Source organism: Sphaeramia orbicularis, chromosome 21 (assembly GCF_902148855.1).
Source record: "Sphaeramia orbicularis chromosome 21, fSphaOr1.1, whole genome shotgun sequence".
NCBI lineage: Eukaryota > Metazoa > Chordata > Actinopteri > Kurtiformes > Apogonidae > Sphaeramia > Sphaeramia orbicularis.
The window spans coordinates 11533770-11605395 of NC_043977.1; the positions used below are offsets into that span (position 1 = coordinate 11533770).

General features: G+C 40.7%; 6 protein-coding genes across 9 annotated transcripts; 2 read left to right on the top strand and 4 right to left on the bottom strand.

Moving 5' to 3' along the window:
* Window positions 1–5937: 5937 nt before the first annotated feature.
* Window positions 5938–21688, top strand: epc2 (enhancer of polycomb 2). Of its 4 annotated transcripts, none has more exons than XM_030125131.1 (14): window positions 5938–6203; window positions 10115–10274; window positions 10534–10679; window positions 11143–11340; window positions 11449–11597; window positions 13196–13325; window positions 16516–16720; window positions 17293–17378; window positions 17527–17648; window positions 18172–18467; window positions 18749–18885; window positions 19184–19325; window positions 19945–20140; window positions 20601–21688. In XM_030125131.1, exons 1-14 carry the CDS (start codon window positions 6051–6053, stop codon window positions 20668–20670), a joined length of 2190 nt encoding a protein of 729 aa, XP_029980991.1. In that variant the 5' UTR covers window positions 5938–6050; the 3' UTR covers window positions 20671–21688. The 4 variants fall into 4 exon arrangements, with proteins under 4 accessions (XP_029980991.1, XP_029980992.1, XP_029980994.1 ...); XM_030125132.1 differs by having other exon boundaries at window positions 18752–18885; XM_030125134.1 differs by having other exon boundaries at window positions 16516–16719; window positions 17298–17378.
* A 4622-nt stretch (window positions 21689–26310) lies between these two features.
* Window positions 26311–40797, top strand: LOC115412581 (kinesin heavy chain-like). Its single transcript, XM_030125162.1, has 26 exons — window positions 26311–26655; window positions 28770–28857; window positions 29459–29532; window positions 29705–29809; window positions 30237–30285; window positions 30384–30439; window positions 30825–30912; window positions 31427–31551; window positions 32422–32526; window positions 32697–32845; window positions 32963–33111; window positions 33256–33425; window positions 33524–33592; window positions 33739–33945; window positions 34188–34334; window positions 34614–34802; window positions 35010–35127; window positions 35218–35294; window positions 35600–35709; window positions 36613–36714; window positions 36824–36884; window positions 37125–37196; window positions 37981–38085; window positions 38379–38595; window positions 39752–39923; window positions 40370–40797. The coding sequence occupies exons 1-25, from the start codon at window positions 26533–26535 to the stop codon at window positions 39916–39918; spliced, it is 2922 nt and encodes a 973-aa protein (XP_029981022.1). The 5' UTR covers window positions 26311–26532; the 3' UTR covers window positions 39919–39923; window positions 40370–40797.
* A 2072-nt stretch (window positions 40798–42869) lies between these two features.
* On the bottom strand, window positions 42870–54337 carry arhgap15 (Rho GTPase activating protein 15). The gene is made up of 13 exons (XM_030125163.1): window positions 54278–54337; window positions 51113–51248; window positions 50594–50668; window positions 50365–50508; window positions 49288–49371; window positions 48978–49076; window positions 47902–48043; window positions 47660–47794; window positions 45175–45273; window positions 44818–44895; window positions 44500–44634; window positions 43402–43507; window positions 42870–43136 (listed from the first exon to the last, which is right to left on the bottom strand). The coding sequence occupies exons 1-13, from the start codon at window positions 54289–54291 to the stop codon at window positions 42962–42964; spliced, it is 1422 nt and encodes a 473-aa protein (XP_029981023.1). The 5' UTR covers window positions 54292–54337; the 3' UTR covers window positions 42870–42961.
* A 2219-nt stretch (window positions 54338–56556) lies between these two features.
* On the bottom strand, window positions 56557–57477 carry LOC115412834 (olfactory receptor 4P4-like). The gene has a single exon (XM_030125491.1). It carries the CDS (start codon window positions 57475–57477, stop codon window positions 56557–56559), a length of 921 nt encoding a protein of 306 aa, XP_029981351.1.
* Window positions 57478–61738: 4261 nt separating this feature from the next.
* On the bottom strand, window positions 61739–62680 carry LOC115412835 (olfactory receptor 4P4-like). The gene has a single exon (XM_030125492.1). The coding sequence runs from the start codon at window positions 62678–62680 to the stop codon at window positions 61739–61741; it is 942 nt and encodes a 313-aa protein (XP_029981352.1).
* Window positions 62681–68915: 6235 nt separating this feature from the next.
* Window positions 68916–69857, bottom strand: LOC115412836 (olfactory receptor 4P4-like). Its single transcript, XM_030125493.1, has one exon. The coding sequence runs from the start codon at window positions 69855–69857 to the stop codon at window positions 68916–68918; it is 942 nt and encodes a 313-aa protein (XP_029981353.1).
* Between the last annotated feature and the right edge of the window lie 1769 nt (window positions 69858–71626).

Below are 71626 nucleotides of genomic sequence, written 5' to 3' on the forward strand. Positions count from 1 at the left end.
CAGCACTGGACAGCGCAAAAGTTACCTGTGCCTTTTGAACAGGTTCAGCACTGGACAGCGCCAAGACAGCTCTGTTCAATGCAGTGGAGCAAATATGTGCAGCCTGAAAAGAAGAAGAATAAGTGGCTCCAGCTCCTATCATTCACTTGACAGAGCCGGCTCTAACAGCTGTTCTATTCGCGACCAACACCACACTAATCAGAATACAGGCGTTAACCTGGTCCACTAACAAAATGGAACTGACAGTTTAATCCTTTTGCCATTATTTTATTGAGCGACAAAAAATTGAACATGTTTTACTTTAATGTTAAAAGATCACTGTAGTCTTCAAATTTAGAATTGCATTTTAAAAAAACTAACGAACTAAAATGATATTAATTTAAATTAAATACTCATTATTCATGTTCCCAAAGCCACAGGGAGCGGGATGAAAGGGTCGCATGCAGCTCCAGAGCTGCGGGTTGCCGACCCCTGGGTTAGGGTTAGGTCCTGGTAGCCCTGGTGTTGGGGGTTAGGGTTAGGTCCTGGTAGCCCTGGTGCTGGGGTTTGGGGTTAGGGTTAGGTCCTGGTAGCCCTGGTGTTGGGTTTGGGGTTAGGTCCTGGTAGCCCTGGTGCTGGGGTTTGGGGTTAGGGTTAGGTCCTGGTAGCCCTGGTGTTGGGTTTGGGGTTAGGGTTAGGGTTAGGTCCTGGTAGCCCTGGTGTTGGGGGTTAGGGTTAGGATTAGGTACTGGTAGCACTGGTGTTGGGGTTTAGGGTTAGGTCTTGGTAGCCCTGGTGTTGGGTTTCCTGGCCTGCGGGCCGTGCTAGTCTACAGTGATCCGGTCTCATCATGACTCTGTGGTGTCTGAGTGCTGAGGTGTGTCTGTTTGTCACTTCAGGCGTCGCTCAGTTGGTTTGTTTGTGTTGTCGAATGCAGCTCAGCAGGGACTTTTAATGGGCTGTTGTCATCCCAGACCATCCATCAGCCACGTTTCAGCTCGACATGAGTAATGAGCAGTGTCCTCTGAGGACTACATCAGGCCTCGTCCTCCGTGGACTGCATCAGGCCTCATCCTCCGTGGACTGCAAAAGGCCTCGTCCTCCGTGGACTGCAAAAGGCCTCATCCTCCGTGGACTGCATCAGGCCTCGTCCTCCATGGACTGCATCAGGCCTCGTCCTCCGTGGACTGCAAAAGGCCTCGTCCTCCGTGGACTGCATCAGGCCTCGTCCTCCATGGACTGCATCAGGCCTCGTCCTCCTTGGACTGCAAAAGGCCTCGTCCTCCGTGGACTGCATCAGGCCTCGTCCTCCATGGACTGCAAAAGGCCTTGTCCTCCGTGGACTGCATCAGGCATCGGTGTCGTGCTCCAGTCAGACCGGAGTTTACCTCTGGACTCAGGACTTCAGTCAGTGTGTAACAGCCATCAAAATTTCTGAGAAGCAAGTCTAGTTCACAAAAAAAAACAACAACAAAAAACTGTTGATGCCAGTTTAATGGATTCACGGAGTTCCGTCTTACCTTTCTCCATTTAAACAATATGAACAAATTCACATCATGACTATATCGGGAAAGGAAACCAAGAGCAGATAGTAAATACCCACCATCCAAAACATCCACAGAGTCCTTTTTGATGATTGGACACTTTGACCTGATGATGACCTGGTTTAAGTGATAAACCTGCTGTCAGTTATTGTTTCATCTAAATCACAGTCTGATAATTAAGGTGTTGCTATAACAGTGGAAGGTCCAGGGTTCCATCCCAGCACTGGGGGCGGGGCCTGTAGGTGTGAATGTGACTGTGATTGGCTGTTGGTTTGTATACGTCATCATGTGATATACACATCCACAGTGAACCCCGCCTTCACCTGATAGGCTCCACCCCTACCCTCATGAAGACTAAAAGAATCTGAAAATGAATGAATGACAATTATAATCTTAAACTATGAAACAGCAAGAGCGAGCTCTGATAAACAGAAACTGATGAAAAAAGACAAAGATACAGGTTGAAGATCAGACAAAACACACTTAAGATGAAAAAATTTTTAAATATAAAACAACATTCTGACTGAGTTTTCTAGCCTTTTAATTATTATGACCTGTGTGTGAGATGCTGTGGAGAACATTATGGTGTCTGTGACATCATTCAGCGTGAGCGTTTGGTAGCAGGTCAGTGATGGTCTGGGGGGCATAACCCTGGAAGGACCCACAGACCTCCAGAGGTTAGATAATGGACCCTGACTGACATTAGGTAAAGATGAAACCCATGGACCCACGGTCAGACCCTAAGCTGGTGCAGTGCAGAAAAACGTTGAACGTGGTTTCGTCTTGGTTGCGATGAGGAGGCAGAGTGAGGGTTAGGGTTAGGGTTGGCCTGCCCCCCCCCCCCCCCCGTAAACGAAAGCAGAGTGAGGTTGTGATTATTTCCAAGAGGAGGAAAAGCTGCTTCGTGACCCAGACTCAGACTGAGGCTGATAATGAAGTGTTGGACAGAGAGGATGACACTCGGGGGCTCAGAGACGGCTTTGATTAAGTCCTCCGAGCTTCATTAAAAACCATGAAAGCTCATTTTAAAGAGAGACCCCCCCCCTCCTCCCCTCCCCACTCATATAACCCCCAAACCCAACCCCCTCCAAACACTAGCACTGTCTGTCAGACTGAACCCACATTCACCTGAAAACCACCAGTCCTGGACCTGCAGAGGACAGCACCATGTCCCACATATTTAAACCATGTCCATCATGTTGACACCCTGTCCTACGTGTTAACCCTAACCTTCACTTCATCAAAAAAGAAAGTTTTGAACCTACCCTTAAACATAGAGAGAGTGTCTGCCTCCCAGACCGAGGCAGGGAGGTGGTTCCACAATAGAGGAGCTTGATAGCTGAAGGCTCTAACTCCCATCCTACTGTTGGAAATTCTAGGAACCACCAGTACATGTTGACAGTGTAGTGCTCTCGATGGATTGAATGGAACTGAGAGCTCTTTCAGATAAGTAGGTGCCTGGACATGAAGGGCTTTGTAAGTGAGGAAGAGTATTTTAAAGTCTATCCTGGCTTTAACAGGGAGCCAGTGCAGAGAAGCCAACACAGGACAAATATGGTCTGTGGTACTGGTTCTAGTCAGTACATGGGCAGCAGCATTTTGGATTAACTGAAGGGTCTTCAAAGACTTTTTGGGACAGCCTCGGAAAAGTGAGTTACAGTAATCTAGTCTGGATGTAATAAAAGCATGGATACATTTTCTGCATCATTCTGTGTTAAAATATACCTGATTTTAGCAACATTACGCAAATAACTGAAATGAAGAGTGTTTTTAACATGATGGACACAATTCTCTGATAAATAAAAATAGATTATTCATAATTAATAATGAATAAAATAAAGTGATGTGAGCAAATCCTCAACAACCTGATTCATATCATCATGTTTTAATCACAATGACGACCAGCAGAAGAAACTTCAGATAACACGTCAAAAACACAAGGAAATAATGTGTTAAACTGACAAACATCACATACAAGGATAAACATGAACATGTTGGAAACACATTTCAATGTTTTTACTCTCAAATGACTCATTGATTAAACGATATAAAAACAACAGAATCACATGAATGTAAGTGAAAGGCTCTCATTATAAACAGGGTTTTATGTTTGGAGTCGCAGCCTGTAGTTAAAGATGTGGAGCTGCTGCCCCCTGGTGGAAACTCTCTTCATCTGCAGCCACATTGTCATTGGATCTGATTAGTGGAGGGAAAAAGGTTTCATGTTTCTGTATCATTCATTAAAACAGAGGAGACATGTTCAAGAAAGTCTTATTTTTAACTTCAGAATAACTACTTACAATGATCACAAATTGACCTAAAAACCAAAACTTAATATGGTGATAATAATAATGATAATTCATTATTCCATAATCATTATATATAATGGTGATTTAAAGCTATACCTACCGATGTGGCATTTCTCACAGCACTTTGTAAAAGTTTGAACATGAACAACCCGCCTCCCTCCAAAGCCCCGCCCCCTTCCCTCTGCCTGAGCTCTGAGGCTCCTCCTCCTCTCTCCTCTTTTCACCTGGTGCGCGGTGGAAACGGAGGAAGAAAGAGAAGTGAAGGTCCGGTCCGTTTTGGCGTGTCCGCGGACCCCTCCCTCAGTAATCAGATGCATCATCCACCTGCCGCGGGCCCGCGGCTCCTGTTCCATCAGTAGACCTGGTCTGTGCAGTACTGGGTCAGTGTCTTCACTGCAGTGCCCAGGGGATGGGCGCCGCACTGTGAATGCGCGGCCTCCGCGAATTTTCCGTGGACATTTGAGGTTTCATAGTCCATACAATTATCATCCTACATCATCCTACATTGTGTGACACCATGTACATGTACCTGTATGAGTCCCACCGTCATAAAAGCTGAGCTTTATGCAGACCTGTTCAGTCCAGTACAGCTGACTTCCGGACTTTTATCTCCATCCTTCATCCATCAGACTCCCGTTTGTTCCCCTCTGTTGTCGTTTCTGTTCATAAATCCGTTTTTTCCCTTCCACATGTGCATGTCTGTTCTATCCATACACATCCTAGACAGTAGACTGTGGTCAGTGACAGGAGCAGCGTGAGTGAAGCGTCAGATTCAGAGGGACACATATGGATGCGGAGACAGCGATAATGGATCAGATGCTGGACGGCCGTAATGGATGATTGACAGGAGGTTCAGCCAATTATTTTATTCGGACCGACTAAAATGACTGGTCAGACTTTTATCAGAAATATATGAGAATTAAACATTTTTGAGTTTCAATACCTGGCGGATTTCTTTTACATTTTAGTTTGACACAAACTTATTAGGAGCATTTTAAGATGACAAAAGAAAAGTGTAAAAATGCCACATCATACGGTATAGCTTTAATGGAATAAAAACCTCCTACATGTTGATTTATTCAGCAACTGGATGTAGGAGGGTAATGTGACCGGACTACCCCCTGCTGGAGACAAACAAACCAACACATGAATAGAAAATAAATCTGGATGATGAGCACCAATTTCTTCAAAAACAAGTTTCACCACAGGACTGTGATCCAGGATGGGCGTGTTCAGGTTGAATCCTCTATTATGCTCACATGGGAATATGTGGAGGTTGGAGATGGAGCTGAAAAAGTAAAGATCACAGTGATTTCCTGTTGATCTCTTCTGCATGGATGTGAGCCTGATGTGTTTACACTGTTTTAATAATGGCCATGCAGAGGTTTCCTGTGAACACCTGAAGGTAGATATGAAAGCACTTCCCTTCATCATGTCACATTCCAGCAGTGGATTCAGTAAAATCTTCACAAAAATTTGTTTTCAGTTTTTGTACAAATGATAATCTAAAAGAATTGTTTTTTTTTTGTTTTTTTTTAATTAACAGTCACCCTCTTTTTTCATCTCTCTGCATTAGTTTTGTGTGATATTCATCTGCAATGATCAAATATTGAAAGAATGTATAAGTCACCTGTAATAGGCTACATGAAAACTAAAGTGTGATTTGAATAAAGAACAGAGGTTGGTGTTAAAACATGGACAATAAAAGTCATAAGACAAATATGGATGGATGGATGGATGGATGGATGGACAGTTGGTTGGATGGTTGGTTGAATGATGGATGAACGGATAATGGATGGTTGGATGGATGGATGGATGGGCGGACCTTTGGATGGTTAGATGGATGATGGATAGGTGGATGATCCAACACTGGCCTTTAACTGTTCAGTGATGGATTATTTAATCATTTTAATGGAGAGTTTCCAGAGGGTTGGGGTCATTTCTTATGTTTTAATTATGTTAAACTGTGTTTTCGTGAACAGATCTCAGACACTTTCCTCCTTTCATTCACTTTCCGTTAACCTCCAGTCGGCAGGGGGCGGTACTGAGGACACCCGCTGCCCTTACATCAGCAGCTGCGCGCGCCGCCTCCCGTGTTTGTAGGTGTGTCGCGGTGGCTGATGGGACGTTCCTCCATGTTTACCGAACTACCGGGCCGGTGTCTCCGTTAGACCGGTTTCTCGCGGGTTCCGGAGCGGGTTCCTTCGTCTCTTCAGACATGAGTAAACTGTCGTTCCGGGCTCGTGCGCTGGACGCCGCGAGGCCGCTGCCGGTGTACAGGCGGGCGGAGCTGCCACAGCTGACGGACTGCGGCTTCATCAGCCGCGCGGTGCCGCAGATGCCGAGCGGGATGGACAAGGACGAGGAGCTGGTGGGTCCGGGTCCGAGGGACGGTGCCGGTCTGCTGGGAGGCACCGGACCTGGGTTTAGGGAATTGAGGGCTTATAACGGTTAACAGTTGGCTGTTAGCTTAGCGCCAGACCACCATGGTATTCATGACACAATTACGCACCGGTTTGTGCGCATGCTCAGTACGACCTCAGGGTAAAGAAAGTTTTTAGAAGTTTTTTATATGGTTGTTTTTCTGGCCATCGTGGCAGATGCGTTTGTCAGTGACGAAACACTGATGTTACAGCACAAAAACGTCTTTAACGTCCTACAGGGCTGTTTTAGTGGCCTGGCTACGCGTTTGACGTAACGGTTTACGTCCACTTTACGCTGTCTGCTTAGCGCCACAAGGTTTGGGCGCCTTAAATGCCACAACGTCAGACGGTGTACGTAGTTCCCATGGCAACTGGCGACGCAGACTGCATTTTTTTTCTAACTTGATGACTTTATTGAACCAAATACAACTGGAAGGACTGATACATAATAATGATATTTAAATTTTGATATTTAAAGTCTCACTGATCCAAACACTAAACAAACCAGATCAGACTGGCTCAGAAAAGCTGATGACGCTCTGGACCAACAGACCTGCTCGACCAATGACTCTCTGGACCGATGACCCTCTGGACTAGGGCTGCGTGATTAATCGAATTTTAATCAAAATCGGATTATTTAATTAGGACGATGTTTAAAAAAGGGTAATCATCAAATTGAATCTCATCTCTCTTGTGTCTCTGGGCGGCGTACCTCTGGGGTACCATAGGCTCCTCCTCCTAACTGTGAGAGCGGTCTCCACATTCTTTGGTCTCCACACAACAGTACAAAAATGCCATTTGCTAAGGAGAGTGAGAAGTTTGTGGCTACACAAAGAAATGCGAGTGTTTCTACACTCACATTTCCTTAAAAAAAACAAGAGCAAGTCAGTTAAGTGGAATTGGTACGGCTTCATAGTTTCTGATGAAGACCAAACCATTCCTCGCTGCAAACTCAGCCTGAAGGTGGTATCAGTCAAAGACAGCAGCACAACCGACTTATTTCAGCACCTCAAACTTCATCACACGCCAAAGTAGGAATAGTGCGTTGCATTTTGGGCTGTACACAAAAGTGACATGCAGCCTAAAACGCCACCACCAGCCTGAATTGAAATAGAGTTTTTACAGGAAAAAAATTGGGATTTTATTTTTGGCCAAAAATTGACTGGATGACTCTGTGGACCTTTGACGTGATGACTCTCTCGACTGTTGACCTGATGACTCTCGGTTCCAAACTTCAGGCAGTGAGTTTGTGTCTTCATTTGATATTATTCTTGACTTTTGCGAAGGTGCGTGTATTTTTGTGTTTCTGGAATTTAATGATTGTGACAGAATTAGTTTTATTTTTGTATTTCATTTCATTTGTATTTCATGTTTCCATCATGTTCGTGGAGGTGACGTGTGTTCTGAACACTTGTAGCACACTTGTAACACCAGTATTTTGCTGTAACAAGAAAATTATCTTTACATTAGAACATTTAAACTGATAATGAACATGTACTGAACATGATAATTTATCTGGTTAAAATGTGAAAACATTCATGTTATAACATAACAGCCTAAATTTTAAAAACATGAAACACATGCTAAAATAAAAGGTTCCTGGAGAACAGATGAATAGAAAAACATAGATTATCCAGCCTTCATTTAGCTTGTGTGTAGTTTACATAGTTTACAAATGACATGTTGATGTCTTGAATGTTAAAGTGTGTGTATTTGAAGGACACTGATTGGTCAGTGAAGTCACATGACCACTACCCACGGCCTATGTTGTCCATCTTCTCATGGTTCAGTGTAGTTTCATTGGTCGATCATGAAGGGAGTCGTTTACATGTACACAGTACATGAAGGTTCTGCTGCTGTTGTGATGGTCCATGTGACTGAACAGAAGGAAGAGTCCGATCTGCTCCAGGTTGGTTTGCCATTGAGGGTTAGGGGTAGCTAACCCTAACCCAGTTGGAGGATCAGGAGCCTCTGATACATCCATATTCTGATGTTATATCTCATTCTTCCTTCTGTTCAGCCCTGTGCATCAAGCTAATCACAATATCATCCACTATGTTCATTACAGAATGATCAAATAGAACTTAGACAAACTGCAGAAATGATAAATATTCTCCTATTTATCTTTTCTACACTCACATTTCCTTAAGCGAGTGTCCTTGAGTTTCACATTTTGACAAAGGGATTTATTACATTGTAATGTGGTAAGTTTATGTCAATTTAAAGTTATAACATGTAAACTTTTGCTGATCAGTATTTATTTATTTATTTTTTCCAACAGGGCAGCCAATCTGAAGACTGGAGGTTAGGGTTGGGTTAGGTCAGGATTAAGGGTTTGCGTTATGGTTAGGTTTAAGGTTAAGGGTCATAGTTAGGTGAGTGTTAATGAGACTCACATCAAAGTTAAGTCAGTCTTGTGTTATATGACTATCTGTATGAGGTTCAGCACTGGACAGCACGGTGGTTACCTGCGTGTACTGAACTACACTGGACAGCGCCAAGACAGCTCTGGTCAATGCAGTGGAGCAAATATGTGCAGCCTGAAAAGACAAAAAAATAAGTGGCTCCGGCTCCTATCATTCACTTGACAGAGCTGGCTCTAAGAGCTGTTACGTTCACAACCAACACATCCCTAATCAGAATACAGGCTTTAACCTGGTCCACTAACAAATGGAACTGACAGTTTAATCCTTTTGCCATTATTTTATTGAGCAACAAAAAATTAAACATGTTTTACTTTAATGTTAAAAGATCACTATAATCTTCAAATTTGGAATTGCATTTTAAAAAAAACTAATGAATTAAATGAAATTAATTTAAATTAAATACTCATTATTCATGTTCCCAAAGCCACAGGGAGCCTCAGCAGAGGGATGAAAGAGCCACATGTGGCTCCAGAGCCATGGGTTGCCCCTGATCCAATCCCTCTGAACCTGCTGTGTGGACATGGTTGTTATAGTTGTGGTGTGACTGAACAGGCTGATTACCGTCTAATCAATAATGTGATAAAAGTTCAACCAATTATTAATCTGACAGTTATCTTCAGTAACTGTTTAGTTGTTTGAGTTATTAAATGTCAGAAAAAGGTGAAAAATGTCTTCCTGTTTTATCCACAACCAAAATACATTCACTTTCAAGAAACCCAAAAATATGGGAGAAAACTCTTAGTACGGGAGTGGAAGGCCCCTTTGACTCCAACTTTCCCTCAGTGGCATACCTCTCTTGGTCAACTGGCAGCATTTGAAAGATTATCGTACGACTGTTAAATAGAGTAGAGGATTACAGTGACAAATGGGCTACTTTTCTTATGCAGGTCAATGATATATCCAGCTCAAGAATTTGAACCTGACTCAGTGTTCAGTAATGACTGCTGTAACTGTGTATATGTTGGCATCGTCTTTATTGTTTTGTGTTTTGTTTTGTTTTGTTTGAGATTGTCCACATGTCTTTGGTGTACTTGCATGGATAACTGGCTTAAGGTGTGGAATTATATATTTTGTATGGCCTATTTTTTTTTCTTTAAAAAAAAAAAAGTTATTGTTCAAGTCATAAAAAAGAAACCCACAGATATTCACATGTAATGAACTGACACCCAAAAATTTAGATTTTTTTTTTTAGTTGAAAAGGGACTTCATTTAATCTATGAATGGATTATCAAAGTAGTTAAATTGTAAGTGATGACTTAAATCATTGCCGTTTCCTTTAGTTCATAGAATGAAATGATAGACTAACCCCCTAAGCCAACCCTAACCCTTTACCTGAGAAATGAAACCCGTTCTTAAAATACATATTTTATTGTGTTTCCATAAATGTGTTCTTACCAACAGTTTGTGTTCTAACTGTGACCCTGGTATTTCAGGAGCATCATCTCCAGAGGGCGATGTCAGCTCAACAGGTTTTCAGAGAAAGGAAGGAGAATATGGTGATTCCTGTTCCAGAAGCTGAAAGTAACAGCACATATTATGACCGTCTGTACAAAGGACAAGTCAAAGTTCCCAAACAGCTGATCCACGTCCAGCGTACGTTTATTTTATTGCACATTTTTTATTTAATGTCTGAACCACTTTCAGTGTGCGTTTATTTTATTAGTTTATTTTATACGTTTATTACATATGATCAATCAGATCATCAGTGTTTAGTGCAGGTTGACACTATCAGGCATAAACAAACAATCATTTTCTAAATTGTGAATTTTATCCCTGAGGATAAATGGTCCTGATTTAGAGTCGGATCAGGACCCTGATGACCCTGATTCTGATCAGTGCTTGTTGTCCTCAGCTCTGAGTCTGGATCTGGAACAACCGGATTACGACATGGACTCTGAGGACGAGACTCTGCTCAACAGGCTGAACCGCAAGATGGACATGAAACCCCTGCAGTTTGAGATCATGGTGGACCGACTGGAGAAGGCCAGCACACACCAGGTGACTGACTCGGGTACCCTACGGTCCTGGTCCTGTAGGTGGACCGACTGGAGAAGGCCAGCACACACCAGGTGACTGACCCGCGTACTCCACAGTCCTGGTCCTGTAGGTGGACCGACTGGAGAAGGCCAACACACACCAGGTGACTGACCTGAGGACCCCATGGCTCCTGGTCCTGTGGTTCGGATCCTGATAGGTCCTGGTCCTGTGGTTCTGATCCTTACAGGTCCATGTCTCGGTCCTGTGATTCTGGTCCTAACCCTTCAGGTCCCAGTCCCATGGTTCTGCTCCTGACTGTTCTGGTTCTGGTCACGTGGTTCTGGTGCTATGGTTCTGGTCCTGGTCTTTCAGGTGTCCCTGGTCAAGGCCAAATGAAGATTACTACTTGCTGAAGTTTATGTACGCTGTTCTGGTCCAGGTCCTTCTAGTTGTGGTTCTAATCCTTCTGGTCCTGGTCTTTCAGGAGGTGTCCCTGGCCGAGGCCAAGCGTCTGCTGAATGAAGACGACTACCTGCTGAAGTCTGTGTACGACTACTGGCTGAGGAAGAGGAGGAACCGGTGTCTGATCTTTCAGGTCAAACAGGAGAACAGAGACGGATCCACCAACCACCACGCCTACGTGGCCTTCAGACGCAGAACTGAGAAGATGACCACCCGAAAGGTCTGCCCTCGTCTGGGTCCGCATCAGTCCCCGTTCATTCTGAGGGGTTAGGGTCAGAGTCATTACCTGTGTGAGTCAAACACAAATATGTTCTGTCTGACATTGCAGAACCGTAAAAATGACGAGGCGTCGTACGAGAAGATGCTACGTCTGAGGAGAGAATTCAGTCGGACGGTCACCATCTTGGAAATGATCAAGAAACGAGAGAAGTCCAAAAGGGAACTGTTGCACCTAACGCTGGAGGTGGTGGAGAAGAGGTAAACAACACAAACGAGTCAAAGAGGTGGTGGAGAAGAGAAACAACACAAACAAATGAGTTAAAGAGATTGTGGAGAAGAGGTAAACAGCACAAACAAACAAATGAGTCAAAGAGGTGATGAAGAAGAGGTAAACAACACAAACAAATCCAGTGTTGTGTGTGACATTGTTGCTGTTGTGCTGATGTGTGTGTCTATAGGTATGTATCTATTTATCTATTGATCAATTGATTGATCTGACCACTCGGGGTGTAATGGTGCACTCGTTTGTACTGAACCATTTCATTTTGGGTCCTCAGTACAATACAGTGGTGTACCAAACGAATACATGTGGCCTATGAGAAGAACGCAAACACTCACCTTGAATTTCCTCACGAACCTTGAAGTGGAACACACACAGTATGAGCAGGGTGGCCGCAAGTGGAACCCATGGGCAATATTTGATATCCTAGATGGATGTCTGGATGGATCGCAGTACATGCACCATACAGATGCTGAAGGTGAACCAGCATGGCACCTCAGAGCAGTGTCATACCTGTACAAAGCCAGAGTTAGAAGACCCTCTGTCTTCTCTAAGGTCTCTGACTTGGGAGCATTTTGAATTTCCTGTCAGTTGTGTCAATGGAGAGAGACAAGTCGACAGAACAAGAGTGGTGTGCCGGCATTGTTTCATGAAAATCAGTTATATTTAAAGTTGTTTTATTTTTTTGTTTTTTTTTAATGAAATTGGTCTCCTTCACTGTACTGAAAACGTATCGAAAATGCATCGAACTGAAGACCCCTGTACTGAAAACATACTGAACCAAAATTTTTCTGTACCATTACACCCCTACTGACCACAAGGAAACAGAATTGTTGAAAACCAAATACCGTATGCTATGGTTTAATGTCAAACATGCGACTTTACAACTAAGAACGTTTCTATGTTCAGGAAAATGTGGTGACGCTTTTAATGTGTACAAAAGCATAAACCTGTGGGTGTACTTGGATCTCAGCTGGAGACTACCCATACCTTTTCAGAAACTTTTGCCCATATGAGTAATCAGGAAAGCAAACGTCAAAGAGTGTGTGATTTGCTGAATGCACTCGTCACACCAAAGGAGATTTCAAAAATAGTTGGAGTGTCCATAAAGACTGTTTATAATGGAAAGAAGAGAATGACTATGAGCAAAACTATTACGAGTAAGTCTGGGAGATACTATTAAAGAAGAATGGGAGAAGTTGTCACCCGAATATTTGAGGATCACTTGCGCAAGTTTCAGGAAGCGTGTGAAGGCAGTTACTGAGAAAGAAGGAGGACACATAGAATAAAAACATTTTCTACTATGAAAATTTTCTTGCGGCAAATAAATTCTAATGACTTTCAATAAACTAATTGGTCATACACTGTCTTTCAATCCCTGCCTCAAATTATTGTAAATTTTGCTTCCCCACCCTGTATGTATGTATGTGTGTGTATGTATGTATGTGTATATATATATATATATATATATATATATATATATATATATATATATATATATATATATATATATATATATATATATATATATATATATATATATATATATATATAAAATCTCCACATCTGTCTCCAGGTATCAGCTCAGTGATTTTAATGGGGATGTCCTGAAAACGGTGGCCCTGCCCCTGGAGGAGAAGGCAGTGTACTGCGCTCCTGTTAACGTGAACAACAGCAGCCGACATAAAACCAACGTCAAAGCCAAGGTACGGACCAACACTGACAGTTTATTCATCTGGAACCATGTTGAGAGGGAGCACAGTTTTCATCTTTTTCAAACTGGACATGAATAAGAAGCTGATTTTTCGCATCCTAGTAAGTTCATATGAATTAAAAACACCACATGATACTTTAACAATATTTTTATCATATCATGCATGACTGGGGGGATTACATGGGGAGTGTGTTCCATACGTATCTCACACTGAGTACACACACACCATATGACCATACAAAGTGAAAGTGAAACTTAAGACACTTCACTAATTCCTCTAAGTTTCCCTCTGTTGTACATCTCATTTTCTTTTTCCCTTCAGATACTTTTGTTTGAGGGGGAAGGACATTTGTTAAAGAGGGCAGTGCTCATTTTTGCCCCCCCCCCCAGAACTGGGCCCGGGCAGACCTACGATAATTATTGTATTTGTACAATAATTTTACCCTCTGTACAATGTATGATCAGTAATTCTGAAAATCCCATAATATATGATAATTAGACCCCTTCATTACACAACAAAATTAATTAATTACCAAACACAAATAGGATCCTTCGCATAGTATTGCACGTGTTTTTAGTCATCCTCTCAGATGCCTTTCTACTCGAGAGGCAGGACCTTGATTCAGCCCAAAGCATGTGGATATTGGGAATTTTTCTGGTCTATTCAGTGCAGGGGTTCATCCTGTGCTCCACATATGTAGAGACGCTTGCATTTTTCTAAGGTTCTGTTAGATTATTTAAAAGTAAAACTGGGTTGCAGCATGTAATATTTATGATCTATGATAATGTGTTACTGAAGCATGATACGGGACTCACTAAAAACTAGGCCTTTCAATCAATGCACCTGTTTTCATACAGAAAACCTGGCACCTTTTTGCACACTTTTCTTCTATTTTTAAAATAAATGTCCTAATGGAAAAGTTACATTGCAATGTCTTGTGTGTTGTGTTTGGAAAAATGAGATCGGAATCCCCCAAAATCAGTATCAGCCGTCGTTTTAATTACAGGAGACATTCATTGTGACATCTTTTTTGCCACATAATGCTTATGTAGTGTCGCAATAAGGTTCGTAATATTTTTTCCATCCATAGTTGCATTCATTTTTGATTTTTGATGATGGATAATCAGACCGTTACATCAAGTCTTCATCACGTCCCAAATTAGATTCTGGAATTTATGGAGCCTAATCCATGTGTGAAAATGATGTCTCATACTCCCTGAACCATTCTGTCACAAGTCTGATGATCCTGATCAATCCTGGCATTGTCCAATCTTTTTGACCTTAGAGACATGAGAGGCTATTTACTGCATCAGTCACTTAAATAACTTGTTTTATTATTAACCACTGCAATACTTACCGATGGAAGGATCTGTTTGCTTAGTTAAATCCAGGCACTTACTTTTTTTGGCCAAGCTGTTTATTTAACTCTAACTGCAGCAACTTACGAGTCCTTGGCCTCCCTCCTACTGGATCTTATTATTGTCATTCAGCTAACTTTTCAAGACCTACCTTACCCTCTGTAGGTATTTAGCTGTGGCTGACCGAGCTGCCTCCTCATGATTGCCATTTGCCTGCGGTATCCCCAGGTATTTGTAACTTTAGGATTTATTTATTTAGTTACAGGACAGTGTGTGTTGGCATTAGTTGCAAAGAACAAGATGCATGCACCAGATTTAGCAGAGAAGCTCATTTCCCCTGCTGTCCTAGATGAACTGTCCTTCATATCTGCAATGTTCCCTTCAGGTAGTTAAACCCCTTCTGTTGTGATCACCTTTCCTCTTCTAGATACCATCTGCCCACACTTATCTAGTCTGAATGACATCCTGATGCCTTTGCTTTATGTATGTGAATTAGGGAGTCAATGTCACATTCATTCTTGGCGTACAGCTTGATGTCATCCATGTGGAGGAGGTGGCTGATGGTTGTTCCACTTCCGAGCAAATACCCAAAGCCACTCTTTGTGATGATCTGGCCGAGGGGGTTTAGGCCTATGCAGAACAGTAGTGGGGACAGAGCATCTCCTTAGTATATGCCACATTAGATACTTGGTGTTTCTGGTCTTACAGTTTTGGGCGAATGCCCTGTTAACCAGTAGCTGGTGCTTACCTCCTCTGGTGTTGCTGCCAAATCCTGTCTGTGCTCTGCTCATGTATTGCTCCGTGTGCCTACTCATCTTAGTGGCTATGATGCCTGATAGGAGCTTCCATGTTGTGCAGAAGTCGGTTATAGGCCAGTAGTTGGATGGTGTTGTTCCCTTTGGGAGGTCCTTCATTATGAGGGCTGTCTGGCCTTGGGTTAGCCACTCTGGGTGATTTCCCAACATTAGCGGTTGGTTCATCTGTGCCGCTAGGCATTCATGGAGTGCAGTCAGCTTCTTAAGCCAGAAGGTATGAATCATGTTGGGCCCTGGTGCTGTCCAGCTCTTCATTTTGGACACTCTTGTTTGGATGTCTGCTAGGGTGATGACTACTGGGTCTTGTTCTGGAAGTTGGCTGTGCTCTGCTTGTAAATGTATTAGCCAGTGGGCGTTGGTGTTATGTGTTGCCTCTTTTTCCATACTCTTCAAGAATTGCTCAGTCTCAGCCCTGGGTGGGTCTGTTTTCACCTTGTTACCCTGCCATTGAGAGTAGACCTTAGCTGGGTTGGTGGAGAACACCTTGTTTATTCTCCTTGCCTTTATTTCTCTAGTATACCTCTTTTGGCGGTTGCTAGGACTGTGAGCCTTTACTTAGCAGTCTCCAGTGCCTCAGCTGTGGACAGTTTGTTATATTTCCTGGGCAACTCTTTCTTTACATTCACACATCTGCTTCATTCTTTAGAAGGCTGACTTCTCTCCAAGCTGCCACAATCTTTGCCTCTAGCCACCTTTTCCATCGGGCAACTCGCTCCTTCTGGCTACCCATTCTGTTCATCTTTTAGCTAAGCATCTTTAGGATGACTGTTGCCGTTGCATACATCAGCTGATTGGTCTCAGGGATGTTTGTGGAAGGGATAGTTAGCAGTGCGGTGTTCTGGTCCTCCAGTAGAGACTGGTCTGGTATTTTATTGTTTAGCCTTGGCAAGCAGGAGGTAGTTGAGTTCCCCCAGTACTTCATGAGAGTTGTCAGGTCAGCTGCCTTTGTGTTCAGTCATGTTTATCACTTAGTTTTATTCATGTATTGTTTGTGTATTGTGTGTTCAGATGCAGAAGAATCAGGTCTCCATGAGAGAAGAGCTGACCTTTGACCCCACCAGACCAAAGAACAGATGCACCAAATGGGAGCGCTTGTTTCCTCCACAGAGATTTCCAGGTCGTCTCCCCAGAGCTGAGAGCATTTACCGAGCTGACGTCAACCAGTATGACTTCCACAGCTCCGGAGAAGACGAGGGAAACTCCACCATGGTGGTTAGTGCTATTGCGTCACACAGTACTGCTATTGCGTCACGCAGTACTGCTATTACGTCACGCAGTACTGCTATTACATCATGCAGTTATTACGTCACGCAGTACTGCTATTACGTCACGCAGTATTGCTATTATGTCACGCAGTACTGCTATTGTGTCACGCAGTACTGCTGTTATGTCACGCAGTACTGCTATTACGTCACGCAGTACCACGATTACGTTACACAGTACTGCCTATACGTCACGCAGTACTGGTAACATGCCACGCAATACTGGTAATTCGCCACACAGTACTGCTATTACGTCACACAGTACTGCCTATACTCGACACAGTACTGCTAATATGCCACACAGTACATCATGCAGTACTGCTATTATGCCATGCAGTACTGCTAATACTCCACAGAGCACGCCACGCAGTACTGGTAATACACCACGCAGTACTGCCAATATGCCATTGTAGTACTGCTAATTTGCAACGCAGCACTGCTCATATGCCACACAGTACATCACGCAGTACTGCTAATGTTATTGATTGGACAGTTGGACTGATTGGTTGGGTTGATCCATCTCCTCAGACTCCTCCTACCTCTGACGATGAGAACTACCCTGATGGAGTTTTTATCTTCAGGAGAACAGATGGCTGCCTGTATCTGTCTGTAAGTTTAATGTTCTTTTGAATCATTTATTTCATAAATTAAATGTATTTTTATTTATTTACTTGTATCTATTTTCAACGTTTAATCCGTTACTTATCAAGGAAGTATATTAATCCCTAACCCGTGTTCTGTGACCTCTGACTTGCAGCCTCGTTGGGATGGTGGGCATGTAGACATCCAACCACTGCATGAGCGTCACTTCCTGACCAAGCTCTCTCTTTCTCCTGATTGGATGGGACTGAGCCGCCGCCGGACGGGCCGAGGCGGCAGGTACTGTGTCTTCGTGTACTGTGACCAATGAAGAGTTGATAGGGTGTTTGATGATGCCATGTCAGGAGGTCGTTTCTTAAAAGGACGGCATCGTCAAAATGTTCACCATTGCTCTCGTCAAATAGTTTGAGAAACTTCAGGGAGCTTTAGTCAAGTAACAAACATTTTTAATCTTTGGCAAAATGCAAGAAATTGAACAACTGAACACCTTTGTTTCAGTTGTATTTTACACAATTCATCTTTGTCAACTGTAGATTCAAAAATGTCAATAAATGAAATGGGAACACATCAATTAAACAGGTTTTTCCTGGTGGTTCATTGGTAGTAATGGTTAATAAGTTGCACCACATCATATGATTTTGTTGCTCCATATTTGAAGTTTTCCAGTGATGATGTCATGGCCTCTCCATGTATCCCTAACCTTCATACACGTTCTACATGTTACACATGCCACACCACACTTTGAACATGTTAGACTCACCTCTGAGGGTTTTACTGATCGCTAACCCTCCTCTCTGACCAGGATTCTTCTGGACCGGGCTTCCTGCAGTCTGGATTCATTGCTGAACCAGCTGGACACATATCCTGGCTCATGGACCAGATCCAGGACTGTGTATCCAAATGAACCAGTAGACTTAGACCAGAAGCTCCTTATGAACTCTAGCAGCATCCCCTCGCTGAGTCAAGCCCTGAAAAACATCCAGACCCTGAGGCGGTGCTGCTTCAGACCCAGACCAATTCAGAATCAGAGAATCACTGACAGCAGGACTGCAGGACCCTCTGTGGAGGACAGGAGGTTCCTGGACACACCTGGATCAGGTGGGTCCTCAGGCCAGGCCCGGAAAACCTGATGTTGGTGGTTAATCCTACTTGTGTCCCTTGGAATCGATCTAATAATGAACTTATATTCATGAAGAAAGAAGAAAAACAAAAAGGAAACAAACAGGATTTTGTGAAAAGATACTGACCTAACATTCAATAGTGATGATGTGAAAAGGGGTGACTGATAAAACCTGTAATAATGAATGGCTGCTGTTCCTCTGCTGACCTGCAGGTGGTGTCAACATACATGATTGACATGTACTCTATGTATCTGCCAGCAGGGGGCATCACAGAGGAGCAGTACTACAGCCACCAGCAACAACTGATGAAGATGAAGAAACAACAGCTGGAACAGCTGCAGTACAATGAAGCTATGTCCAGAGCAACAGCACCGCTCGACCATCAGAGAAACCAGGTATTTATATATGTGAAATGTACAGATGTACAAAATATATGTTTGTGTATGTATGAATGTGTATGTATGTATATGTGTGTGTGTGTGTGTGTATATATATATATATATATATATATATATATATATATATACACACACACACACTATAAATGCCAGAGAACGCAGGTATGTAGATGTAGAAGTTTACTGTACTTTATAGTATGTACACTGTACAGATGTACTACATACATACATTTAAGAATGTCCAAGTGTGATTCATATTATCCACATCTACTTGTCCTTGTCTGGTCTCATCTAGTCCCACAGGTCCCCTGAGTCCACGTCTCGTACTCTGGACTCGGTCAGTGCTCACTTTGCGGCCTCGGCTGTGGTCAGTACTTCACCTTCAGCACAGGATGCCCTGAGACCCCCTAAGACCACTGGAGTCCCAAACTGTCCAGGTGAGCTTTTAGACAGGACTGTACAGTCCAAATATCTGTACATGTGTTGCTCTTATCCTCTGTTTTCACTATTGTGCTGATCGTATTTTATACAGAGTTTTATCTCGTATGTTTGTTTTTTTTTTATGTACTGTTTTTATTCTTGGTTCTGCTGCTGTAATTTTCCCAGTGTGAGTCTAGAAAAAGATCATCTGATTTGATCTGATCTTATTCCTCATTTGTTGTGTATGAACAGTCGAACAGATTGAATATTGATGTTTAAAGCTGTATATGACTTTCGTCACCAATTTTTCATCAAATCTGTAAGTCATAGCCCAAGTATCACAAATCTTTAAGTCTTTCCGTAATTACACACCATTACACTGTGTGGAACTCTGCTTCCCACAGTGCACATCGCGACACATTTCCGAAAATCCCTGAGTGACCTACCAGCTCTGTTTGTAAACACTTGGAGTGTTTATGGTGGAGCACACTTCGAAATTGTTCACTGTGAGGGAAGAGGTTCAGGTGCGTAATCACGGAAAGAATTATGGATTCGTGATACTTGGGCTATGACTTGGGTTTTGATGAAAAATTGGTGACCAAAGTCATACACAGCTCTAACCACCCTCCCACCCAGGTGCCTCCAGGTCTTCATACTCCACCTCCTCATCTGTCAGTGGTGTGGGACTTTTATCCATCCCCAAACAGCAGAGTCAGGTGGGGGCCGTGTACCCCACCCACCACCACAACATCCGGCCTTCAGCCCCCCCGCCATCTGCCTTAAAACTGGCCACTTTGGCTGCCAAAGTCATACCTGTCAGTGGCCTGCCCAGGTAAACCTCACCTGTTCACATCAACTCCCCTGTACACATAAACTCACCTGTACACGCAAACTCACCTGTAGAGAACATTTTAAAGGTACATATGAACGTTTTGCGGTTTTATGAATGCGTGTTTTTTGTGAATGACAGTGTTTGCATTTCTTGACAAACATCGTCTGATGTGTCATCATGTATATTCATTCATTTTCTGAACCGTTTTATCCTGCATTGGGTGGAGGGGGCGGAGCCTATCCCAGCTCCCATGGAGTGAATGCATGGTTCACCCTAGATGCCAGTTCACCACAGGGCAGACATGATTATAGTCGCATTACATATGTGTAGCGGGTGCTCCCTAGTGGCCCACTGTGGACACTCGTGGGCCTGTTTCTGTTTTAATCAGTAACAGGAGGTGAATAGAATATTTACATAAAGTTTAAAATAAATGTGTAATTTTTAATTTATTTTTCCACAGAGATATTGACGAACCTGATCGACAACTGAATGGACTCTCAGAGAACACACAACCCATGGAGGTCACATAACACCAACTCCCATCAGCACTAGCTCCTTGGCCATAAATTCGAACATATAGATGCTGTGTCAAATGGACCGTACATCAGCGCTGCCGTTGTTTTGGACCTGGATTAAATACATGTTTTCATCTCTAACCATGTAACTGCACCATGTTTTCAGCCATGTTTATGTCCAAACTTTTCCTCTGTCCTCATGTTAAACTCAGTCACATTTTAAACACAGGTTACAGTATGTAAAAACAGTATGTATGTTGGGCACTGAGCTTTCACGAGACGGTAGAACAATGTAAAAATGAAGCAAACCTGGTTGTCATTTTGCTCTTTTGTGGTGATGAACTCCGGGCTGAGCCTGGATGGGTGGACCTAACCCTAACCCTGCCCACCTGTCATCAGTGACCTCGCAACAGATTCCGATGTCCTCAAATTCTCTAAACTCCTTTCTCTGTCCTCAGCTCAAATGAGTCTCCTCGAGAGGGGATTGTCTTTTGTCCCACATCCCACCAAATTTGTCTCAGAGGAACTTCAAGGGGACATACACAAATATCACCTCCAACTCAAACTTTCTAATAATTTCCAGCCCCAATTGGATTCCTTACACATACCATTTCCAAAACCATCCACATGAGAACCCCTCTTTACACAGATATAAAAACCCACACAAAAATTAATCAAATTAGACAGATGGGCCCTGTGGACATACAACATCCCAGATAATCTGTCGAGGGACGAACGCAGGGCCCTCACCCAATTGGTCCAAAATCCAAACATTGTAATAAAACCAGCAGACAAGGGCTCCAAGGTAGTCATCATGGACAGACAAGACCTCATAGAAGCCAATAGAGAACTTTCTGATAAGTAATATTATAAACCTGTAACACAAACTATTCAACACAACACCCAATTACAACTGTGGACCATCATCCAAACTCTTCACCATGAAAAAATACATCACAGCTAAACAACATGACTACCTCTTCGGCTCAGATCAACCCCATCCTAGACAATTTTACCTCCTCACAAAAATTCAGACACTTGGACCATTCCCCTTGAGGTTCCAGCCGGCAGACCCATAGTTTCTGACTGCAGCAGCAGATCATAAAACATCACTCAATTCATAGACCACTTCCTCAGCCCCCTCTCCAGGAAGCACCTAATCTGCATTAAAGACACTTATCACTTCCTGGACACCATCAGACCCATGGATGTTCCCATCCAATCCTATCAATTTACCATTGATATAGACAGCTTGTATACCAACATCAACACAGAACTGGGTATCAAAACAGTAAAGACCATCTTTGAACAACACTCAGACAATAGCTGACCACATCATGAACTCATACAACTCCTCACCATTTACCTCAATAACAACGACTTCAGCTTTATTAATAAACATTACCAACAAATCAACCGAACAGCCATGGTTCAGAGATATGCACCTTCATATGCCAATATCTACATGACTGAGTGGGAAAGTTAAATACACAATAGACAAACATCAGGTTCATTTCCTCGATAGGTTTTTTTTTTTTTTTTTTTTCAAAACAGTTAAAAGTAAAAGAATGTTCATCAAGGGCTATTTTAAAACAACAGACACATGTGCCTCTCCATAAAACCAGTTAGCATCCAAAATACACCTTTTAGAGGTATAATAAAATCATAAAAACCTCAGATTTCACAGAATATCATCATTAGAATCTGATTTACTCTGATATTTAAAATCCTCTGTAAAAGACACTATTCCAACAGATTCCTGAGGTCAATCAAAAACAGCACATTGGCCTCTCTCGCTCCCGCTCGCCCTCCCAGCACCTCAGGGTCACCATTTACCACTTCCAGGCCCCCTCCCTCAGCTCCTCCAGAATCCCACAGTACCCCACCCCCTAATCCAAACCAGGGTTAGTATCCTCCTGTCAGCCCTACAGCAGCAGAGGGAGGGTCCACCATCCACATTGGTCACTAATAATCCATCCTCACCCATATTTCAACTTCTTCCAGTGGTCTCCACATTCTTACACTAAGTGCTAAAACATGACTTCTATAATAGTCAAACACAGAACTCGGTCATTCACAACCTCAGGATCATCTCCACCTTTAGAAAAAACCCAACCTCCACAACATTTTACTCAGGTCCACCCTCACTCATAATCACTCACTATTCCTGATGCCCATTTCTACACTAATAGAACTTTCATCATTAACCCTTACAGACATTCATCTGGCCTACATATGGTTCATTCTCTCTCACACACAGTAGCATCATTTACATCATCACATGCACCACCTGTTTATTGCAGATGGTGCATGTGATGATGTAGACTAATAACACTCTAAGTCACCCACTTTCAGCAGCACTCTACTGACCACCAACATAAACTGGTCCACTGGACAGAGAAAGAGAGTGGAGAGGCTGGGTACCACAACACAAAGGGGATTCAGTGATGTCCCCTAGATGGAGACACAGGAGCAGTTTCCAGCCCTCTTCCTTTGACCCACATTCTTCCCTCCACAGCAGTCACCAAAACATGCACATTGGGACCTTCATAAAGGGAAACAATTTATTGTTACCACTTTCTAAGTTTTTATATTTGATTGGAGTCTAGACTACCTTGTATTTTTAACCCTAGGATGTGTCTTAACCAAAGGTTTATTGGTGGGCCTGTGTGGGGGAGTGGGTGACTACTGTGGTCCCTGGGGTGGAGACTTCTCTGGTCTGGTCTCAAACTGGATCAGATGAAGTGGCAGGGCCTAACTGGTGGGGCTAAACTGTTCTGACCTTCCACTACAATCACATTCTACATCTCATTCAAATACTATGCTGTCATACTGGATGGGGTGGGCCCGAGTCTGCAGGCCAGCGCACCCTAACCCTGACCCCAACCCTAAACGTTACCTGACCCTAACCCTAAACCCTACCCACCCCTAACCCTAAACCCCACACAATCCTAACCCTAACCTTAAATTATATCCAACCCTAACCACTAACCCATCCCTAGTCCTTAACCTACCCTAACCCTAAACCCTGCCCTACCCTGACCTTAACCCCTAACCCGACTCAACCCTAAACCCTACCCAAACCTTACCCTACCCTAACCCCTAACCCTAACCCTAACCCTGGGCTGAGCTCAGACAGGTGGACACTCCCACAGTTACATGGAGCTGTTTATTTTAGAACTTTCACGCTGTGAAACCATCATAAAACTATTTTGTCTTGACTGTCACTTGTGCTTCTCATACAGTGTATTGCTTGTTCAAGTGTGGCTGGTCTCTGAATGAAAAAGAGGTGGAGTCTAAGAAGTGTACAAACACAAGCAACAAATGTTACATACTGTTCACTTAAAATACGAAACATGAAGGACAGCAGCCAATCTATGTGCTTCCTCACATACTGTCATCAAACCCCACCCTAGAGCCCCCACCACCTCCAAAAAATACTTAAATAAGATCCAGTCATCTGCATGATCAGGTTTATGATCCAGTGATCTTTGTGATCAGGTTCTGATTCAGTAATCTGTATGATCCAGTGATCATGGTTTGGTACTCATGACCTGAACCAGAACCAGAACTCTGTCCTCAGATAAACCTGTATTAATCCTGAATAAATGCTTTGTGTTTACGTTTCTTAACCAGTTTCAATGTCTTTATGTGTAAAGTTTTATGTTCTATTTGTGATGGTGAAAACAGATGAATGTGAAACGGAAACTCATTTTAATTCAACTCTTGCTGTGATATTAATCCAGACAAATGCAACACTTGACTGGTGTTAACGGGTCCAAAATGGCTGATACGATGTATCACAGCAACGGGCTGAGGCAGCCAATGAGGTGTGTGCGGGGTTTTCCCATCAGCCCGTCAGACCGAATGTGACGTGATCCAATCAGGATATTTTAACGCTCAGTGGATTTTATTATCATTATTACTGTCATTATAAATGTTTGTCGGCCCCATCAACCATTGTTTCCATTGTGATGAATCATGGTCTGATTGGTCTATGGTCTAGTACCTCGCTCTGGTCGGTTATTTATGTCCATGTTTACATTTTGTATTAAATCATCAGGACGTTTTTGTCACTTATTTTTTCTCGACTATGCATCAAAGACTTGAAGCTGCTCAGAAAAATGTCTTTGTATTTTAAAGCTGAAGCCAAACAGTGGCTGAGTTTGACCTCTGACATCTGCAAGGTGACAGTTGTTGAGGTAAAGGTCACAGCCCATTTCAGTCTTGAACCAGCATCACATTTTCTGTCATTCTGTTTATAATTTAGATGAAAGATGCTGCAAATAAAAAATACACAAGTATCTGACATAAGTTCTTGTTAATTTATTCATCTGCTCATGAGTTTGTGTTTGTTCTGTCTGTGGTTTGTGTTTGTTGTTCTGAGGGGTATTCCAGAACGCAGGTCCAACAAACTGACTATCCAATTCCAGAACAGCGGCTTTGAATTAGTTCAATCGACTCTTGAGTATGTTTACCCGGAGTTGAGTGCTTGAACGAACCTCTGGGGTCACCCTGAGCTTACACAGTCACTGGAACCAGGATTTGAGTGTGCCTATGGTCATCTGAATGTGGATCTAGTCCTGCAGTGGACCACATTAAAACACTTTTGGGGCCCCAGCTCAGGGTCAGGGGTCAACAGAGAAGGCTGGCATGGATGTCCTCTGTCTCCCAGTAGGTACCCATCAGTCTCTCCTGTGAGTAAAGTGGATACATGTTTATGTGTTTATATCAAGGAAACAAAAATGATAATTTTACAAAGTGTTCAGTTTCTTACCACATTTTAATCGGCGGCTCAGGCTACACTCTGGATATATGTGGAGTCATGTACAGAACTAGGACACTTGGCTTCTGCATTTGTAATGATGTGTGCTGGACCACAAATGAGCTTGATAGTGCAGAAAATGGCATCATCATTATTATTATTACTACTATAAGCTGCTATATATTGTGACGTATACTGTCATTTTCAACATATTAGTGACAGTACCTGGATGTTGATGCTGTGGAAGGACTTCCTGTTAAGACAGACCCCTTGGTTTTGTGCAGCAGCAGTAATAGGAATGTGTTCCATCTACACACGCTATTAGATTTGGAAGTCCTGCAAAATGAAGTTTATCACTGATCTCAGTCTGACTTGACTCACGCGGACGCATCTTGTCTTACAGTAAAGGAAAAAATTATTAGACCATCAAAAGTCATCAAAAACAATGGTTATGCAATCCAGTACTAACTCCTGTGTGTATCATGTGACTAAAACAGACAAAAGAAAACATGGAATGTCTAAAAGCACTGTTTTTGTCAGTACAATGACATAGATACTAATGTAAGAACTGAAGGGATTTTGGTTATTATCAAGAAAACACGGAAAATGTCTAAATATCAGCTCTGAAATTAAACTCTCATGAGCTATTTTTGTTGTTATCATTATATTTGTCCAAATAAATGTACCTTTAGTTGTACCAGGCCTTAAAATGAACAAGAAATTAAAGAAAACAGTTGGGTGGTCCAATATATTTTTTCGTGACTGTATATCGTCTCTAACGCCTGTTTTCTTGTAGGCCTGTAGGTGGCGCTGTTACAAATGATGTCCGTCAAAGATCACAAGATAGAAGACCCAGGAAACCGACCTGAATTTGGCCCATAACCAGTAACACCTGACTGACTCCATCTCCCAGAGTGCCTTGCGGCTCAGTGGTCCGGGGCGGACCTGTCAGTGGGAGTGTCCCGTCAGCATCCTCACACAGCGGTGGTACATCCAACCGGACCCTGGACCCGGTTCGACTGGCGGTTCCCTCTACCTGTTGTCCGTCCGTCCGGGGCCCTGTCGGGGAACCGAGCTGTTTCGAGCCGAGCCGAGCCGTGTTAGCTGCAGTGATGGACGCGGCGGAGTGCGGGGTGAAGGTGATGTGCCGCTTCAGGCCGCTGAACGACGCCGAGCAGAGCCGAGGAGACAAACCTGTCCCCAAATTCAGCGGAGAGGACACCGTGGTGGTCTCGGTGAGTTTGAGGGGGTGGGGGTGGGGGGGTTTGGACCGGGACCGAGGCCGGGACCGGGACCCCCTCCGCCCCACTCTAATGAGACACAAAAGAAACTGACTCAAGAAAATACACGATGAAAACATGATGAAAAACAAAACAAAACACAGAAACAAGACAAAGACACGACGGAGGACAGGAGAACAAACAAAAACAGAAGATTTATGAGATTATCAGTAGATTTATAAGATTATAAAAAGATTTATTAGATTATCAGTAGATTTATAAGATTATAAATAGATTTATTAGATTATCAGTAAATTTAATAGATTACCTGTAGGTTCAATAGATTATAAATAGATTTATTAGATTATCAGTAGATTTACTAGATTATAAATACATTTATTAGATTATCAGTAGATTTATAAGATTATCAGTAGATTTACTAGATTATAAATAGATTTATTAGATTATCAGAAGATTTAATAGATTATCAGTAGATTTACTAGATTATAAATAGATTTATTAGATTATCAGTAGATTTAATAGATTATCAGTAGATTTATTAGATTATCAATAGATTTATTCATCAATAGATTGTAGATTTAATAAATTATAAACAGATTTATTAGATTATCAGTAGATTTATTAGATTATCAGTAGATTTAATAGATTACCTGTAGATTTATTAGATTATCAATAGATTTATTCATCAATAGATTGTAGATTTAATAGATTATAAATAGATTTATTAGATTATCAATAGATTCAATAGATTTTTAGTAGATTTAATATATTATCAGTAGATTTAAGAGATTATTAGTTGATTTAATAGGTTATCAGTATCATATCCAATGATTTTCATCTTTTATTTGACTGTAAACAAAACAAACCGGAAAAGCACAAGATAAACAGTGTAAACAGACTGAATCATTTTGTTCATTTTGGTTTAATGAATAAAATGAACACAATCAGTTTAATCGTCATTCTTCTTCTTCTCTGTTTCTGTCACTTAAACACTTATAATTTAGTTTCATTTGACCATAATGTTCGGCTCCTCAGGGTTGGCCATGGGCTTAAGGTCATGTGACTCGGTCCTAGGTCGTTATTGGCTAATGAGGCCGTTCTTCAAGTTTTTAAAACCGCTTTAATCAGGTTTGTTTTTCACATCAGGAACTTCTTCTCATTACCAGACATTTTGTTTAAGGATGCACGGACTGTGGAATTCTGGGTCATTCAATGTTGTCTTCTGTTTTTTTTCTATTCTGTTTTGGTCGTTGTTTATCTGTTGTTTTGTTCCAGTCAATGCTGATTATCTGGGTTAGGTTAACGCTGACATTCACTCATGAAACAACCTTTAACAAACACAACAGTTCATCTGTAAAGTCTGAGCTCAGACTGTTTGGTTTAACTGATCATTTCTATAGAAATATTTTGATTGACATCTGTTTATTTAAAGTCCTATTGATTATTGATCAGTTTCTTTTTCTTCTGAATCAAACTCGACGCTCTTTATTCACACACAAAGGGGGATGGAGGAGCGGTGTCTCCTGGGAAATTTCTGTCTCCATGACAGCGGAGGCTGAAGGCCGTCAGACGTCACATGACTTACATCAGATGGTCAATCTGTGGTTCACGGTCCTAAAGAGAGACGAGTCCACTTTAGACCTGAATCCACTGATGTAAAACCCTGTCAGTGTGGACATTTACTCACAGGTGGGGAATTCAGTGAGATGCAGTTACCATGGCGACAGACGTCTCTTAGAAATCTCTGATGAAACGAGGTGGAGAAACCATCACACAAACCTCAGATCAGTTTAATGTCACACATCACATTCTGTAAATGTCTGGAAGCCACCTTCATCATCATCATCATCATTTATGATGATGTGATGATGAGATGAGAGTGATGATGAGTGAGAGTGATTTAATTGGTTTTCCCCTGTAAGTCGCTTTGGAAAAAAGCGTCTGCCAAATGCGTAAACATAAACATAAACATAAACATCATCATCATCATCATCATCATCACATAAACCTGCTGATTCCCTGTGAACAGCCTGTCTGTCTCTGGACTATTATTTTGAAAGGCCTTTTGTTGTGACTTTTATTTTGATGGGGTTTTTCTTCTGTTTCAGGGGAAGCCTTATGTGTTCGACCGTGTGTTGCCTCCAAACACAGAACAGATTCAGGTGTATGACACCTGCGCCAGGCAGATCGTTAAAGGTCAGTGAATGCATCATATTGGTTCTGTTTGCACTGGAGTTGAATGAAGAAACAATGAAGCATTTAATTATCACTTGATTAGAATAAAGAGTCATGACTGAAGGGTTTCAGGTTGGTTTAGTCTCATTCTTCTGTGAACTCCTCTTCAGGTGCTCAACACTGTCAGATCTTTGTTTCATGTTATGTGCACCAGTGTAAACCACATCAGACCAGTCCAGGGCTAGAACCTTTAACATGGTCTGGCTGGATCTGCATGGACATCCTCAACCAGTGGGTTCTCCACAGTGATCCAGACCCATGTGGTTCTATGGGGTCTAGAGGGATGCTGGTTCTGGATGTGGTCTGAGGGTTCTCCACAGTGATCCAGACCCATGTGGTTCTATGGGGTCTAGAAGGATGCTGGTTCTGGATGTGGTTTGAAGGTTCTGGTTCTGGGTCCAGTCCAAGGGTTCTCCACAGTGACCTGGACCCACGTGGTTTGATGGGGTCTAGATGGATGGATGTTTGTTCTGGATGTGGTCCTAGGGTTCTCCACAGTGACCCGGACCCACGTGGTTAATGATAAACTGTGTTACATTCACTGAGCGTCTGTATTTTCCAGATGTTTTGGGTGGATATAATGGAACTATCTTCGCCTACGGTCAGACGTCGTCAGGAAAAACTCACACTATGGAGGTTGGTTGTGTTTATTATCAGAGATTTTCATTCAACAACTTCACCAAACTTATCATCATTGATATGTTTGTTCTCTTTCTGTGGTTTTTAGAACATGTTTTGTACGGGTCAGGCTTAGACCGTCATTAGCAGTTTTCTGGTTTTCATTTTCTGTTTTTTGTGTTATCTCCAGGGGAAACTCCATGACCCTCAGCTGATGGGAATCATCCCTCGAATTGCATCAGATATTTTTGATCACATTTACTCCATGGATGAAAACCTGGAGTTTCACATCAAGGTAAAAGTATCACCTGATATATTTACTATAAACGATCGTATGGTTTACATATAAACAGTATATGTACAGCCTGGAAAGAAAGAAAGAAAGAAAGAAACAAACAAACAAATAAATAAATAAAGTATTGACAGTAGTACCTGCAGTAACTGTACTGTAGTATTGACAGTAGTACCTGTAGTAACTGTACTGCAGTAATGATGTCCTGCAGGGACTCAGTGAGGCGTTCACTGACCACCAGTTCACCATATGTTTACCTGCTGCTCTGAGCTCCGTGTCACTGTTTCTTTTCCCAGTAAAAATAGACACCACCCTCTAATGAATGTAACACTAACCTTAAGAAAACCATTTGAATTGTTTTCATTCAGACTGTTATAAACCCGTCATGTCTTTCCTGTGTGTTAATGATGAATATGTTTTTTGTGTCCAGGTTTCATATTTTGAGATCTATCTGGATAAAATCAGAGACCTACTCGACGGTGATGACTGCTTTTAGCACATTTCATAAATGAAGTATTTATGATTATGGTGTTGATTATTTATCATAAATAACCTGCTGTTTTAATTCATGTTTCAGTGTCAAAGACCAACTTGGCTGTTCACGAAGACAAAAACAGAGTTCCATTTGTCAAGGTACCAGTTATGCACTTATGTATAAGTGGATAAAGCTGACAGAATCAGTGACATCTTTTAAATCACTTCTTAAAACACGTGATGTTGTCTCTTTTTAATATTTGAATTTTTCAAATATTCAATAATTTAATATTTAAATGTGTTTGGAGTGTCATGTTTTTCTAGTTTGCTGTTCTTATCTCTTTTACTGTGTTGTGTTGTTTTTCTATGCTTCAGTGTCTTTGCTTGTGTCTTGTTTTACTTCAGTTTCAGCTTAATTCTGTCCTGTTTGTCCCTCTGTTGTTATTTTCTCTCCTGGGTATTCTGTTGTGTCCTTCTGCTTTGTCTGTCAAAGCACTTTGTAAACTCAGCCTGGTGCATTATTATGCTGTTGTGTTGCCTTCAGGGATGCACAGAGCGTTTTGTTTCCAGTCCTGAAGAGGTGATGGATGTCATTGATGAAGGCAAAGCAAACCGTCATGTCGCCGTCACCAGTGAGTCTACACTTAACCTGTAGTACTACACTACTAATATACTGCAAACACTACTACTATAGTACTGCAAACACTACTGCAATAGTACTGCAAACACTACTACTATAATACTGCAAACACTACTACTATAGTATTGCAAACACTACTACTAATATATTGCAAATAGTACTACTATAGTACTCCAAACACTACTGCTATAGTACTGCAAACAGTACTACTATAATACTGCAAACAGTACTACTATAATACTGCAAACAGTACTACTATAATACTGCAAACAGTACTACTATAGTATTGCAAACACTACTACTATAATACTGCAGACAGTACTACTATAATACTACAAACACTACTACTAAAGTACTACAAACACTACTACTACTGTAATACTGCAAATACTACTACCTCTGCCCCTGCTCTAATTTCAATCATTAGATTCCAACTGTAATTCACTGTTCGGAATGAATGTGTAACTTGGTTTTCTTGGAGTAAAAGTATTTTTTTGTTTTTCCAGACATGAACGAGCACAGTTCTCGGAGTCACAGTATTTTTCTGATCAACATCAAACAGGAGAACGTGGAGACAGAGATGAAACTGTCTGGAAAACTGTACCTGGTCGACCTGGCAGGCAGCGAGAAGGTCAAAGGAACCCAAATATTCAGTCCATTCACTGATTTGTCGTCATGGTTGATAAATGTGTAGTTCAGACGGATGATGGAAAAAAAAAAACAAATACCCTGTAGCGTTTGATGATAATTGCTTTGATTAAACAGAAAAAATACAGACATCACATTAACAACTCTGATCATTATATTTTAGATAGAATTTACAGTCACTATAAATTATAGTAATGAGTTGTCTGAAACCATGAGTACACCCTTGGTCTTACTGCAGACCTCTGTGGGGGAGGGGGGGTTATATAGTAATACCAGGAATTCCATCCGTCTGCCTGAGATTTTTATCCAGCTGATTTCTCAAAGACTTTTCACTTGATTCTTTTCAAATTTGACTCAGTTTCTTTCCACCTGCAGTGCACAGTTTAATGGCTAAATTTCAATTTTTTGATTTTTTGATGGATTTTAGAAAATTTTAACGTACAAAATTTGTCCAACCAAGTTTTAAAAATTTGTATGTTGTTGGTTAAAATGTGTCCAACTGGTTATTATAGCCCTGTGTGTGTGTGTGTGTGTGTGTGTGTGTGTGTGTGTGTGTGTGTGTGGGGGGGGGTTGTTATATAGTATATACATGGACCTGTCCATCTGTCTGTCTGTACACATTCATATCTACCTGACAATTGGCACAAGGTGGAAATATTATAGCTTTTATACTCACATGTTGTATTCTTATTCAGAACTTGATCAAATGTAAGAGTAGTGCTCAGTTCCTGACTAGAAAGGGAATCAGTGAACAGGAGGGGCTGTGCAGCGGGGTGGGGGTATTAGTAAGCTCCACCTACTTTTCCCACTTGTTCACCTCCAGGTGTACTTTACCTTTCTTCTCTATGTTCAGGTCAGTAAAACTGGGGCTGAGGGTTCTGTGTTGGATGAAGCCAAAAACATCAACAAATCTCTGTCCGCACTTGGAAACGTCATCGCTGCTTTGTCTGAAGGAAAAGTAAGAGTCTGATTGAACATACTTCAGTTTTCATGTCCAGTTTACTTCACTTTTGCACAAACTCATTGATAGTTTTCCATTTTTCTTTTATATTTAACAGTAAACCCTTGATGTCTTCATGTTTTCTGTTTTATGAGCATTGGTTTTCTGTTCTGGTCCTGGTTTCGTAGAAAACCCATGTTCCATACAGAGACAGTAAGATGACCCGGATCCTGCAGGACTCTCTAGGAGGAAACTGTCGAACAACCATCATCATCTGCTGCTCTCCTTCTGTTTACAATGAGGCTGAAACCAAGTCAACGCTGATGTTTGGACAGAGGTAACAGGAAGAGGAGGGTCAAACACCAGTTACATTCACACATATGAGAGAAGAATCTGTCCAACACACACTGTGAGGTCAGCTGACATCTGATGAGTCCAACTGTTTGTATTTTAGGGCAAAGACCATAAAGAACACGGTGTCAGTGAATCTGGAACTGACGGCTGAGGAGTGGAAGAAGAAGTATGAGAAAGAGAAAGAGAAGACCAGAAGTCTGAACATCATCATCCAGAAACTGGAGAATGAGCTGAAACGCTGGAGAAAGGGTGAGTTTATGAAGAAACGGTTATACACCTGTGTGTGCAGGTGAGTCAGTACCTGTGGACTCAAATAAACAGCTGTACACCTGTGTGTCCAGGTGAGTCAGTACCTGTGAACTTAAATAAACAGCTGTACACCTGTGTGTCCAGGTGAGTCAGTACCTGTGGAGGAGCAGCTGAGCAGCAGAGATAAGAAGAGCAGCAATGAGACAGCTGCAGTGATTGAAAGCTTGGCCCCGCCCCCTGTCCCTCTGTCCAATGAGGAGAAGACGCAGTACGAGACGCTCATCACTGACCTTTATCAACAACTAGACGACAAGGTGAGTGTTACCTGGACCGGTCTCACCTGGCTGAACTCCTTCCTCAGGTCTTCCTCTGGTGTCTGTGAAACATTAAAACCTGTTTCTTTGTATTTGAGGACGATGAGATCAATCAGCACAGTCAGACAGCCGAGAAGCTGAAACAGCAGCTGATTGATCAGGACGAGGTGAGTCTCACCTGACGGTCAGCCTCTATAGTTGTGCCTCCTCACCTGTAACCCCTCCTCTTTGGGATAATCCATGTTTCATTCAGGACCACTTCAGTCCAAATTGTTATTTCAACTAAATTAAGTCCTACTCACTCCCGTTTCAGCTGCTGGCAGCGTCGCGTCAGGACTACGAGCGGCTGCAGGAGGAGCTGTGTCGGCTGCAGAGGGACAGCGACACCGCCAAAGAGGAGGTGAAGGAGGTTCTGCAGGCGCTGGAGGAGCTGGCAGTGAACTACGACCAGAAGAGCCAGGAGGTGGAGATCAAAACCAAGAGCAACCTGCAGCTCAACGAGGAGCTGGCACACAAAACAGTGAGTCAGAGAACACAGTAACAACACAGTCACATGACAACGATTCTGTAATACCCTGGCAGCAGCATACCATCAACATGGTAACAACACAGGAACAACGTGGTAACATGATAATGACAGAGGAACATCATGTAGAAATGACAGCAGTCTGTTCCTCCTATTCATGCGTCAGCTGTAGCTTTCTGTTAGTCTTGTTTACTGATGTGTCCTCATCTCTTCTTCTGTTCTTTGCCTGTTTTCAGGTCAGTCTGGAGGCAGTCGAGAGGGAGCTGTCCTCTCTGAAGGACCTCAGTGTCCACCACAGGAAAAGGTCCACAGAGATCCTCAGTCTACTGCTCAGAGACCTCAGCGACATCGGCAGTGTCCTCGGTACCACCGACCTCAAATCTGTAAGATGGACCTTCATGTGTCCTGTGTCTCATCTGTGTGATAGGAGGTGGTGTATGTTACCCAGGTCGTGTCTGGGACTTGAACATAAATCCTTGTGTAAAGTTTTGTATCATTTTTGAAGTTGGTCCTCAGATGAATTTCATCATGACTATGTGCATTCAGGGTTCTGCAGGTCCTTCAACACCTGAAATCCAGTTACCTGAAGGTCATTCATGAAGGTCTCTGTTCATTTGTTCATGATCGTTAACGCCTCTGTTGATTCATGTGTTTCTCTGGAGATGACGGAGACGAGCAGCGTGATGGAGGAGGAGTTCACCACGGCTCGTCTGTACATCAGTAAGATGAAGTCAGAGGTCAAGTCACTGGTGAATCGCAGCAAACAGCTGGAGCTCAGTCTGACCCAGAACATCAGTAAGATGGAGGCCAATGAGAAGGACCTGACATCCTGCCAGCTGTTGGTCTCCCAGGTAACCAACATGTCCCCTCTCATTTAAACAACATGTCACCTAGGCAACAGATTAGAGACTATGTGGTTTGTAGTTTCTTGTGTTCATGTTGTTTACCTCTTTGTCCTCTTTATGTTGTTCACTTATTCTAATCTCAGCTCCAGGTGAATATTATCGGACTTGGTAACGATTTGTTGTGTGTTTACGTTGTTTACTTCTTTGTTGCAGCTCCAGGCAAAGAATGGCTCTCTGAGCGATGACCTCTTGAAGGTGGAGCAGAAGAAGAGGCAGTTGGAGGAGAGTCATGACGCTCTGATGGAGGAGATCGCCAAACTCCAGGCTCAAGGTTAGAGTTCATCACCACAGCAACAATAAGTCTCAAAGAGAGCAGACCTCTACTGGTTGGATGTTGAAAGTCTGTTGGTTTGTTTTCTAGATAAAATGCATGAGGTGGCGGTGATGGACAAAGAGAAAGAACACATGAGCAGACTGAAGGACGCCGTGGACATGAAGGTAACACACTTTTATTCAGTAAACATCCATTTAAAATGTCACATTTTCTATACATTAATGACTCAAAAACAACTTTGTTTTTCAGAATATGTCATCATTTGAATGCATGAAAGGTTTAGAACAGATCACATGGGGTTTAATCTGGTTCTATGTGTTCTGTAGACTTTAATCTGGTTCTATGTGTTCTGTAGACTTTAATCTGGTTCTGTGTGTTCTGTAGAATTTAATCTGGTTCTGTGTGTTCTGTAGACTTTAATCTGGTTCTCAGTGTTCTACAGGGTTTAATCTGGTTGTCTGTTCTGTAGAGGACTCTGGAGGAACAGATGGAGAACCACAGGGAGGTCCATCAGAAACATCTTTCACGCCTCCGGGATGAGATCGAACAGAAACAAAGGATCATGGACCAGCTCAAAGAGTACGTCGTATCATAACCCTAACCCTAAAATAGGTCGTATCATCTTTGTTTCATCATCACTGATCATCATTTGTCAATATTTATCTTTAATTCTTTCACATATTTATTATTTGGTCAGAATTTGTTTCATTCTGAAATGACACCAGTCCTTTAGCTTTAGTTTGAGTCACAGGATCTGGAGGAGTTCAACTGGAAGGTTGGTGGTTCAATAACAGGCTCCAGGTCCCAGAGGCTCCACTAGTGTGTGATTTTATGTGTCAATATTACACATTGTCACTAAATTGTCACTTTATAATATATATATAAATATGTATAAATGCCATTTACCAGAGGTACATTTCCAGTGATGTTTGTAAATCGTAGAGCATCAAATGTGTTTCATAGGCTTTGGACTAACTTCTGAATGATGGATCACTGTTCGTCAGAAAAGAAGTGAACTTTGCCCACCCCTTTACCCTCTCTCAGCCCTGAATGTGGCTAGAATCACATCACATTGAACAAGAAATAAGGGTTTCCAGACCCCAGCGGGTCCAGATCCGAGCAGGTCCAACTACTTCCTGGTCTGGATGGCGTGGGTACAGGGATGTTAGGGATGTGTTAGATGGGCATTAAACTGACACAGGCCTGATAACAGGAACATTTGAGACCTGGTTCTCTGGGTCCAGGTGGGTTCTCTTGTGGTCTCTTTCAGACTCTTCATCCACCTTCAGGACCCACATGGATCTGCTCTTCAATTCAGCTGTGTCCAGAGTCATCAGCTCCTGGTGGAGTTGACATATTTAGATATTTGTTGATAATATTTTTAGAAATATTTGCTGTAAAATGATCTGGTGTTTGGTGCAGATGCTTTGTTGTTATAAATACACATTTTCTGTATCATTTTGTCCATCCGTGTCGTTTCAGTGTGAATCAGGGTTTGCAAATTGAGGTCAGGAAGCTGCAGACAGACTTAGAGAAACTTAGAGCTGAGGACCAGAAGAAAGACCAGAGACTTCAGAAACTGCTGTAAGTTTGTCCCTCTGTGCTTACCGTAGACTTAGCTGGTTTCAACCCAACATCTCAACTCATGTGACATTTTAAAAGCCTCAACCCATCATTTCTACTTGCTTTTCAGGTTCCTGAATGAGAAAAGAGAACAGGCCAAAGAGGACCTGAAGGGTTTAGAGGAGACTGTGGTGTGTTATTGTTTCAGTTTGTCATATCTGTAGTTTTATACAGCCTGTGGGTTGTTTATATATATATATATATATATATATATATATATATATATATATATATATATATATATATATATATATATATATATATTTTTTTTTTTATTTTTTATTTTTTTTCTCTTTATAAATGTTGTTCACCTGAGATCTGATCTGGGAACTGTTGAATGATGTGTTGTTTTCCATGCATCATTCTGACAGGTCAAAGAGCTCCAGACACTCACCAACTTGAGAAAAATCTTCATCCAGGACATTGGAGCTAGAGTTAAAAATGTGAGTGTGACAGAGTTTGACAAATTGTGCATGTGATCTGTCAGGGTTAACCTAAGCCTAACCTCAACCCTAACCCCTAGGGTTGGTCAGTTTCTGTTCTGCATTTTTAAGGAAAGAAAATAACTACGCTGCAACAGCATTTAATAATAGCATTTAATAATGAAAATAGTGTTAACTGAGTCATGAAACACTCAGTGACGTAGTCTGCAGTGCAGAATGACCTCCTTGAAATAAAATCCTGGTTCACATACAGTTTCCTCAGAATCGCCACAGTACTGAATCACTCCCATACTTCAAATCCCAAATGAAAATGCAGACTGTACAGGTGTCGCGGGTGGTTGATGTTCCAACTATAGTCCATATATATTGTATACGACAGTATAGTATTGTATTCTATTTTGTAATAATTTATTTATTGTATTTCTTTGTATTTTTGCCGATATCTTATTGTGATTTTTACCTCCGCCAAGGAGGTTATGTTTTTGCCAGGGTTTGTTTGTTTGTTTGTTTGTCTGTCCGTTAGTGTGCAACATAACTCAAAAAGTTATGGACAGATTTGGATGAAATTTTCAGGGTTTGTTGGAAATGGGATAAGGAAGAAATGATTAAATTTTGGTGGTGATCGGGGGTGGGGGGGCCCACAGGGGGGGGCCACTGATCAGCCTTGGCGGAGGTCTGCGCTCTCTGAGTGCTTCTAGTTCTTATTGTGACCTTTCCTCAGAAGATCCCACGTGTCAGGTGTTTTCTTTCACTGAATCCAGGATTTTGAATTTTTATTTTTTAGAGTGCTGAGAATGACAGTGATGAAGCCGGTGGAAGTTTGGCTCAAAGGCAGCGGATAGTTTTCCTAGAAAATAATCTGGAGCAGCTCAGCAAAGTCCACAAACAGGTGAGAGTTGAGCATTAAGCTTCATGTCTGAGATCATAGACATACAGTAGATATGGACATAGAAACAGCTTTAATCACTTGAGCCTGATGCTTGACAACGCCATAGCCCTCAGTGTCACTTCACTACAGCTCATAGTACTCTATATCAGGACCAAAAGTAGCTCCCCTGTTTACTTTTACACATTTACAGTTTAGTTGTAACAGTTCCAGTATAGCAGTGACAGTAACCATTATGGTGTCAACATCCAGTATATGTGACTATGGTGGACACTCACCTGTGTGTCTGTCTGCAGCTGGTCAGAGACAATGCTGACCTTCGCTGTGAGCTTCCCAAGCTGGAGAAGCGTCTGAGAGCCACTGCTGAGCGAGTGAAGGCCCTGGAAGGAGCTCTGAGGGATGCCAAAGAGTCTGCTATCAGGGACCGAAAACGCTACCAACAGGAAGTGGATCGCATCAAAGATGCCGTTCGAACCAAGAATGTCTCCAGGAGGGTACACTCTGCTCAGATAGGTGAGTTGTATTTAGACAGAGGACACTGTCCAGGGAGAGGATGGTTTGATATAAACAAATTATCTGTGAATTTGAATAAAACTAAGTTTATGGTGTTCACAAATAGAAGAAAGGAAGAACATGTTTCATTGTCTATTAATGGTGTTACGATTGAGAAGGTTTCAGAAATTCATTTTTTGGGTGTAATAGGGGACGATAAATTAACATGGAAGCCACATATTGCTTATGTAAAAAAAAAAAAAAGGTGTCTAAAAATATTTCTGTATTGAGCAAAGCAAAATATGTGTTGGATTATAAAGCAATGAGAATTTTATATTGTTCACTTATTCTGCCATATTTGACTTACTGTATTGAAGTATGGGGCAACACATATATGAGTAACACAAAGCCATTGTTTTTATTACAGAAAAGAGCAATAAGAATCATGTCTAATGTTCATTTCAGGGAACATACAAATGAGTTGTTTATTAAATCAGGATTGTTTAAGTTTAAAGTTAGCTGAATTAAGGACATTGCTGATTGTGTTTAGAGTGAGAAACAGACTTTTGCTGCAAATTTGCAGAGATTATTTGTTTTAGTGTCACAGGATGAAGAACATAGGAGGAGGTTTAATTTTAAACAGCAAAGGGTTTGGACTAATGTAAAGCAAATGTTTATTTCTGTTGTGGGTGTCAGAATGTGGAATTCTTTGGCAGTGGAAGAGAAGAGCTGTACAAATATTTTTCAGTTTAAGAGGTTGTATAAGGAAAGAATAGAGAAGCTTTATAAAAGCATGAAATTAAATAATTTTACTTATGGATTTTGGATTGTTTCATTTGCTTTGACTATCATGTAAACTGTTTACTGTAATAGCTGTGATAGCAACATATCTGATGTAGGCAGATGTTTGAAGAAAGGGGCAGGTATTTTAAGTTTTCTTCATTCTGCTCCTTTCCAATCATTTAGATTGGAATGAATAATTAAAATGAAATAAAATGAATGAGAGGACACTGTCCAGGTAGAGGACACTGTCCAGACAGAGGACACTGTCCAGGTCAGTCAGACATTTGGCCTTGAGCTGATTGTTTCTGAAGAATCAGAATCTCATTAGAAGATATTTGACACATATGACATAGTATTAAAAACAGCTGAGTCACTTGTGTCTGTTTCCTCTTAGCCAAGCCAATCAGAGCTGGACATCACCACCACCAGAACCAGAACCTGTCCTCCTCCTCGTCCATGAGACCCACCATTAGAGGAGGTGGGGCCGTGGCCTCCAGTCCTCGACATCACCCCAGCAGACAGCACATGTCACAACCAAACCCCCATCAGAACCACAAGTAGACCAGGTGAGTCCACTGGGAGTCCTGGTCCTGGTCCAGGGCCCGGTTCTGCACCTCATGAAAGGACTGATTTCCCTAAGTTTCAAAAGTTGGAAATTGTTCTAAAAAGATTTTGCACCTAGAAAATACTAACACATCATCCATCAGTTGGAAATGTTCACCCATCTGAGTCCTTATGTTCTTCTACTACAGTCCTGCAGCAGTAGTGCATTTGTCAACGACTAAAAACCAGTAAAATATACAAACAAACAAATGTTGTTAGGGTTTGGCTTGTTCAGTCCAGGGTTCACAGCTGTTTGTTCTGTTTGGTTTCATGATGTGAGCTACATTAACGTTCCTCAGACCTGCAATGATAAAACTGACAGGCTCAGATCCACAACCTGTGAGATCTGGTCCAGACTCAAGTTCAGGATCCAGAGTCCTCACCTGAGCCTCATCTGTGTGTCCTCCAGGTGGCGCTACTGGTGATCGTCTTGTTTTCTGTGGATGTGGTTTCTAAACTCTCCGGTCCTCACCGCTCTGCCTTTACTGGAACCTCTTTACACCCAACTCCACCTTAAAACAGCCATTCCACCTTAAAACCACCAAGTGCTCTGCTTCTGTTACTGACACAGTATTTTTAACTCGTTTTGATACTGTTTCAAATCAATGTGTTCATTTATTTTTCTTCAGTAAACTTCAATGTAGTAGTATTAATAATGGTAACTGATTAAAAATGTAACCAGTTGAATAATATTATAAATCTGAAAAACGCTTATTGACTCTATTCTTGCTTTAGATTTTTGCCTTTTCACTAAATTGTGAAAAAATTCCAACAATAAATTTACCTCATATTTATCTTAACTTGCATAACTCAGTGCACACACTTCAGTAGAATGAATAAATATATATAGTGGGTTACACTGACCCTAACCCTAACCCTAACTCTGACCCTAGTCCTGACCCTAATCCTAACCCTGGAGATAACCCTAATCCTAACCCTAACCCTGATCCTAATCCTAACCGTAGTTCTGACCCTAATCCTGAATTTAAAATCCTAATCCTAAACTTAACCCTGACCCCGACCCTAAATCTTGGGTTAAGATTGTATGACTCAGTTTGTCAGATTATTTATTTGAAAATGTAACATTATTTATATTGTTTTGTATTATTTGTATGTTGTTCTTTGAGTATTGTTTATACGCAGTAAATGTTTATAGATTTATAGATTTACTTTATAGATGAATCAGTTTATGGACTCAGATTGTTTAATTTTTACACACTTTTTATATGTTGCATTTTTACTGGATTCCCCTGAAGGCATCGTGAGAGTTTGTGTTGTATTTGTTGTCGTGTTGTTGTTTGTTGACGACCTGAATGTGATGTGGTGTCACTGTTTACAACAGATACAGGGTTCTGCTGTGTTCTAAGTGTGTTCTAACAGATTATTTAACACATTATAACATTAACATTCTAACCTAACCCTAATCAGCCAAATGAATGACATGACTGCTGATCAACCAATCAGTTCATCATGTTTTTTGCTGCCGTACTTTAACCCCGCCCTTTACTCAGCCTTTACTAACAGTATTGATCAATCAGCATTAATGATCAATTAATAGTGAATAATAGCACAAACGTTGACCAACACCATGAACAGTATTTGTCTGTTGACGAGCACAAACGGCATAAAAAAACATGTAACAAATGACCTACTACTGGTTTATCAAAGATTTATTATTGATTTTGACAAACAGGTAAAATGGCACATGACCAAAGGTTTCACTGACGATCAGTAATCAACAGTCAATATCCTGCATCACAAATGCTTTACTTTTGTTGAAAAATCATCATTGTTCTTGTATTAAAGTCAAACAGGAAGGGTTTATTAAAGTTTAAGGCTCAGCGTTAAAGTTGTTCAGCTGAGATGATTGGCTCAGTTTGAATTGTTTTACAGTTTGAGAACCAAATGTTGGACAGTAAAGCGTCTTTATGTTAGTTAATATCTGTAACTTATCCTGTGAGAAACGCAGGTTCCTGACAGTGAGAATAAAGTCCAGTCTTCACATCTCTTGTATGTGTGGATTTTATCACTCTCTTTTTGGTATCTGAGGCCCTGAACTCATCCTTTTCACTCAAAGTACAAATGAACCAAAAGCTGATCCAAAGGTTCCACCAAAGCAAGTTCTCCTCTGACCAGATGGAAACTATTAAAGAATCAAACAAGGAGCTTAAAATAAGAGTATTTTACTATTGTACTGTGTAAATACAACACAGGCCAGTAAGTGACTATATTCAGTAAAACATACGTGTTAATGTATCATTCATTATGAAAAAAAAAACTGTCTGAAAAGACTTGAAGACAATATTTAAAGATATGGGAGTCTATATTAACCCACACTCATTGTATCATTGATCATATAGACTTGAGTACAACTAAGTATTTATCAAATTACTGGACATTTGATTAATATTTATCATACATCGGTCAAAATTATTGGGTAAATGATCATATGGGTTAGGAATCCGATTGAGTTAAAGTATGTGTTGGCATTTGTTTGTTCAGTTGTAACCTTTCCACTCCACCGTTGTCCTAGAGACATGACCCAGCGCTGGGTGATAATATGTCATCTCAGACTGGAGTCTGCTGTACAGGGTCAGTATCCAGTCCATCTCAGCCCAGGTAATGGGACAATACAACCAGTCTGGGTCAGTACCGGTGCTGGAACAGCCCATGACAGAGTTAACATGTCTGTGACCATGTCTGACTGACGGAGCAGTGACTTAGTACTCGACAACGCTGACTTGCTAATGGGATAAAATGTAAGTTACCGACAGAACTGCTAGGATTATAAGTGATCTTTGAAATAGATACTAATGAAAACTCACTACAGGTACCCTTTAAAAAGAATACAGGATCCTGTGATAATAGTCACCTGGTAGAAGTGCTGACAGCAGCAGTCGGAGGCTGAATGGTTGTCAGGGATTTTAATGAGGAATGTAGCATTTACATTTGCTGTCAATGTGTTGGAGACAGACACAGTCCATGAGATGATCAGGTCCGGTCACAGACTGAAGATCTCACTGTTCTCGATGAGGATGAACTCCACGATCTGGTTCTGGTAGACCATGTTGACCGCCATGTTTCCTGCATCCAGTTCAGGCCACATGAGTGTTGGGCCAAACACGATGCTGATTCCCTGAGTGGACATCAGGTTCTTCCTGGAATAGGCCAGAACTCTGAGGAACACAAGAATGAACATGATCCAGTACACAGATTTTACAACAGAAGACACCTTCAGTCAAAAGACCATGTACAGAAGTAGAAGTAAACCAGTTGAGGCCCACCCTCCATCACCCCCCCCCCACCCCACCACAGCAAGTGAAGAAGGAACACTGTCCTAAATGTGAGGAGGTGAGGTGATTGGTCACTGGTTCATCCATAAACCTGCACTTTCAGGATGACTAACTAACCCATCTGACCTGTTCCTCAGGTGTGCTGTACCTGTGCAGGTGGTTGAACAGCAGCTTCATGGTGTCCCGGTTGGGCTTTGGCAGCTGCTGAACCAGTTTCTTCACAGCGTGAACTTTCTGTTTAGGGTCTTTGATCTCTGTTCAGACGACAGCAGCAGGTTATCAACATTTTCATAAATGGAAATGACTCAGGTTCTATTGTGGTACAAACAGCCTGTGCTTTGACTTTAAGTTCATCATAGGGTTAGAGTTAGAGTTAAGGTTAAGGTTATATTCAGGGTTAGAGTTATCTTAAGGGTTAGGGTTAAGGTTATATTCAGGGTTAGAGTTATCTTAAGGGTTAGGGTTAAGGTTATATTCAGGGTTAAGGTTATCTTAAGGGTTAGGGTTAAGGTTATCTTCAGGGTTAAGGTTATCTTAAGGGTTAGGGTTAAGGTTATCTTCAGGGTTAAGGTTATCTTAAGGGTTAGGGTTAAGGTTATCTTCAGGGTTAAGGTTATCTTAAGGGTTAGGGTTAAGGTAATCTTCAGGTCAGTGTGGTGAATCCAGTGACTGGAGTCCACGTTCTGAGTCATGAACAGTCGGAGGTTTAGACAATGAACACAGTGGAATATTAACCCAAACTCATGAACATTATAGTTATTTTTTAATCAATTTTTTGACTTTTCCTGGATTAAACCAAACTCTGTGATCTTTCTCTGAACTAAACCATAAACAGTTCAGTGAAAAACAGCACATGATGTAAATTCAGTTGTTGAACCTTTTGATAAAATACTTCACCTGTAACTAATTTACATATATGTTCAGTAACATATTTACCACTTTAATGCTGTATGACGTATGTGGAGTACAAATACTTCATTACTGTACTTCAGCAGAGTTGTCAGGAATCTATACTTATGTTTTTTGTTTTTTGTTTTTTTTTTTTACTTATTCCTTTTACCCCTGCATTTAACATAAGTATCTGTACTTTATCTGATTAATATGACCTGAGGTTCAGTTTGATAGAAACGACAGACTAGACTTTTCTATTTAGAGAACATTTCAAGTCCTGGACTTGGTCACTTTTACTACAGTAAAGAATCAGTTCTACTTTTGCAGGAGTCTTGATTTCTTCAGGTTTACTCACTGATGGCCTCCACAAACTGCTGAAAGAACTTGAAGGGAAATAATGGTTCTGGCAACTCTCGGAAAAACATCTTCAAAGCTCCAGTGATGACGTGGATGTCCTCCCACTGACTCTGGTCCAGATCCAGGTCTTCTTCTGGAATCAAAACCAACACCATGTTTCAGACTAAAGCCAGAAGCCTTTTCTGGACTAAAACTTTTATTTCTATATCTGGTTTTCTATTCATTCTGTTGGTGTGAAGTTCATGGTAAAACACATGACCTGTTGTTCCATTGTAGATTTTCCATGTTGTTATTTACAGGTTTCATCTGAACTGACCTTCATCCACTATGAAGCGCAGTTTCTGGATAGTGGCCAGATTCCCACTGACTCTGTAGATCCCATCAACCTCCAACCCTGAAAACCAGTTTCAAACCATGCACTTACACAATTATTTATAACGACAGACAAGGTTTAGGCTGAATTCAGCAAATTATGAATATTCAAGTGTATTCTAGTCTTAAGATTCTGAACATAATTTGTTGAGTTAAAAGTATAAATGTAGTTGAGCTGAAGACCTGGAAGAAGATAAAACACATTAACTCTTACAGTTCAGGTGAGCTGATGTGAAAGTGTAAGTGGAAAAGCAACATTATTGAAGTGGTATCAGTCATGTGTTTTTGTTTGTGAACGTACCTCGCTTTTCAACGGCGTCCAAACAAATCTGAACAAATTTGGGCACTGAAGTTCCTTCTCGCTCACAGAGAGTTAACAGATGGCAGCCGAAAACCCGATCTGACACAAAACCACTCTTTATGATCAGTTAGGGTTACAGATTAAATATATGCTGTCCATATGTTTTCCTTGGTTTGAAGTCTGACTTCACCTCAATAATCCCCGAAACAGTTTATTGAACAAAATCCTTTCTTTAATAATTAAACTTCATATGAAGAAACTATGTTAAAATGTTTTCAGTGTTGCAAACCTGTCTGAGCTGTAGGTGATGCTGTTTGGGTTTACTCAGATTATCACAACTACCCAGAACTAACCCTAACCCACCCAGAACTAACCCTAAACCTAACCTACCCAGAACTAACCCTAAACCTAACCTACCCAGAACTAACCCTAAACCTAACCTACCCAGAACTAACCCTGACCAACCCAGAACTAACCCTAACCCACCCAGAACTAACCCTAACCCACCCAGAAATAACCCTAACCCATCCAGAACTAACCCTAACCCACCCAGAACTAACCCTAACCCACCCAGAACTAACCCTAACCCATCCAGAACTAACCCTAACCCACCCAGAACTAACCCTAAACCTAACCTACCCAGAACTAACCCTGACCAACCCAGAACTAACCCTAACCCACCCAGAACTAACCCTAACCCACCCAGAAATAACCCTAACCCATCCAGAACTAACCCTAACCCACCCAGAACTAACCCTAACCTACCCAGAACTAACCCTAACCCACCCAGAACTAACCCTAACCCATCCAGAACTAACCCTAACCCACACAGAACTAACCCTAACCCACACAGAACTAACCCTAACCCACACAGAACTAACCCTAACCCACCCAGAACTAGCCCTAACCTACCCAGAACTAACCCTAAACCTAACCTACCCAGAACTAACCCTGACCAACCCAGAACTAACCCTAACCCATCCGGAAATAACCCTAACCCACCCAGAAATAACCCTAACCCATCCAGAACTAACCCTAACCCACCCAGAACTAACCCTAACCCACACAGAACTAACCCTAACCCACACAGAACTAACCCTAACCCACCCAGAACTAGCCCTAACCTACCCAGAACTAACCCTAAACCTAACCTACCCAGAACTAACCCTGACCAACCCAGAACTAACCCTAACCCGCCCAGAGCTAACCCTAACCCACCCAGAACTAACCCTAACCCACCCAGAACTAACCCTAAACCTAACCTACCCAGAACTAACCCTGACCAACCCAGAACTAACCCTAACCCGCCCAGAGCTAACCCTAACCCACCCACAACTAACCCTAACCCACCCACAACTAACCCTAAACCTAACCTACCCAGAACTAACCCTGACCAACCCAGAACTAACCCTAACCCACCCAGAGCTTACCCTAACCCACCCAGAACTAACCCTAACCCACCCAAACTAACCCTAACTCATCCAGAACTAACCCTAACCCACCCAGAACTAACCCTGACCAACCCAGAACTAACCCTAACCCGCCCAGAGCTAACCCTAACCCACCCAGAACTAACCCTAACCCACCCAGAGCTAACCCTAACCCACCCACAACTAACCCTAAACCTAACCTACCCAAACCTAACACTGACCAACACAGAACTAACCCTAACCCACCCAGAGCTTACCCTAACCCACCCAGAACTAACCCTAACCCACCCAAACTAACCCTAACTCATCCAGAACTAACCCTAACCCACCCAGAAGTAACCCTAACCCACCCAGAACTAACCCTAACCCATCCAGAACTAACCCTAACCCACCCAGAAATAACCCTAACCCATCCAGAACTAACCCTAACCCACCCAGAACTAACCCTAACCCACCCAGAACTAGCCCTAACCTACCCAGAACTAACCCTAAACCTAACCTACCCAGAACTAACCCTGACCAACCCAGAACTAACCCTAACCCACCCAGAACTAACCCTAACCCATCCAGAAATAACCCTAACCCACCCAGAAATAACCCTAACCCATCCAGAACTAACCCTAACCCACCCACAACTAACCCTAACCCACCCACAACTAACCCTAACCCACCCAGAGCTAACCCTAACCCACCCAGAGCTAACACTAACCCACCCACAACTAACCCTAACCCAACCACAACTAACCCTAAACCTAACCTACCCAGAACTAACCCTGACCAGCCCAGAACTAACCCTAACCCGCCCAGAGCTAACCCTAACCCACCCAGAACTAACCCTAACCCACCCAGAGCTAACCCTAACCCACCCACAACTAACCCTAACCCACCCACAACTAACCCTAAACCTAACCTACCCAGAACTAACCCTGACCAACCCACAACTAACCCTAACCCAAACCGCTAACCCTAACCCCTAACCCCTAATCCCTTACCCTTACCTTAACCCATAACCCTCTAAACTTAACCTTAACCCTATGTGTAAGGAAGATGTAAACCTTTGATGAGGCCTTTCTCCTGCAGTGTCTTCATGGACGGGCGTCTGCTGATGAACTTCTTCAACCTGTTTTTCACTCCATTCTTGTCGGCGCTGTCTGAGCTGCTGTGTTTCAGCTTCGAACCACCAAACACATCTACGAAAAAAATCAAGCATCAACAGTACGATTATTTAAACGTGATGAAGTTTCCATGACTGTGTGGACGGTGTGTCTTGTCTTAAACATGTGATATTCAGACTGACTGATGGAGCGTCTGTGCGCCTGGTTGTGTGGTTTGGGGGAGGTAGTTGCAGATCCAGATCCATATCCAGGTAAGGAGCTGTGTCTGGGCAGGTACTCGGTACTGTTGGACCTCCACAAGGGACGACCTCCGGCAGCTTTAGTCTGAGTGCAAAGACACCAGGACACTGTAAGCCCGGACTTTGTATTTACTAAAATGCTTTAATTACAATGTACTTAGATGATTTAAGTTTTATTCCATTACTATAAAATGTTCAGTATATTCTACTAATTTGTAGACGTAGTCGAAAGTACAAAAAAGTTTAAGTTGAATGGATTTAAATCACTAACTTTTAGTCATGACCACACCTTTTTATCTCCGCATTGCATTGTGGGTATTGGGCATGTTGTTGAAAACGTGTTATTTTTCTGTGCAGGGGTTCAGTGGGGTTGTGGTGTTAGTGTTAATTTTGACTTAATGTGTGTATGGCAATGTTTATTGGCCTTTTTGTATTTGTCTTTGTTTTTTTGTAGAGTTGCACCATGAGTGAGAGCCACAGGCCCAACAATGGCTTTACTGTTCATCTGTGATTGATTTTGTAAAATAAAAATCTATATGTCTTGTCAAGTTAAGAGCATTTCATGTACTGTCAAATTTCAGTGAGCAGACTTCCTCTCAATATTCAATCCATGCTACAATATATTAAGTTTAATGATTATACAAAGCAATTTATATTGCAAAAGATTTTAATTTAAATCATCTTGGATTGAGTACAATGAACTGATGATATAAAGTTAATGATCATATAAAGCAATTGACATTGCAACAAATTTAAAGTTAAATTAACTTGGCATTTAGTGTGTTGTACTTAAAATAGCAATTCCATTCAAATCCAGCATTTAAGTTTAATACACTCAAGTTTTCACTACTCATTAATTTTTTTAAGGCAACCGGTTTACTCAAATATTTTAAGTAAACTCAACTTATCCGATCTTACAGTGTAAAGGACACTCAGACAGCCTAACCCAAAGACAGACAAACAGGAGGTCCACATGTTATCCAGACCATGTGACATCTGAGTATTTCAGCTGGACTTACCGCAGAGCTGATGTTCTGTCGGATCGCATCGTACCATTTATTGGCTGTGGATACACTGTCTGTCTGCATCAAATACTCACTGCCTGTGTTTGTTGTAATCTGGAAAACATGAGTTAGAGCAGGAAGTCCAGAAAGAAGAAACAGTTGGACTTAGGTGGTTAGGCTTAGCAAACCCTAACCCAGAACTAATTAGTACTAAGAACGAAAACTAAAAATGGTAATAATTAACATGAAAATAATATGTTTGAAAAAAGAGAAAAGCAGCAGAATTCAGTGTCTGTCCACTGGTGGGTTTGTCTCTGTCTGTTACCTGGAAGACGTTCTTCCTGCTGGATTTCTCTGAGTTCCAGTCGATCACAGCTCCACTCAGATGAATCTCATCTATGGTCGGTTTCTGAACAGAATGAGTTTTAAAAGACTTTACTGACAGAATCAAACATAACCACGACCAACAAACACATACACACGATGTTACATGTATGTCAATACAAACACATATATGTGATGTGTAGACGAAACAGAAAGTAGTGACGACAATCAAAAGACATCAACTAAAAGTAGATTGAGTACATTAAAGAGTGATATTTAGCTTTTTTTTTTTTTTTAATGAAATTCTTCATTTTCAAACATTTCCCTGTGGTCTACATAAACTGTAAATGTTCTGCTTGAGTCTGAATTCTACATTAATTCAACTCCACAGGTCCATCTTCAACCCTATTTCTGACTAATGACATCAGAAAGGTAATTTTGAGCGCTGGCCCTTTAAATGCAAATGAGACACTTCACGCCCCGCCCCCTCCAGGTTGTTAGCTGTGCTGCTCTGTCCTGTTCGACCAACAACTGAACATTTTAGCTAATCTGCTTGAAGTTTGGACATATTTTCAGCATGGACTACAACTGCTGCTGCTGACAAACAATTATGTCGTACTTGAAGAAATATTCATCAGAAGTCTTGACCTTATATGTGCAAATGTCATGGTGTAACTAGTTATAGACGTAACAAATTAAGAAGAAATTAAAACAGGTTGTAGAAATCCACTGGATTTTTGCCAAAATGAATATAAAGATAGCTTTGCAGCACCTGGAGGGTTCAAATTCAAACTTTATGAACTATTAGGGTCCAAATACACAAATAAATGAACCAAGGACTAATAAAAGTTTAGCTAAATGTGACCCCTTTAAGTAGTGGTTTGGAAGAGGACCAGCTGTGACACTATTACATTATTTGCCCTTTCCAGTCTTGTGTGTCTTCCTCAGGACCGAGTGTCTTCTTTGAGATGAACCTGAGTTGTTAGGGTTAGGGTCAGGGTTAGGGTTAGCCCTGACCTTGACCCTAACACTAACCCTTTAGATCACGGGGAGTGAACGTCCAACATGAACTTCATACCAGAGCAGTTTGTTGTTGTTTATCTTTATAAAACAGTAGCTGGTCTGAGGTCAGTACAGTCCACGTTAACGTCCAGTTCTTCCGCTGCTTTTTCCTTCCGTCTGAGATTTTTGCCATGTTCAGGTGTTCTCCTTTAACCTTCACCTGAAAAAACGGGGAAACCATAAACTAAACAGTCATGTTACCAGTTTGATGTTTCACATTAAATCTTGAAAGAATGAAAGTGTACTGGTGGTTCGAACAGCGCCGCTCCTCCTCCCATAATGACGTTGTGTTGAGACTGATTCCTGCGATGGCGTGAAATCTGAACACAAGACAATAAATAATTTACCTTCTGCACTTAGACATGTCCAATGAGTAATTCCACCTGATGTCTCCAGATTTCAGAAAATCTCCTTGATCGTCATCAATTTGTTTCATACTTTTACAAAATAAGGTTATTACTTAACGTTAGTAAAACCACACAAAATGTCAGGCTTACATTTTCATCATTTTTTTGTAATATTGACAGTAATTGTAGAAACCAGTGATCCAAAAAAAGATGTTCAGTTCAATAAGGCATTACTAAACCAAGCACAACATCTGAAAAACTAATGAAGATGACACAAATAAACTGTAATGAACCTTTACTAGAACTAATAACATTATTCCTGAAAGTTTGAGGAGAGTTAGAGATTTGAAACGGACCCTAATGTTTGTAGTAAATCTGTAATTAATGTGTGTGAAATAAATGTTTGTTTTTACTGACCGGAGCTGGAGGAGGCTCTGAATCCTGCAGAACCATGGACTTGGACTGACTCGACCGGTCTCCGGAGCTTTGAGAACTTTTAACCCGAAGCTGCACAGATCCCTGCTGTTTGTTCACATTCTGAAGGTTTGTTATTCTGAAAAACACAACATAAAGACACTGGGCTCAGAAACACTGGGTCATATTTAACATTGGGTTAAGATTATGGGAAATATATTTTCATATTTTTTAATCTCCTGTGTGTCAAATTAGTTAAGAAGACAGTGTTTCTGACTACACTTGAATACCAAATAAAATGTTCATAATAACCCAATTAGACAGTGAAGGTAACACCTGATGACCGAACAAAAATCCCCATTAACAAGGTCAGAGGTCAAAGGGCACTAAGATACACTCTGTTACTGTTTTAATGGTCTGGTTATTGTTAGTACAACCAGTGATGTGGAAACAGCAGAGTGGTGTGAAATAAACAACTTGACTTTGAACATCAAGAAAAAAGAAAATGATCGGTGAGTTCAGAAGGAAAAGGAATGATCATCAGCCTGTGACAGTAACAGGAGAAGGTCTGGAGGGGGTTGACCTTCAAGTTTGTGGACACACACATATTGGAACATCTTACATGAACACAAAACACTGACTGCCTGATGTGGAAAACACTGCAGTCTTCACACTTCCTGAGGGTCTCACCTGCTGCTGTTCTTTGACTGCTGTTCAGTGGAAACTATTCGTACTTATGGCAACAGCCTGGCAGCAGAAAAGGCCTTACTGAGGGAGACCAAGGCTGCACAAAGAACAACCACAAACATCTACCCAAAACATTATAACCTCCTGCTGTTTTCAGAAAACAACAAATATTCTGCAGGACTCATCCCACCCAGACTGTCAGCTGGCTGAACTCTCACCCACAGGCAGGTGTGATTGGACAGTTCAAAGCAGAACCTCCAGACAGGTGACAGTTTTTACTCAAACGCCATCACAACACTGAACACAAATCTACACAAAAACTGAACTATCTATCTATCTATCTATCTATCTATCTGTCTGTCTGTCTGTCTGTCTGTCTTTATTTCTTTTATTTCATAACCTCTACAGATATATGAATTACATAAAACTCATAAGACTTTTAATCATTATATCAGTGAAAAACAGTGAGTCTGAGGCTGGTTGGACTTTTTCCTGTTTTGTTCCTGTTTGTGGCTCAATTGCCTAACTGTGGTTTCATAATATTTAGTCTGTCATTAAGACAAAGGGAAACCTGCCGTACAAGTGAAAATAGCAAAAATAGCACTTTTTCAACAGCACTGACTTCATTAAAATGTAAATGCTTTTTGGTGAGTTGAAACGTGATTTCCGGGTTTCAAAACTGTAGCTGCAAAATATTCAATATAAATGTTTTATTATGTAATTGTAACCCTAATTCATATATACATATATACATGTATATATATATATATATATATATATATATATACACACACACACACACACACACACATATAAATTAGTGCTGTCAAACAATTAAAATTTTTTAATCTGATTAATCACAGGATTGCTGTGGATTAATTTTCAATTAATTACAATATGATACATTTTTAATTTATATTAATCACGTTTTTATTTTTGCATGAGCAAACAGACTCAAGAAAGAAGCGAATATATGCACTTAACGTGTTAGCTGAAGTGCTATCAGAATCCCCGACTAATGTATGCTTTGCATTAATGCGGTATTTTAAGATGGAAGTGCTTTGGTGAAAAGAAAACTCCTTCCTGCAGAGTGTGTACAATACTTTGTTGGTCAACTGTTCCGTCTTGTTTTTCTTGTCCACATATTTCCATCCAGAGGGTCAACCTGCTGTTTAGTGTCTTCCATCTTTATGGGTATTTTCTGCTGCCTGTCACTACTGGATCAACTGACCATTTGCACATGTGCGATGGTATCTATACTTCAACAAACTGCCCCAAATGCGTTGGCAGATGGGTTAATTGCATTAAAATCTTTAATTATTTTTAATTATAATGATGGATTAATCTGCGTTAATTTTAACAGCCCTAATATGACATTTTTGACATTTTTTTGGCTCAGTTCTAATGCAAGTCCAGACCTTGGATCATAAAAAATACATTAATTAAATATTATCCAAAATAAAATCCAAAATCTAAAGTCTGCAGTGGAACATCTATGGAAGACTGAGTAGTTCTGAAAGAATGGAAAAGTGATAACAGGAAACATTGTATGGTTAGAAGGAAAAATGGATTCTACTAAATACCAGCAAATTCTTGAAGAAACCATCACACTGTCTGTAAAAAAAATGGAGCTTAAAGAGGATGGAGTATACAACAGGGTAATGATGTAAAACAAGACTTGAGATCCACCATGGGGGGCATGAAACATCCTATTCATGCATGGATTGGCCACCAGAGCCCAGACCTGAACCCCAATGAGAATCTTTGGAATATGTGATGGAGAAGACTTTACACAGGGCTCCGACTCTCCATCATCAGCACAAGATCTGGACAAAAATCAATGCAACTATGGACGGAAAATAAATGCTATGATGTTTACTGTAACATTGCATTAGCATTGTGAGGCATAAAGGAGGACGACGTGTTCAGTAATCAACGCTAAAACTGATCCAATGAAAAGTTATGTGTTTGACTTTTTAAAATCTGGGCTGTTTATGGTCATATCTCATAAACAGGGGGTTTAAACATGTTTAGTATTATTACTCATTAAACCTCATTAATGCTGCTGTTGTTACAGCTGAAAAATTCTCCTGAACTCAGGACATCATTGCAACAGGAAATCAATGTAAAGTGTCTAAACAGCGGAAGGTGCAACTTAGTCATGCATTAAATCTGAAAAAAACATCTTCCCTCAACGTGAAAAACAAAATGGAATGAAGAACACAGTCATTACCCTTTGATGTACAGTGTGTGAAATAATCAGATGCATTATAATTAAAGTACAGAGTGTTTGTATTTCTTCCATCAGAGAGCAGTGAGTGGAGGCCAAAAGGAAATACATTAATACAGATAAGGGTTAAGTGTGTGGAAAAATCCAACCTGCTATTGGGCCTAATACACATCAAATAACCTGAGAAAGAATCCCAGCCCGCACATTTAAGATCAGTTTAGTTAGAACAACGGAATACAGTGACATCTTACCTAATGCCCGCCATCTCTGTGTGTCTGATCAAGAAGGAAAAAGACAACTGTTAGAGGAAGTAAGATTCATCACGTGGTTTCTTCAAACCAGCGTCTGTCACACTGCAACTGCTGCAACCTCCCCATTTCCTGAGAGAAAATAACTCTAACCTTACTGTCATCAGAGCAGACGTTTACCAGTTTCAGTTGACAAACACAGTTTCCTCTGGTAGAAGCACCAAAACAGACTACGGTAAAACGTAAAGTACTGACTCTGTTACTGGAATAAAGATGACAAATGCCAGGATCTTCATAGAGTTATGGTCTAAAGTTGGCCTTTGAAGACTAAAGTGGATGTTCATGAAATTGTGGAATTCAGTTTCTGAATGCGGCCAAATGCCAAAAATGTTATCCAAATACCTCAAGTACAAAGTAGATATTTTTGGACATTCAGGGAAAACCGTCCGCTCCTACTCTGCCATATATATGTTAGCATATGCAGGGGCTAATTTCTTTCCCATGGCCATCCCATGCACCTGTAAGTAGTATTTGCTGTTAAATTAAAAATCATTACAGGTAAGACCTAATTCCAACAGCTTTAAAAGCTCATCATCTGGTCTAGTGGGGGCAGGGTATTGATTAAAAACATTCCATACTACCTGGAGGCCAAGGTAAGTGCCAATGTTTGTGTATACTCCATCAACATCAATTGAAAATAAAAATGAGCAGGGGGTAAAAATCTGCTTCTTTTAAAAGGTTGACAAATGTGTGTGTGTCTTTGACATAGCTTGGATCCCTTTGGCACGAGGAGTTCAGGAGGCAATCTATGTATTCTGTTACTCTATATGAATCGCATCCACTGTCTGAAACCATTGGCCTCCCTGGAGGTGTCCTCCCCAAAACAGTCCAGGACTGTGTATGAATGCGGTTTGAAAAATTACATTCTGATCAGATTTTTTAATTCACTTAAAAACAGTTCAAAATGACCCCAAAGGTACCAATTAGTGATTTGTGAGGTATTTAAGGAGTTTCAAGCCCTTTTTTCAGGGGGTTGTCAGCACCCCCTGGTGGTTGAGTATAAGGTTTGAAAAGCCTTCTGGTGTTCGAGCTTTCTGTGACATTATGTCCTGATGCTCTACATATGTAGCACTACATGTGGTAAATTAGACTCAAATCAGTGTTGACCAAGAAAGGATTCCTGGTTAACAAACAGGACTTTTGCAGTTTTTCCTGACTTTGACCTTTGACCTTGAATGGACACATTTTAACCCTCTGCGGTCACACAACTGGAACTTTGGTGTGGTCTAAAACTGTGGACATTAGACCCTAAAAGACAGATAAATGCTATGCATGGAGTTTGATGCACTGGTGTGTAAATCTGGTCATATTACAAGAAATAAAATAAATAAATGTATAAATAAAAAAATATAAAGGTCGATTGTTGTTTTAATAAAGATTTTAATATTGCTGCACACATAACAATGATTATGAACTTCTCAACCAAAACATCAGTAAGAACAAAACTATGTGATATAGTGAAGATATCTAGGTCTTAAAGACTTAGAAACCAAATATAATCATTGTCATATTTGTTAAAAATAAAGGAGGTTGCGTACTTTACCTTTAAAAGAATGATTAAAAACAACAGAAACATACATTTTGATCACAGGCTAATATAACATGAAATGAACCTAAGAAATTACACATGAACAGGAATTTACGGGAAATATATAGCATAGGACTGTCAAAATTAACGTGTTAACGCAGATTAAACTATCATGATTAATGATTTAAAAATTTTAACGCAATTAATTCATGCAAAATGAAAAGCGATTAATATAGATTTAAAATTGATATTTAATCATGATTAACTGAAATTAATCCACAGCAACCCTGTGATTAATCTAATTAAATATTTTAATCATTTGACAGCACTAATATAGTATTAAAGGAATAGAGGAGATATGACAACTTTTTAACTCGTTCTTTCTTTTAGAGGAATTGTTACAAATATTAGCAGGTTCCAGTGAAGCAGGAAACAGAAAAGCATTAAATAAAAATGATATTAAACTCAGTACATGTGTCTGTATAAACTTCCACTTTTCTTCATGTTCTGTACAGTGAATAATTGAATGCATAGTAATGTTCAAACCAAAATGAGACCCATTTAATATTATGTGATGCCATTTAAAAGGTATGTGAGATTACTATGTAAAAGTCAGCCATAAGACATTTATCCTAACAGTATTCTGAAAAGCATCCTCATAGACAGTGTGAATATTAATTTTTTTCTATATCACCTAGAAATGTTTACCGCTAAGAAGCTGCACAATTTTGTTTCTTATTTGTGTCATTTTAAAGCCGTATATGAGCGGATTGACAATCGGGGGAACAAAGAGAAATTCCATTGCCATAAAGTTTTGAGCACTTTGTGATATTTTTGAGCCAAATCTGATGTACAATGAATCAAAAAGTAAAGATCCACCAAAGGTAATTAAGCAGAACAAATGTGGCAGACATGTTTGCATGAATTTACTCCTGTTCTCTTTAGATGTTCGACAGGTTTTAAGCAGATAGATATAAGACCACACAACAAAAATCAGATGACCTGCGTAAAAGGTGTAGTTAAACGCTGGAACAACAACATGCGCTACAGAGAAAGAGCAGGCAAGCTGACCAATCAAATAATTAATACAGTAGATCTTTGGTATGTGTGAACCACATAACCTCAATGTCATTGTAGTTGCTGAGCCTATAAATATTAAATATATGGGTATGAACCAAGCAAAAAACAAAAATACACAAATTCTGTGCTTAGTCATTACAGAATGGTACACTAGAGGTCGACATATTGCCACATATCTGTCAAAGGCCATGAGGACAAGTATAGAAAAATCAGCCCCAGCAGAAGAATGAATGACAAACCCCTGCAGTAGACATCCAGCATAAGAAATAACATGAGTAGTAGACAGGAGGTCCATGAGGAATTTGGGGTAAAATCCTGCTGTGCCATAAAGTCCATTAATGCACAGATTACACAGGAAAATATACATGGGTTCATGAAGACTCTTATCCACAATAATTGTCACAATAATGGTCATATTTACCAGCCAGATCACACAGTAACACAATAATGTTAGAACAAACAGAATGATTCTGTACTTTTCAATCCCACTCAGCCCTGACAGAGTAAACACAGTTATAACCGAATCATTATTCATCGTATTCAGATTGAGTACAGCAGCACCATCCCTGTTAGAAATCTAAGGGAAGAAACAACAAAGTGTTAATGAAGCTGAGTGAGAAATCTGCCTTCCCTGAACCTACAACCACAACATGCATCTAACTCAATTTACACAGAGCGTAAGTAAAGACCAGGAGGAAACTGCCTCAGCCCAGTTTACCACAACAGTTATCCAACACTGTTTTCTTCGTATTGGCTGAGCTGTCATTCTTACATTAGCTTTTATATCCTCTTTAGACCTTAAGGGCCCGATGTATTGGGAGTTGCAACATTGGTTACTATGACAGAACAGTAAGAACAACAATAACAACAAAAAAAAATGGTGCATTTTATTCATAGACACTTTTTGAACCACTGCAAGACAACTTATGGTTGCACAAAGTAAAGTACAGATAGATCATAAAATCAAATAGAAGCAATACATACAATCTAAGATAAAATGTGTGCATTAGAGTTTGCATCAGATCAGATCAAATATGAGTCCAAGGTCTGAACACAAAATCATGTCGATGGGTTTTGCAAATGGACACAGAAAGAAGTAGTCCACTCTTCATTTTGCCCATTTATATTATCTAATCATAAAGAGTTATTCTAAATTATTCTAAGAGTATATATCTGCTTTTCTTTTTTTGTATTAAATCTGTGTCTAATTGCCCAACGGAGGAAAAAATGCTTTACTATTTCTCACAAGGTTAATTTTTTCACTGAAAAAAATTTAAATAATAAGAGAGTATGAGGTTTTTCAGATAAGATGGAGGATCACAGTGGTGGGGTTTGAGTGCTTGAATGACCCTCAGACATCACAATTGTGGACGGTTCACTGGCTACAGAACAACAAACACTTCCACTTGCGTGTGGACAGGAACCCCCTGAAGAAAGAGCAGGCAAGTTGACCAGCTACATAATACAGTAGGTCTTTGGTATGAATGAGCCACATAACCTCAATGTGGCTGTTGTTCGTGAGCTTATCAATAACAAATAATAAGATATCTGTGTAGGTGTTAATCCATATGCAAATGATCATTAGCATATGGATTAACACCTACACAGACCACTCCCCCTGCAGGTTTATTAGTCCAGTCTCCCCCAGCAGTTATTACCCTCAGCCCTCGCCACAGGGTATTGTCATCGGTTCGTCTTCCATCTGTCCGTCTGTCTGTGTGTGCAAAACCTTTGGTGTGGACTGAAGGCCAAGGGTTTTCAAGTGCGAGCAAGTTATGTTTAGAACTGAAGAAGTCTCTTGGATGAGAGACGAAACGTTTTCAAAAGAGCTAAACCAGTCCAGTTGAACAGCGAAGAACTACCAAGAAGTACAAATAGGGGTTTTTAAAAATGAGCACGGGCCATGTACAGTAAACAAACATATCAACGAGACCAAAAACATGTCGAACTGAGGAGATGCCGAGATCCATGAGCTGTTGTCACTTCAAGCGGAGGAGTCTATCCATGCTAACATTTGCGGAACGGTGAAAAACGGTCCGAATCCGGAAAGGTTTGCTAAGAAGCTATGCTATGCTCAGGGTATTTCCGCAAGTTAGAGCCTACACCACTATACGCTGTGCTACTCCCCCTTTGATTCCGGAACGCAGGTCCGCTGTGTAAAAGTCCAGCCAGTTTCACCTCTGTTACTCCTTTGGCTTGGCTACGGAAATCGGTCAATGGTGGCAAAAAGGCGGGATCACCATCTCACCTTTTTTCTGGTATCTCTGTGTAAAAGTGGCTATAGTGAAGGCCTGCCCTGGAAAAAAACTCTGTCTGGATGGGAGCATATGTTCCTCTAAAACCTGTATATACCTTTCAGCACTGATAGTGCCTTCCCAGATATACAAACTACACATTCTATAGTCACTAATGTAGCTACATACCATCCCAGATACAGGCTTTTAAACTGAGCACTGATAACAAGCCTGATGCTCCCTCTGCTTTTTAAGACACAGTGTCCATGGTTTTGGGACAGCGTTGCCTCTGTATGATGGTACCTTGGAGCTCCAATTAAAATACTCAGAAAGACACTGATCGTCTAATGACCATTTTTTTATTCTGAGGACGAATGAGCAGAGTAGTTTCTCCACAACTGTTTCCAAGAAGGATTTCAAACTTTGATTCATCTGGCCTATGGATCATGTTGACGTATGGTTTCGTCTTGACATGATAGAGCTTCAAACCTGTATTTGCGGATGGCGCAATTAACTGTCTTCAAAGACATGGATTATGGAAGTGGTCCTGAGTCCAGGCAGGGATTTACTAGCCTGGCCATCCATTCGTTTTTTTCAGTGTATTCAACTGTGAGAAAACAGTCTAGAATTACAGACATGCACAATCTACTCTATACCAACCAATCACAAGTCTGGGGGGGCGGGTGTTTTGCAATGCATCATACACACCAACTTCTCTTTGTCGCGAGTCAAAGTCAGTTCCAAGTCCACAAATCTCTTTACAACTGTTGTCGGTTTTTTACTTGATTCAAAAATGAGGATTGAATTATAGCTTACACCAATGTATTCTTAAGTTTTTCTGTCAAAAGCATCACGTCCACCTTATCTGTGATTTTACTCGGCGCCTGTTAGTCCTGTCTTCATATTTGGATTCCAGCCCTGCCATTTCAGACGGATTTCTGATTGTGAAAGGCGGATGTCTGGCCAGGCTAGTGATTTACAGAAAAGAATATTATTGTAATCAGGGGCAAAAATCTGCCTCTGATTGGCTCATCAGTCCTTGTGCTTAAAGTTAACCAATTTAATCAGTGAAGACAGCGAGTACTAGCCAATTAGAGGCAGAGTGGGGCGGGTCATGGCCTCACTATCCTTGGGGAAAACATGGTCAATGTGGCTCAGATACATGTGAATAGTACACAGCAGCGGGATTTAGAAGTGGGTTTACACAGTGCTGACCAGTGTTTACCCTGGGCTACACCAGTGCTGATAAATAGTAATCTAAATGGTAAAGTGAGGTTTATGGTGTGTTGTTTCTGAAGACCTGCATGAGCTTGTTAATAAGCATTAGCTACTAGCTTAACCGGGATGCTAATAAAATGATGTTAAATTGGGGAAAAGGAGGACAACTGCTGTTGTTCCTATTACAAGCGTGTGCTTGTTGATCAATTGGTGTGATAAATGACTAACTGTCTTTCACTGGTCGTGGTTTTATATCTCCGTTTTCACTGGTGACTGAGTCTGGGTCTGCCTTTCTAAAAATAGAAACAACGCAGGTGCCGCTCGCGCTGTAAGTTGCCGAGACACTTTTGGCCTGTACCGCTGTGAGGAAGGGGGGGGGGGTCCAAAACTTTATACATATATATATATATATATATATATATATATATGTTTTTTTTTGTTTGTTTGTTTGTTTTTTTCACTTTTATTGTATATAGAACCACTTGTATCGTGCCTTCATTGGATCTTGATTTTTTATTTGTGTGTGTGTGTGTGTGTGTGTGTGTGTGTGTGTGTGTGTGTGAGGAGACATGTCCCCCCTGTCCCCTCCGGGATTTCCAACAATGACCGTAATCATATAATTATGATATTATCATATTATTAACATGGACATTACAGTCACATTGGAACTGTAAGTATGCTATAAATATAATGTAGGTACTAAAATACTTGAATCTACAATAAAATATCAGATGTGAGAATTCTGCTCATGTTTAAATTCTGTTTAAATTGCAGTTTAACACATTGATGAAAAACATTACAAATGTGTTGTGTTTTACACTCAGTCAGTAGCAGGTCCACAGGTTTTCTTTTCTTTCTTTCTTTTTTTTTTTTCTTTTTTAAATTTGAGAAGTCTGATTGTCGTTATGAGGTTTTGCATCTTGTAGTTGATCAGTTACCATTAATGAGGTCTATGCTGATAATTGAAAACAAATGTATTTAGTTAAGAAGAAGCCTGACAATCTGTACATTTAACAATGAGATTTAGTTTGAATGATTTATGAAACTTTCTAACATTAATATGCTGTTTTTCCAAAATGTTACAATGAAGCCATCACAGCAGGTTTTTGAGCATATTTATTTATTATTGTTGTATGATACAGCAATTAGACAGTCTTTATATTTAATTTCTTGAACTCATCACAGAAAAACATGACATACGTTTTGTTCATACTGTCTACAATGAAACACTAGTACATTCTTATTTGAGGTTCTCATATCATATGTCCAACCACAACTATTTTTAATATAGAAATGTTTTACAGTGTTTTACAGCAGTTTTAGATAAATTACTACTTCTCTAGTTCAAGACTTTAGTCTCAAACTCCTACACTTTCTACAAAGAAATTGTATAATTCTGTTTCTTATTTGTGTTAATATAAAACCATAGATGAGAGGATTGAAGATAGGAGGAATGACAAGAAATCCCATTGCCATGAAATTCTGAGCACCCTGGGATATTTTTGAGCCAAACCTGATATACAACACATCAAAAAGGAAAGAAAAAGCAAAAGTAATTAAACAGAATAAATGTGGCAGACATGTTTGCATGAATTTACTCCTGTTTTCTTTAGATGTTCTACATGTTTTAAGCAGATAGAAATAGGACCAAATGACAACAATAAAATGGCCAAAGTAAAAAGTGTAGTTAAACGCTGGAACAGCAACATGTGCAACAGAGAAAGAGCAGGCAAGTTGACCAACTAAATAATTAAAACAGTAGATTTTTGGTACGTGTGAACCACATAAGCTCAGTGTCAATGTACTTACTGTGCTTAACAATAACAGACAAAAAGGTATAAGCCAAGCAAAAAACAGAAGCACACCAATTCTGTGTTTAGTCATCACAGAGTGGTACACTAGAGGTCGACATATCGCCACATATCTGTCAAAGGCCATGAGGACAAGAATAGACAAATCAGCACAAACAGAAGAATGAATGACGAACCCCTGCAGAAGACATCCAGCATAAGAAATAACATGATTAGTCGACAGGAGATCAATGAGGAATTTGGGGTAAAATCCTGCTGTGCCATAAAGTCCATTAATGCACAGATTACACAGGAAAACATACATGGGTTCATGAAGACTCTTATCCACAATAATTGTCACAATAATGGTCACATTTACCAGCCAGATCACACAGTAACACAATAATGTTAGAACAAACAGAATGATCCTGTACTTTTCTGTACCACTCAGCCCTGACAGAGTAAACAAAGTTATAACTGAAACATTATTAGTCATATTCACATTGATAAAAGTACCGTCATCCCTGTTAGAAATCTAAGGGAAGAAAGAAGAAAGTGTTAATGAAGCTCAGTAGGAAATCTGCCTTCACCGAACCTACAACCACAACATGTATCTAACTCATTTTACACAGAGTCTGAGGTCTTTTTCTGACATGTGCTTTTATATCCTCTTTTTGTTGCATTACGTCATACAACAGACCTTCAGGACCTGATGTACTGGGGGAGTAACAACACTGAGGTCTGAAATCATCATGTAATATGTGAGTCCCTATAGAGCGCTGTTTGACTGTTAAGTATAGTGAGGGTATCTTAAATTAAAAAAAAACATATATGAATATAACACTGGTCTTCGAGTAAAAGGCTTCCAGAATAAAAGTAGTGAAATTTTAGTGAGACACTGATGAAGAAAAATCAAGTCAAAAAATGGCTGGTTGGCGGAAGTTTCCAAGATACAGTCTTGGGTCAAAATGTGAAATTTGAGAATATATGAGAGAATATGTTTTACTCCAAAGAAATAGTTGTCTCAGATCTACTTGAAAACATTGTCTGCACATAACAATACATTCACTTCACAGGTTCTATCCAGTGGAAGATTTATAAAGTGTATAAATGTACATAAACCAACATATATGTGTAATAACACTTCATCATATACCTTGAAAACATCAGCAACCAGCACTTTTGTCATTTGTTTTCCAACTAATCTTACTAAAATACATAACATTTAACGCATTTAATCTCTGAAGCAGATAATTTAAAAAATAAAAATTGTAGATCAGTGTTATCATACTTGTATGGATCAACATAAAAATCAGTTAAATATCCCTAGTTAGCTGAAATCAAATGATTAGTTTATCAAACAACCAGTAAATGATTGAAGGGCATACGAGAATCACTGTGTAACATGTGAATACAAACAGAATACAATCAGTGGACATTCTCAGAAACCCACATTTTATTCACATTAGAATGTAGAAATCATTGAAAAAAAATGTAATCTGAAAAAATGCACCATTTTACAAAAAAAGGCAATTTTGAGTTTGATGATTTGATTGGAATTTTAAGAATTATGCAACACATGAGAAACCTTGTCTTACACAAAATAATTAAGTCAGCTTCATGATCAGAGTATGTGGGATGGACTGTGATCTGGTTAAACAAATAACAGCCACCGGGACAATGGCTAATCTGTGCTGAACAAAGATGTGTACATGTTGACATATGCCGTTCACCAGTGTAAAGTCACCCTCTCACCACATTTAAGTCAACGGGTTCCTCTACTCAGGTGCTTATTCAGAGTCTGAGGACCCCGTCCCTGGTCGGCTGAACACTACTGTTGCTCTGTTAGGTAATACTAATACTAATACAAATATTAATACTAATACTAATACTAATCAGTCCCTCCAGGAATTCACGAAGTTGCGATCGCAACTCTTAACGCAAATTCAACCAATCACCGAAAATTCTGCACAGCACTGCAATTTCATCCAATCACTGTGAATTTTTCGCAAATTTGACTAATCACCTTAGCCCCCTTTCGCCCACCCCTGTCTACATGACATGTACATCATCACATTCACTTCCTTGTTGATGGTTGAGAAGATGAAGACATGTGCGATTCAAAACACACATTTTTACCAAAAAATATCACTGCCAAAGTTCGTGCAAGTCAGTTTCCAGATGTGTTACACAGAAGCAGAAGTATACTGTTCTGCACTGCCTGCAATATTGTGGTGGAACACAAACAAAAGTGGCTGCTCCACAGACACTTTTCAACCACAAAACATGCAGGAGAACGGCTGAAACTGGAAGAGGAAAGACGAGACAAGTCCCAATGACAGAGGCTGTTGGATCCAGAACAACAGCAGGAGCTGAAAGGGTCAAGGTTACTCTAGGTCTACTCTATAAGGCAATAGAAGAGAAGAAGAAAGAACCTGTGGAGGCATGCTTTCCTTTTGTGTATTTTGTGTGTGTGTGTGTGTGTGTGTATACGTAAGGGAGTGTGAGCGCAAGTCTGTGTGTGGAATTAAAAAACAAGCTCACAAACGAAAATAGTAATTAAACTTGGTGTTAATATTAATGTTTACTTTTATGTGTTAGAAAGCAACCCAAGTTTGGTTGACCTGTGTGCCTGTGTGTGTGTGTGTGTGTGTGTGTGTGTGTGTGTGTGTGTGTGTGTGTGTGTGCGTGTGTGTGTGTAAAACCCATCTAACCCTAACCCTAAATATTCTACTATATCATTAAGGAAGCAAAAGTCATGTGTTGTGTTGTATAAATGTCAGATGGGGGTGGGATTTAATCAGTTTTCTTCTTCCCACTCCTTTTTCAGCAGTACATATTGAATTTACTTTGTTATTACTAGTGTACATGTCAACTGTTATTTTGACTTGATCATCTTCATTAATGTATTTGCTCTGATATTAGTTCCTTGTACACAAAAAATGTTTAAATTTTTCTTCTACTCAAAACAAATAAATGAATGAATGAAAAGAAGCCTGTTTTGTTTAAAATCATTGCTTCCTGGTGCTTTTTAAGGCTAAAAACTCAAAAAAGTCTGTTCTAGGTAGTTTGCAAATGCCCATGTTCCTGTGACTTTAATAAAAGAAACCTCAAATCATCGCAACTTTCACCGCAATTTTCTGGAAAAGCTGCCGCAAAATCAGGCATTTTAGGCCACAATAATAAAAATAAATAAATCCTGCGAAATCCTGGAGGGACTGATTAATAACGTACTGCATGTATTTGGATGAAAGGGATGTTGTTCTACAATGCATTTGTATATATAAGTTATTTATTACAAAAAACGTTTGTTATAACTGTGTAACAGCACAACAGGAAAGAGAAAAACTAAGGATCAGGCTCTCAGGTTGTGTGGCCCTATGCTCTGATTGGCTGGTGTTCTGTGACGCTGCACTCTCATTGGCTGACGTTGTGTGACGCTCCGTTCTGATTGGATGATGTTCTGTGATCCTGCGCTCTCATTGGCTGGCGTTCTGTGATGCAGCGCTCTCATTGGCTGACGTTCTGTGACGCTCTGCTCTGATTGGCTGGCGTTCTGTGACGCTGCGCTCTCATTGGCTGGCGTTCTGTGACGACGCGCTCTGATTGGCTGACGTTCTGTGATGCTACGCTCTCATTGACTGGCGTTCTGTGACACTGCGCTCTGATTGGCTGACGTTCTGTGACGCTACGCTCTCATTGGCTGGCGTTCCGTGACGCTGCGCTCTCATTGGCTGACGTTCTGTGATGCTGCGCTCTCATTGGCTGACATTCTGTGATGCTGCGCTCTCATTGGCTAACGTTGTGTGACGCTCCGCTCTGATTGGCTGATTTTCTGTGACGCTGCGCTCTCATTGGCTGACATTCTGTGATGCTACGCTCTCATTGGCTGATTTTCTGTGATGCTTCGCTCTGATTGGCTGGTGTTCTGTGACGCTGCGCTCTCATTGGCTGACGTTCCGTGATGTTTCGCTCTGATTGGCTGGCGTTCTGTGACGCTGCGCTCTCATTGGCTGACATTCTGTGATGCTACGCTCTCATTGGCTGACGTTCTGTGATGCTGCGCTCTCATTGGCTGATGTTTTGTGATGCTGCGCTCTCATTGGTGATGTTCTGTGACGCTACGCTCTCATTGGCTGGTTTTCTGTGACGCTACACTCTCATTGGCTCACTTTCTGTGACACTGTGCTCTCATTGGCTGACATCCTTTGATGTTCTGCTCTTATTGGCTGGCGTTCTGTGACGCTGCGCTGTCATTGGCTGACTTTCTGTGACGCTCCACTCTGATTGGCTGGCGTTCTGTGACATTGCGCTCTCACTGGCTGGTGTTCCTTGACGCTGCGTTCTCATTGGCTGGTGTTCCATGATGGTGCGCTCTGATTGGTTGATGTTCTGTGACGCTGCGCTCTCATTGGCTTACGTTCTGTGACGCTTCACTCTCATTGGCTGGCGTTCTGTGACATTCCGCTCTGATTGGCTGGCATTCTGTGACGCTACACTCTCATTGGCTGGTGTTCTGTGACGTTCCACTGTGATTGGCTGTCATTCTGTGAGGCTCCGCTCTCAGTGGTTGCTCAAAACAAATATATGAATGAATGAATAAAAGCCTGTTTTGTTTAAAATCATGGCTTCCTGGTGCTTTTTAAGGCTAAAAACTAAAAAAAGACTATTCTAGATAATTTGTAAATGCCCATGTTCCTGTGACTAATAAAAGTAACCTCAAATCATCGCAACTTTCACCGCCATTTTTGGAAAAGCTCCCGCAAAATCAGGCATTTTAGGCCACAATAATAATTTTTTAAAAATTAAACAAATAACAGCCACCAGGACAATGGCTAATCTGTGCTGAACAAAGATGTGTACATGTTGACATATGCCGTTCACCAGTGTAAAGTCACCCTCTCACCACATTTAAGTCAACGGGTTCCTCCACTCAGGTGCTTATTCAGAGTCTGAGGACCCCGTCCCTGGTCGGCTGAACACTACTGTTGCTCTGTTAGGTAATACTAATACTAATACTAATACTAATATTAATACTACTACTACTAATAATAATGTTTATTTACACAGCACTTTTTGCAGAAAGATTTCACAAAGTGCTTTACAATAAAATCAGAAGTAAAATAGATAGGCAACAAAAACACAGTTACGTACACAGGTATAAAACATACAGCTACAAACACAGACACAAAAACATAAAAGAAAATGGTGATAAACCCCCCACCTCCCAACTAAAAACCTGTCTAAACAAGATCATGTTTATAATTGTCCAGCTGAAATATGCAAGACCTTCCCCTAAAAAGACTTTGTCTGGATGGGAGCATGTTTTCCTCTAAAACCAGTATAAACCTTCCAGCACTGATGGTGCCGTCCCAGGTGTTAAAGCGGATCATTCTACAGGCACTAATGTAACCCCATACCATCACAGATACAGGCTGTTGAACTACGCACTGATAAAAAGCCTGATGGTCCCTCTGCTTTTAAAGATGCAGTGTCCATGGTTTCCAAGAAGGATTTCAAACTTTGATTCATCTGACCTTAGAACAGTTTTGGACTTTGCCTCAGTTCATTTTAAATGAGTGTTGGTCCAGAGAAGACAGTAGCATTTATGGATCATGTTGACGTATGGTTTGTCTTTACATGATCAAGCTTTAACCTGCATTTGCAGATGGCACAGTGAACTGTGTTCACAGACAATGGTTTATGGAAGTGATATTAGCATGTGACCCATGGGGAACCACAGGTGTAGATGTGTGTGTGTGTGTGTGTGTGTGTGTGTGTGTGTGTGTGGGGGGGGGGGGGGGGTAGCGGTCTGTGATTGTTGGAGTGGTGCAAACTGAAAAGGCTTTACTATTCCTGTAACTCTCCAGGCCCACTCCACTGCTGTATGAGCCCCTCGGGAATGCTGAGCCCCATGAATTGGTCATGTTTACCCCCTTAACAGAGGCTCAGGCTGCAGGCTTTCATTAAGTTTAAATGATTTATGAATCTTTCAAAGATTAATATGTAGTGTTTTTCCAAAATGTGGCAACATATGAGGTTTTGTGCATATTCTTTATTGTCTTATTAAACAGCAATTTTACAAGTTTTATACTTAATTGTTTTAACTCCACAGACCCAATACCATCATTTCTTGAATATGTTGTAGGTGTGAACATTAAAAATATGCACAAATTAAATTAAACTGACCGCACAAACCCTGACATATGTTCCGCTCATACTGTAAAACATGAGTACATTTCTGATATCACTGCTGTCTTCTTTAACTTGAATTTTCTATTCCATATTTTAATTTATAAATGTTATATATGTTTTTCTGAATAATGGCAGTTTTGACATGTTCAGTTCATGATTTTACTCCACTTTCCACAAAGGAATTGTATGATTCTATTTCTTATTTTTGTTCATTTAAAACCATAGATGAGCAGATTGAGGATTGGAGGAACAGACAAATTCTAATGCCATAAAACTGTGAGCACTCTGTGATATGTTTGAGCCAAATCTAATGCACAACTGATCAAAAAGTAAGGAAAACCCAAAAGTAGTTAAACTAAATAAATGCGGCAGACATGTCTGTCTTTAGATGTTCTGCATGTTTTCATCCCATAGATATAAGACCAAATGACACGTACATTCTTTTTTGGGGTTCTCATATCATATGTTCAACCACAACAACTTTTTCATATATAAATGTTTTACAGCAGTTTTGGAAAAATTACAACTTCTCTAGTTCATGACTTTAGTCTAAAACTCTCATGTTTTCCACAAAGAAGCTGTATAATTCTGTTTCTTATTTGTGTTAATACAAAACCATAGATGAGAGGATTGAAGATAGGAGGAATGACAAGAAACTCCATTGCCATGAAATTCTGAGCACCCTGTGATATTTTTGAGCCAAACCTGACATACAACCCATCAAAAAGGAAAGAAAAAACAAAAATAATTAAACAGAATAAATGTGGCAGACATGTTTGCATGAATTTACTCATGTTTTCTTTAGATGTTCTACATGTTTTAAGCAGATAGAAATAGGACCAAATGACAAAAATAAAATGGCCAAAGTAAAAAGTGTAGTTAAACGCTGGAACAGCAACATGTGCAACAGAGAAAGAGCAGGCAAGTTGACTAACTAAATGATTAACACAGTATATTTTTGGTATGTGTGAACCACATAAGCTCAGTGTCAATGTAGTTACTGTGCTTACCATTAACAGGCAACAAGGTATAAGCCAAGCAAAAAACAGAAGCACACCAACTCTGTGTTTAGTCATCACAGAGTGGTACACTAGAGGTCGACATATCGCCACATATCTGTCAAAGGCCATGAGGACAAGTATAGATAAATCAGCACCAGTAGAACAATGAATCACAAACCCCTGCAGAAGACATCCAGCATAAGAAATAACATGATTAGTCGACAGGAGATCAATGAGGAATTTGGGGTAAAATCCTGCTGTGCCATAAAGTGAGTTGATGCACAGATTACACAGGAAAATATACATGGGTTCATGAAGACTCTTATCCACAATAACTGTCACAATAATGGTCACATTTACCAGCCAGATCACACAGTAACACAATAATGTTAGAACAAACAGAATGATTCTGTACTTTTCTGTACCACTCAGCCCTGACAGAGTAAACAAAGTTATAACTGAAACATTATTAGTCATATTCACATTGATAAAAGTACCGTCATCCCTGTTAGAAATCTAAGGGAAGAAAGAAGAAAGTGTTAATGAAGCTCAGTAGGAAATCTGCCTTCACCGAACCTACAACCACAACATGCATCTAACTCATTTTACACAGAGTCTGAGGTCTTTTTCTGACATGTGCTTTTATATCCTCTTTTTGTTGCATTACGTCATACAACAGACCTTCAGGACCTGATGTACTGGGGGAGTAACAACACTGAGGTCTGAAATCATCATGTAATATGTGAGTCCCTATAGAGCGTGAATTATAGTGAGGCCATCTTAATTCAAATAAAATACATGACTATAGTCAAACTTTTGTGGATCAACATCAAAATCAGTGGAATATCCTTGCTTAGCCGAAACGACCAAAATACTTACACCCATGACAGACATCAAATGAGTAGTTTGTCAAAAAACCAGTAAATGATTGAAGGACATATGAGAATCACTGTGTAAAATGTAAATACAAACTGAATACAATCATTGGAAAATCTCAGAAACTCACATTTTATTCACAGCAGAACATAAAAATCATAATTAGGTTTAAAATGGGTGACATGGCGGTGCACTGGGTAGCACTGTCGCCTCACAGCAAGAAGGTCCTGGGTTCGATTCCAACCAGGGACCTTTCTGTGTGGAGTTTACATGTTCTCCCCATGTTTGCATGGGTACTCCACCTTCCTCCCACCATCCAAAAATATGCAACAACTTCCCCAAAAAAGACTTTGTGTGGATGGGAGGATAAGTTGATCTAAACCTTGCATAAACCTTTCAACACTGATGGTGCCTTCCCAGATGTTCAACATGCCTTTTCTATAGTCACTAAAGCACCCCCATACCATCACAGATACAGGCTTTTGAGCTGAGCACTGATAACACGTCAGATGGTCCCTCTCCTATTTTGGACACAGTGTCCATGGCTTCCAAAAAGAATTGGCCTGACCACAGAACCACAGAACAGTTTTCTATGTTGCCACAGTCCATTTTTAATTTGCTCCAGAGAACACAGGGGCAGTTATGGATCATGTTCACATATGACCTGTAATTTACATGACAGAGCTTCAGCCTGCATTTGTGGATGGCTGAGTTGTGTTTTTAGAGGTCATCATGTGTCCTAAAAGAATCGTGTCTAGTTTTAATGCAGTGCCTCCTGAGGACCTGAAGATCATGGGCATCTAATATTAATTTTCTACCTTGTCCTTTCAGATTTTTCCAGATTCCCTGAATATTTCTTTTTATTATATTATGTTCTGTACATGATGAGATATTCAAAGTTCTCACAATTGTGAGATGAGGAACATTATTATGAAATTGTTCCACGATATGGATATGGCAACACGGTGGTGCAGTGGATAGCACTCGACAGCAAGAAGGTCCTGGGTTCGATTCCAACACCAGTCGATGGGGGTGGGACCTTTCTGTGTGGAGTTTGCATATTCTCCCTGTGTCTGCGTGGGTTCTCTGGGTACTCTGGCTTCCTCCCACCATCCAAAGACATGCACTGATAGGTTAATCTAAATTGCCCATAGGTGTGAATGTGAGAGTGATCGTTTATCTCTATATGTCAGCCCTGCAACTGGCAACATGTCCAGAGTGTACCCCGCCTTTGCCCATAAGTAGCTGGGATAGGCTCCAGCGACCCCTGTGACCCTAGTGAGGATAAAGGAGGTTCAGAAATAATGAATCAATAAATGTTCCACAATTTGTAGACTCAAGTTTTCACACATTTACTTACACCTTTACTT

What these genes read in the sequence shown, in the direction of transcription:
- epc2 (XM_030125131.1), top strand. Translation starts at nt 6,051, where the DNA reads ATGAGTAAACTGTCGTTCCGGGCTCGTGCGCTGGACGCCGCGAGGCCG. An exon ending in ACAGCTGATCCACGTCCAGC is followed by an intron (nt 10,275 to 10,533) that starts GTACGTTTATTT and finishes TGTTGTCCTCAG; the next exon opens with CTCTGAGTCTGGATCTGGAA. An exon ending in CTGGAGGTGGTGGAGAAGAG is followed by an intron (nt 11,598 to 13,195) that starts GTAAACAACACA and finishes ATCTGTCTCCAG; the next exon opens with GTATCAGCTCAGTGATTTTA.
- LOC115412581 (XM_030125162.1), top strand. Translation starts at nt 26,533, where the DNA reads ATGGACGCGGCGGAGTGCGGGGTGAAGGTGATGTGCCGCTTCAGGCCG. An exon ending in GCCAGCTGTTGGTCTCCCAG is followed by an intron (nt 34,803 to 35,009) that starts GTAACCAACATG and finishes TCTTTGTTGCAG; the next exon opens with CTCCAGGCAAAGAATGGCTC. An exon ending in ATCATGGACCAGCTCAAAGA is followed by an intron (nt 35,710 to 36,612) that starts GTACGTCGTATC and finishes GTGTCGTTTCAG; the next exon opens with TGTGAATCAGGGTTTGCAAA.
- arhgap15 (XM_030125163.1), bottom strand. An exon ending in GGCGCACAGACGCTCCATCA is followed by an intron (nt 47,795 to 47,901) that starts GTCAGTCTGAAT and finishes TTTTTTTCGTAG; the next exon opens with ATGTGTTTGGTGGTTCGAAG. An exon ending in GCGCTTCATAGTGGATGAAG is followed by an intron (nt 44,635 to 44,817) that starts GTCAGTTCAGAT and finishes TTTTGATTCCAG; the next exon opens with AAGAAGACCTGGATCTGGAC.
- LOC115412834 (XM_030125491.1), bottom strand. Translation starts at nt 57,477, where the DNA reads ATGAATAATGATTCGGTTATAACTGTGTTTACTCTGTCAGGGCTGAGT.
- LOC115412835 (XM_030125492.1), bottom strand. Translation starts at nt 62,680, where the DNA reads ATGACTAATAATGTTTCAGTTATAACTTTGTTTACTCTGTCAGGGCTG.
- LOC115412836 (XM_030125493.1), bottom strand. Translation starts at nt 69,857, where the DNA reads ATGACTAATAATGTTTCAGTTATAACTTTGTTTACTCTGTCAGGGCTG.